The sequence below is a fragment of the Parasteatoda tepidariorum genome, chromosome 8 (assembly GCF_982258835.1).
Source record: "Parasteatoda tepidariorum strain Cologne lab strain chromosome 8, Ptep-v5.0, whole genome shotgun sequence".
NCBI lineage: Eukaryota > Metazoa > Arthropoda > Arachnida > Araneae > Theridiidae > Parasteatoda > Parasteatoda tepidariorum.
Window position 1 is genome coordinate 106,637,593 of NC_141762.1, and position 53,658 is coordinate 106,691,250.

General features: G+C 30.3%; 1 protein-coding gene and 1 long non-coding RNA gene across 10 annotated transcripts; one reads left to right on the plus strand and one right to left on the minus strand.

Moving 5' to 3' along the window:
* Positions 1–2,262: 2,262 nt before the first annotated feature.
* Positions 2,263–21,350, minus strand: LOC147806644 (integrator complex subunit 11-like). Of its 7 annotated transcripts, none has more exons than XR_015436071.1 (8): positions 20,975–21,350; positions 17,003–17,101; positions 14,686–14,764; positions 14,135–14,228; positions 13,917–14,056; positions 10,038–10,149; positions 5,298–5,453; positions 2,263–3,369 (listed from the first exon to the last, which is right to left on the minus strand). XR_015436071.1 is itself a non-coding variant. In XM_087169605.1 (3 exons), exons 1-3 carry the CDS (start codon positions 15,227–15,229, stop codon positions 13,997–13,999), a joined length of 192 nt encoding a protein of 63 aa, XP_087025731.1. In that variant the 5' UTR covers positions 15,230–15,605; the 3' UTR covers positions 13,909–13,996. The 7 variants fall into 7 exon arrangements, 1 of the variants encoding a protein (XP_087025731.1); XR_015436069.1 differs by having other exon boundaries at positions 14,139–14,228; positions 20,975–21,344; XR_015436072.1 differs by lacking the exon at positions 5,298–5,453 and having other exon boundaries at positions 14,139–14,228; positions 20,975–21,347.
* A 2,405-nt stretch (positions 21,351–23,755) lies between these two features.
* On the plus strand, positions 23,756–33,222 carry LOC147806645 (uncharacterized). 3 transcript variants are annotated; one of them, XR_015436075.1, is made up of 2 exons: positions 23,756–25,089; positions 33,058–33,222. It is a non-coding gene; the product is annotated as an uncharacterized LOC147806645 (long non-coding RNA). The 3 variants fall into 3 exon arrangements; XR_015436074.1 differs by lacking the exon at positions 33,058–33,222 and adding an exon at positions 27,450–27,691; XR_015436076.1 differs by lacking the exon at positions 33,058–33,222 and adding an exon at positions 27,450–27,691 and having other exon boundaries at positions 23,756–25,013.
* The last annotated feature ends 20,436 nt before the right edge of the window (positions 33,223–53,658 follow it).

Below are 53,658 nucleotides of genomic sequence, written 5' to 3' on the forward strand. Positions count from 1 at the left end.
TTTTAAATTATTGATAGTTTTACTATTTTGTTTTATTAGTTTTAAAATTTATTTTAAATAAATTGCTGTGTTAATTAATTTTAGTTAACGAAATTACTTTCTTTCTTGGTGTGTGTTAAATTCCAACACATTTGAAAATTACATTTTTAAAAATCTTTTGATTCTTGAGATTGAAATCACAGATTAAAGTACACATTTAATGCTGTCTTAATATAGACTTGCATAGCTGAGACATGAATTTCGAAAAAAAAAAATGCAAATAATCTTAAGTAAAATTCTACCTTTTGATTGAAACAGCATGGAATTAAAATCTACATCATATTTTATTGGTAGAAAGTGTATACTTCTAAAGCTTGAGGTTATGTTAAAAAGAAATTGCCCTAATATGCCAAAAATAGAAAAAAAAAAAAAAGGCTAATGAATTCAGATATTTTTTCCTGATATAGAGTCATTCTTCCCTCATTCTCTATTTGAAGCAGTAGAGTTATTAACTGGTAACTGGTATTTTTTCTCATTATTTGTTTACAGTATATTTGACATTATCAGATTTTCTATAAAGAAATTTGGGGGAAAAAATTCCAATGAGTGCATAGATTTTTTTTAAATTTTTTTTAGCTGATCTATTTTGATATAGAATTAAATATGAATATTTTAATATAAAAATATATAGATTAAATATTTATTTATTTTTTAATGAATGACTACATTTATAAATACAATCTGTTACATTTATTTTGTCATATTAAAAATCAAGAGAAAAAAAACACAATTTTAAATTAAAATTAAGGTTTGCTAATTGAAACTTTAATAGTTAAAGAGTCTGCTCAAGCCAAATTTGCTACTGCTTAGGGTACCTTTACAAATTCAACTCAAGGAAAAATAATAGTTTCACAAAATACTTTTTTTTTTTAAATTTTATTTTTGTGTTTCACAAGAAACAAATAAATCCACATTTTTATGCTGATTTTTTAATATTATTTTAATATATTATTAAATTCTCTATTTCATCTAGTCTTCAAATTTCAATTATGCATTTGTTTCAAAATGGTTGCTATGCATTCAAAGCTATGTATTATAATGAAAAATTATATCAGTAAGTTAGAGGTTCTAAAATATTGTTATAATATTGTTTTAATATTAATTTAATTTTGATTAAACATTTATAAAGTATTTTTAATCATAAAGTTCTTACAATGTGTTTGAATAGAAATAAAAAAAAATCCGATTTAAATAAAAAAAATCTGTTTTTTTTTTAAAAAAATCACGAACTTTGATAAAAACTTTAAATAAATTCACACAAATAAATAAAAAAGAAAACACATAAAACTTTCATTCTCTTCCTCTATCAGCACTATTTAAAATTTCAATATTAAAAAATTAACACTTTTAATTCTGAAAAAAAATATTTGTTAAAAATACCAAATTATGAAAATGCTAATTAGCACAAAATAACTACTTTAAAAATCCCATATTATTTCATTAAAAATAGAATAAATAAAATTGCAAAAAGCAGACCTAAAACACTCATGTAATAAATTATCCCATTCTTAAAAAAATATATAATATTTGAGGTGAATATGAAAGATGTAGATGAAATGAGAAGGGAGTTGATAATTGAGAGAGGGAAGAAACACTTCCTACATCAAGATGCATTATTATAAATTACATTTAATATTTTGGTTTTTAACTTTGATTTTCTCTCCTCCATGCCCAATTTTTTTTTTAACTGGGTATGATTGACATAGTCAAGTGATGATCATCATCATCCTCTTCATTTTACGCTTTTCAGAACGTTACTCTATTGAAATTGTTTTTAATTTTGACTGTTAGAACTGTTGAAATTATACTCACTTTTTTTCTCATTCATAAAAATTGAATAATAATAAAATATGATAAAAAAAGACTATTACAAAATAAAGTATTATTACAAGATTTTTTAAAAGTATTATTAAAAAATAGAACGTAATTAAAAGTCTGAGAAATGCAAAAATGGTACAAATATTGCAGAATGTGTAACAAATCAAAATTAAATGTTGAATAAAAAAAAGTTAATAATTAAAATTAAGAAAAAAACTCAATATGTATATTGATAGGTATATTACGAAAAAATTAATTTTTTATAATTATTAAAAAAAAATTAATAGCGGTTATGAAAAATAGATGGGGCTTAGATAAAAAGCTGAGGAAGGGGTTATTTCCATAAGATGAAGGAGGATTACAGGAACAATATTACAATAGAAATAAAGAAGAATTACCAATAAATATAGCCAATTAATGTTTTAATGGAATTCAAAAATACATAAAATCAAATGTAGTTCATAGAAAAATAAAGGTTTTATTATATAAATTTCTTTTATGATCAATTTTAACGCATGCTTGTGAAACCTGAACCATATCTTGCACAGATGAAGCTATGCTGGGTACCTTTGAGAGAAAGGTCTTAAGAAGTATTTTTAGAGGAATTTAAAAAAATGGTATGTGGCTTAGAAGATCAAATCTAGAGCTTAATCACTCATATAATGAACCTGACATTATTAACTTTATTAGAGGACAAAGATTAAAATGGGCAGGCCATGTTATTAAAATGGACGAAGACCGTACTACAAAAAGAGCTTTTAATGTCAGACCAGTTGGCATGTAAAAAAGAGGCAGGCTGAATTTGAGACGGATGACCTAGAAAAATACTTTTTGGTCTTAAAAACTTAAACTTGAAATCACTAGCAGGAAAAAGGTTAGTCTGGAAAAAACTTCTTGAGAAGGCCAAGCTGTCGCATAATTGATAATGATGATTCATTGAAAAAATGGGAACATTTGTAAAACAGAAAAGGGTGTTACCAGAAGTAAATGGGTTCGGTGCAGAAGATGAGGGAATAATCAAATTAGGCGAGAAAGTGTAGGTGAGATAGATCTGGAAGATGTCAATGAGAAGAGACTACTTCCTACATCCGAAGATATGCTATTATATACGTTTAAAATTTTAGCTTTTACTTTTATTTTCTCTATATGCCAAAGTCTTCTGAGACTAGATATCAAAGACAGATGATAGCCTTTGTCTTCCTCTTCTTTTTTCACTTTTAAGAGTTCTTATACCGCCCTTTCAAAAGTGTCCATCTCCTGCTTTCTTTTTTTTTTTTATCCGAGGAAATTGGCATTTCTGATGAGTCTTCATTTCTTTCCTCTTTTTCACTATTGGGAATGTTGGACATTGTTTTTGATTCTAAACCTGGATGCATCAGAAGAAGCAGATCCGAAAAGTATGGGCTTTTCTTCCTATGTCTGACACCATCAAAAGAATGATTCTCCGTTTGGTCCCCAACTCTTTAACGAAGGAATTCCTTTAGCAATTCCACCTTTTCTGAATTTCCATACCTGTAAGAATTACGAAAAATATATTTGTAGAGTGCCAGCCAAATCTTTCCACAAAAATAAACCCCTTTTAAGTACTTTTTAAGCCCTATATACATTAACAAAATACAAACTAATTTTCTAAGATTTTACATGATCATGATAAAACATCTAGTTTCTGACAAAGAATTCTAGATTATATTAGCTACCGTAAAAAGATTTTTCGAAAGATTTTTCAGTTCAATTTCTGAGTGCGGAAATTGAAGCCTGAAACTGAGAATAACTTGCAGAATGCAGCAGAGTTGCACATGACAATGCAATAATCTCGCCGAATTCAGCTCAGTAGAAGCACACGTGGACTCGCAAGTATTTCATCAAATATGTATAATGATTGGCGCTTTCATACGTTGTGGACCGACAATTGGCTGAAATGGATTCGGGTTGAATGAATTATAAAAACGTTGAATAGAATAATGGGAAAAATATATAATATAAAATTGTTTACATTGTTTTTATATTGAAAGAAATTAATCGTACGTAGGTCAAGGTATCAGTTACTTATGCATACAACATTGAATTTATCAATATCATGAAAATTCCTGTTAACGATAGGAGGTTCATTCATTTCATTCAGTACCAGAATATAGACAAAACTTGCCCTAATATTAACAAAACACATACATTTCAAAATTATGATAGCTATAAATCTGTTTGTAAAATTAATATTATTTATGTGTTACGCTGTTCTTTTTGGAACATGAGATACGTTGGACAAACTAGTAACTCCAGGGTATCTGCTACATTTTAGATTTTCAACTCCATGATCAATTCCAAGAATTTTTCATGACTTAAGAAAGTTACTATTTTCCCCGACAAAAACACAACAATAAATTTAAAAAAGCATTTTATTAACATTAATAGAAATCATAAATTTTAAATTTAAAAATCGGAGTAAAGAAAGAGTTGAAGCAATAAAATAGCAGAAAAAAATACAAAAGAAAATATTTTTTTCTTTTTATCTCCAGAATTATATTCTAAAAATACTTTTCTTGTTCATCGGAAGGAAAGGAGAGAAACACTCCTGATTTTTCTGTTCTCATTTCGGAATAAAAAAAATTCACCAATGACTGGCTTGCTTCAGCTAGCTTTTTAAATTGATAAAAATAAAAAAATTAAATAATAATAAATATTCTGAAATCACAGAAGTTTAAAAGATAATTCGTTCTAGAAATTAGTTTTTTTCTTTCTTTTTTTGAAAGAACACCATAATTTTTAAAGAACATGATAAAAACATTTTATGTTTCAACAAAATATGATTGTGAGTAGGGATTTTGTTAGAAATCCAGAACACCATGAAATTAGGGGGATTCCATTTTAAAAATTAGATTTTTCGGTAACCTAAATCCATGACTTTCCACGATTTTTTTTTTTTTAAAATAGTTAAAATCCTGACATGTCATGACAAATTTTGTTCAATACCAAAGTTCATGATCCTCCATGACTTTCCAGGTGCACAGATACCCTGTAACTCTATTAATATTAGAATTAATAAACATCGTAAAGATATAAACTAATCAAATGATCAATAACTTAGAATTGAATCATATTAGAGAATCACATTTTTTCCCCCCGTTTCATATTGAATCATATTTTTTTCATTGCATCACATTTTTTTTCCAGTTTCTCTACAGAATTACAGTATAACTCGGATTCCCTAACAACAAAATTATATAACTAATAGAATAATTATATATAATAAGAATAATTAATTATTCAAATCATAAACAATTTCTTTACAGATGAGCAAGATTGAGTAAATCTTTTTATCAGTAAAATTCACAAAATATTAACTAACATGATGAAAACTAGTTTGTACTGGAAAAAACAGGTCTAATCAAATACAGAGGGTGTCAATTTTACAGTGAGAAAAATAAACAATAAAATATATTAACCTGTTAATACAAGACATCAACATATCACATGCCATGAGTTTTATTCTTTCTTCCAAATGTTTGGCAAAAACTTGATCAGGCCAATGCAAGTCCCGGATGAAAGATTACAATGTATCTAGTTTCCAAAAAAGATCTTCAGAAGTAATGCATCCATGCCTACAAGACGAAGATGAAAATGCAATACCACAAATCAATGAAATAACTATTACTACAACACAACATTTGATTTTATTAATCAGGGGTATGTCTAAGTTTTTTTTAGAGGTATTTTGTGAAAATTCAGATATAATTAGTGAAAAATTAAAAATTATATTAAAAAATCAACACAAAAATATGGTAAAGAAAGAAAATATTTTTAAAAAATGTCACTACAAATAAAAATCTCAAAAATTTCTAAATATTTTTCCACATATATTCAAAATTAATTTTAGTATGGGAACATTTTGGGCTTAAAATTGTATCCAAATTTAAAAATCCATAAAAATCATTGTCCATAACTAAATTTCAATTTGAATTTAACAAAAACATGCATTTAACAATACTAGCACTAAAAGTTATTTTCATTACGAGAACATTTTTGACTAGGTCAAACAGAAAAAAGTTTCCCAGAGAAAAGATGTTTCGTAAAAAATGAAGTTATGTTAGAATAAATTTACGATAGTGATTAAGGTTATGTTCGAATGCTTAGAATAATGTTTGAATTTCGACTTCCTGTACAGTTTATACAGGGAGAGCCTTGTTGTTTCATTTAAAAAAAACTCAGCAGAAAAAGAAGAAGAAAAAGCTCGCTTTGATATGGCGTAAGCGACGGGTTAGGCATACCACATTGCACTACCTGACCAAACACGTGCTACCCTTTCATAAAAGACAGTTGAAAGAAAAGCCCTTCTTTTTTATAGATTGCAACGAGAACGGGGTTTGCATGAGAGCTTGCTTTTTTAAAAGTATTTTCTGAAACTAACGTTAAGTCTAATTTGTGAAGGAACTTCTAAACCATACTAAATTCACTCAGGACAGATCCCTGATAATAGAGATCAGTTGCACACAACATTAACTTTTAGAGTACATATGTAAGATTCAGGTTTCTTCCGTACAATGCTATTGCAGAAGATTTTAATTTGAGAAAAAAAAGAGTTACTCTCGCCAGACTAACATTATTTTCCTGAGTCCTCTTTAAAAAGACGATTATCCCCCACAAGAATTATAGCTGTGATAGAATTCAATGAATGGCAACCACTAGTTGATTCATTGCGGTTTTGTGTAAAGCTGGGAGAACTGTGTTAAGATCACCATACTTTGGAGTGCTGACTATGAGAGCCAGGGCTCCGGGCAGGTCATTGTAGAAAAAGTAGCAAAACAAGTGACAATTTTTTTAAAAAGTAATAAATAGTGACTTAATTACAAACAGTGTTGATATTCAGGCAATATCCTATTAACCTTAAAAATATACAACTTAAAGGAAAAAAATTGGTTTAGAAAGATTTATTGTTGCAGCTGTTTATTGCTTTAATTTACTGCTATTGAAATTTTTTTTCAAAATTACATAATAAATAGTTTCTAATTTTTTGTAACTAAAAAAAAAGCTTCAGCTACTATGGCTTTAAGCATTATATTAAAGAAGAAGGGAAAGTATACAAAAAATATTGTTGTTATCATGTAAAGTCAATACACATTTACTGAGATGTGTTTCGCTTGAGGAGTAAAAAAACATTGTGTTTTTAAATATGTGAAGAACTGAAAAAAGATTATATAACTATTATTAAAAAAAAATTACATTTACAATAGAAATGGCGCAAAACGATTGCGGCAAAAAGTGATTAATGGAATAAAAAATTAAAAGTATCAAAATTGGAACTATGTGCGAAAGTGGACACATGTGATCATTGTCCTAAAGGGGTTCAATTCAAAACATCTATATATATATTTCTCTTACACGGCGACAAAAAAAGTCTCATAACAACTTCCCGAATGGCAACTGTAGAAAATCGACAAATGATTGCCGCTAAAAATGTCACATGCAAAATCCAGCTGAGGTGGCTCAACATATAGCACTTTTAAAAACAGAAACTGAAATAACCAGAGAGCATTCTCACCAAATGTGATCTCTTCCGAAATTCACCCTATCAACTGCGGCAATCTCATACTATTAAGCTAGGCAGAAGTGAGTAGTCTTTGTCAATAGATCTCTATTTTAGTATTTTATTGAAAGCGCTTTTTTTCACAAATTTATAAATTACTAATTTATTTGACGATTAATTATACCCAAAATTTTAACCTTTTTAAAGGGATATTAGTTTTAGAAATTTTATCTTAAGATTTTATACTATAGCACATTTCTAATAGGTTTAACGAATTACATGTCATTTATTTGAATTCAAATTTATTTTAATGACTTAGTATTTACTAAAAAGATGTAATTTTTTTTAAAAAAAAAAAAGTTGTTATATGGATTTGAATGATTGTTTTGAATTCTTAGAATTTTGTGCATTTGCAATGTACGTAAGTTAGCAGTGAGCAAAGCGAGCTTTCTTTGCGAAGTAAACCATACAAGATTGCGTAGCAATTTTCTGGGGTTGGCAAGCGTTAGTGAGCAGGGGGCGCAGCCCACTAGTGCATTTATAATAACATTGTATAAGAAATATAATTTTTTTAAAAAATAAAAATGGTTAGAAAAACTCCCAGGGGAAAAAAAGTGGAATCACGATAGAACCAAGAGCGTTAAAAGTGATTTTTGAATATACAATTAACAAATAGTCGTTACTGAAACCTGAAATTTGAGAGAAAATAAAACATTGCAGTAATATGAAATTAAATGAATGCAAAAACTGTTGAAAAATTTACAACGTAATTGTCCTGAATCGAGTGTGTAAAAAAAGTTAACTTAAAGGTTAAAAAGTAATAACATCGCATTAAAAAACTACGAGGAAAGGGCAGAAAAAATTATTAACATTTGCATGAGCACCTAATGTAAACACGGGAAATAAAACTATAAGAAATCAGTATGAAATCAAATATGCCCAAGAATGATTTTCGAAAAAAAATCATTAACAAACAGTTGTTACTGAAATACACGTAATATAATAAACATCATATTATGGAGAGTATCGTATTATAAATATGGAGATTTAAAAAAACCAAGTGAAAAAAAATTTGCAGAACTTGTCAATCATTTGACTGATAAAATGATTATAAAACCTAGTAAGTTTAAGGTGAATCAATTTGAAATTCTTCAATTTAAAATTCGTGCGTCATAATATTGTATAAAAAACAGCACAATTTGAAAAACTACATAGAAAGGACTGAAAAAATTCTTAATAACTATTGACATCAAAATTAATTTTAAAAAAACACCCAATGGTGTGAAATTACGTGTCAAAAAGAGATTACTTAAATTCGCATGACATGATAACATTTTATTAAAAAAGAACCAAATTTTTGAAAAGGGAAAAAAATAATAATAAAAAGTATAATATAAAAGTAAATATTTTATTTACGCTTTCTCTTTTGAAGATAAAGTAAGAACTTTTAATGTAAAATAAGAACTTTTAAGAGTGTTTAATTTCTATTATGCAAAATAATACTCTATTAAGCACATTTAAGCTACGTATGAACCCTACAGAAAAAGGAAGTTCAATTTAAGGAGAAATACACAAAATTTCATGTTCTGCAGCTCCACAGCAGATAAGAAAACGAAACTTAAGATAGATGATGCCAAAAATCATTCCTCGATACAGTGAATGGCTCTCTTGCATTTCAAGAGGAATTCATTTGAAAGTAGAAATTGTCTATTTTTCTTCACATATTCAATTCTCATCTATGCCCCACCCACTTGGGTGAGTCCATCTTTACTAGAGCAAGAGGATTATAATATCATGGGTCACGATAAAAAAATTAAAAACCATGAAATCCGTAGTAGTAATTGCAAAAAAAAAAAAAAAAAAAAAAGATAGAAAGAAATTCGGCAACGAAATTACGCGAATTGAACTCCACAAATTTGTTTTTAGCTCCCAGATTAGGTTATTGTAATAAATAATATCATAAAAAAAGCGGTTTTAAAAACAACAGAAAAGTCAATAGCAATAACTGCTAAAAATTCAGTAGAATTATTGCCTTAAAAAGTAAATACTCAACTGCGTGATTCGAATTTTCCATATCTTTTGAAATATATCGAGATATTCAAAAACCATGTGAGAACCAGTAACTGCCGAAACATATCTTCGATTTTACGATACGATCAGCGTAAATTGAGAGCATCGAAAAGTGATTATCTAAATGCATAAGTCAAACATTACATATAAATTTCGGTCCATTAGATCCACATAACGGACAACTTGGGAAGCAAATGTAAGTTGTTGATGGAACCTCCCTCCGCATAAGTTTTCTGAAGAAAAGCTGTGCTTAAGTGAAAAATGCACATAATATACTAATAAGCAAGATCAGGATGTTGAAGATACATGCAGTGGGTGGGTGGATTATTCATGTTTCAAGCCATTTTTTAGATTTTTTCCACTTTATAATAATTTCTTTATGTATTGTAAATAATATTACTCTTAAGAAAACTTTTGTAGTAAGTTTTTTCTTTGCGATTAGTGTAAATATTGCATATTATTGTTTTAAATATTCTCCAATAACAAATTTTGATGTTGAACAGAGGCATTCTTTCAAAATTAAGAAAGTTAACTACTGAATTTTAACATGTGGTGTATTTATAAAAACATGGTTAAAAATATAATTCAGTACCATCTTCACTGGAAAACAATCCCATGTATCTGGAAACTGTTTAGCTAAAAGTGTGTCCATATCAACAGCTAACAATGACCAGAAGATCTCCACGTGTTGAACCATGCAAAGCCTGTAAAATTTATTTAACATTTATTTTATTTTCCTGATGCAAGCAATTTTAATAGCTATCTTAATCATATCTAACGAATATTTCTACCATCAAAAATTATACAGAACAGAATAAGTTATTTCACTAAATAACAAGATAAATCTAAAAATTTTGTGAATGGCATTTATGAATATTTCAAAAGTAAAAAGAGTAAAAAATGCAATTCTATGCATACACATGAAATGGCTGATAGAAAGGAGAGCAAGAAGAAGTTTTGTTTGAGCAGAGAAACATATCTACTACTCTAGGTGTATGTCTAAGAAATGCATTACATGTAGACCTAGAATCCATATTCAATTGGTTTAACCTTTAAACATTTCAGAGAAGGAAAGGAAACCATACTGATGACAACTCATATTAGGGGAGACCATAAAGAGATGTGACGATTCCAGGTATATGACATATGCTGTTGATCACTTATAAACATTGAAAGATTCTGGAATTAAGTAACAATAAGGGACAGTGTTAGTAGATCAATCGCAGAGGTTTCAGCAAATGAATAATACTTTCTCGTTTTATCCCGCACTTGTTGAAAACAAATAACATTTAACTTAGAAAAGGCCTTTGAGGACTCCCTGAAGACAAGTTGCATCGTCTTTTGATTTAATGTAAAAAAAGCGTTTGAGGACTCATTTAAGGACAGTAACATCAATTCATTGCAAAAAGAGTCTCCACAGTCTCAGTTTGTGCAAAGTGTTTCGCGACTAACTGATTTTGTCTTCAGCATTATCAAAAATGTTTTAATTTACCCTTCCACTCACCAAACTTTTTAAATGCACTTTCTATTACTTTTATGTATATTCATTGAGTCAACTCACTTAAAATTGGATCCCTAACATTGCATCAATAATTAAACTGATTCAAATTCTTATCAGAAACATTAAATAAAAGAGCAAAGCAAGTTCAAGCTTTTTATAAGGTTCTATAAGCAAAGTGCTGATTATATAAATGAATAAAGTTAATCAAATATAAAACTGTTGCACATTGCACAATTTAATTTTGAAATGTTACATTAATTTCCGAAAGTTGAATTTAATTTTTGGCAGTCAATTATTAACTGCTCACCAAATTCAATTGTGAAGAAAAAAGTATGTATTAATGTTTTTACAACTGGGCAATTCCATGGTGTACGGAGTAAAAAATAAACATACATTTCTTAGGAAAACTGTGTTATAAAACTTGAGTTAAGTTTGTAATCATCAAATTTTTAAATCAAATATTTAGTACATCATAACCTATCAAAAAACAATTTGTTTTTTAAAAACTGAGTATAATAAGTTCAAATTAAATGGATTAAATGGTTGGTGTCAGATGTAAATCACACGAAAGCAAAAAATGATTACTCATTTACAAATTATCTTAACTCTGTGAATTTGTTTGTAATTTAGATGTAAACTTGACTGAATTTTGAAGCTGACATTTGAATAAAAAATTCTATGCAGTTCTTATTTTGTAAAATATGATACATAATTTTTTTTTTCTATGTCAGTGTCATGTACATTTTCAGTTGGATACAAATTAAAGTTAATGACAACCATTATAATGACTAAAATAATTTCAATCTTAATACTATAAACATTATGTTTCAGTTAAATAGTATCAATTCAATAGTTTCAATTAAAAATAATCTTCTATCACCTGCTGGAATGGATGGATCAATGTGTTTTATAACATTTTCTATTTTGTAAAAGTTAGTTGAAAAATCACTCATTTTAATTTTAACACTGCAACATATGTTAACAACAATGTAAATGGAACTCATATTTAAGCAATATTTACTTAAATTTAATAATTTTAAAAAATCCGGGAATAAAAAATAACTGTCGCTAAATTATTTCTTTATAAAAAAATTTAAAAAAATATGGGAAAACTTGCCAAAAAGTTTCATTATTTTTATTTAGACTAATAATAATAAAAAAAAAAACTGCTTAGACCCATAATCTCCAAAGAGGTCATGGGTTTTTCCATTCATTTAGCAACCATGGGAGAGTTTCATATGGTATTCTAGTTTAGCAGGGTAATAATGGAGAAAATTTTAATGCAAGCAAAAGCATTCCTAAGATGATGATATTTCAACTCATTTGCAATAAATTTCCGTCTAAATAAAGTGGGCATAGAGAATAGTAAAATAATTGAAATTAAAAAAAAATTCAAGCTATTCTTTAAAAATTCCCTGATTTTTCTAGATTTTTATCCTACTTTCCCTGACTTTTCCAGGTTTTTTCCAGTATAAGAAAATTCCCTGATAAATCCAGGTTTTCAAGGTTCTCTAGGTGGGTGGTCACCCTGGTAACAAATGTGCTACTTGCCTCTTCTTTCTTTCCTTTAAGTGAAGTTTCTTTCATTGCTATTACTCTTCTTATATTTTTAAGTAAAAAATTAATTTGACTAAAAATATTAATTTGATTATAAATTGATTGGATTAAAATCAATTCGATTTTCATGAAAAAAAAATTAAAAATAAAACTACTGAACTTTTAAATGGAGAAATAGATCCTAGGTTCTCAAAATTTATATGACTATATTCTAACAGATTAACAACACATTTCTACTAGATTAACAACATGTGATTCATATTTCTCCAAAAAAAAGCATTTTTTTTAGTTCAATAAGTTCAGAATAAAATTCATTATCAATTTATTTTGTCACTACTGAAAAAGATAATCAAATCTACAAAGTGTGTGTGGCCCTTAATGTTTTACTATAAAAAATTATTAGGTATAATCGAAGCTAGTACACAAAAGAAATGCTAAGTCAAATATTAGGACAAACTCACCATCATTGAAAACCTTTTAGAAAAAATTGCAAAACAAGTGTACTATTAAACACAGTAAGACAGATATTATATACACTATGTGTATTAGACTGATGGTATTCAAAATTAGTTTTAAAGTTAAAAAACTTATAAGAAGAAAAAGTTTAATATTAATCAAACAATTATGGTTCTTTGAAAGATTTAAAATATTTAAACTCGGCATTTTCAAGTATTAGTATTCGACATTGGCTCTCCATAGCACCATCTGTTGAAAAAAATTTGAAACTAAAACTTGATGGAAAATTTTTTAACTTGTTACATGCTTTTACTGTAAGAATAATTTTCTTAATGTTAATCATTGTGAAAATGGCTAACCTATTTCAGGACATGCTCTGCATATACCACTAGAGATATTTTATTTTATATACTAGAAAAAGTACAGTAGGGAACCGATTATCCGGAACGATAGGGACCATCGCTATTCCGGATAACTGATTTTTCCGGTTTTCTGAATAGCTACAAAAAGCCGTTTTTTTTTATAGTTAAACCCACCTAAAAAAATAATATTTGGAAATAATCTTAAAAAGAAGAAAAAAAGAAGTAATACACTAATGATTATTCCCAAAATGATAGTAAGGTAAACATCTTTCCAAAAAGAAAGAAAAATCCTAAAATCTTATGAGGAAAAAAAAATTTTTTTTTTATAAATGGAGGGAAAATTTATCGAATTTCGTTCCGGTTTTTTGGTTTTCCGGTTTTCTGATTTCCGGATAACGGGTTCTGTACTGTATTACACCTGATTCCAATTGAAATGTAGTTAAATCTAATTGCCATTTTCAGGATCTAATTTTATGCCATTGTCATAAAATTTGTAGTGCTTTTAAAATATTTATGGTTATATCAAGAATAGCTCTATGCTTATTCAAGAATTGCGATTATTCTGGTACTTTAGAACTTAGATGCAATTTTATACCAAGTTCTGGGGTGATTTTCTTTGTCAAAAACTCCATTTTTGAAGCTATTCCGTGCACCAGCAAGACTTTAGATGGTTCTTTAGATAGCATCAGCATGCGCACTGAACAACATATACTGCACAGACATTTTAACTTCTACCTATTTAAAATATTCATATCATGAACAGAACTTCAGATCATAAATTTATTAAAACTAATAACTAAGTTAATAACTAACTTACAATCTGGTGATTTTCAAATTCAATTTTCTTGGCACCGCTAATAACTTTATGACCAGTCGTTCCAGATACACAATAACCAGGCACAATTAACTATAAAAAAATATGATCAATTTTAATTTAAACAAACATTTTTAACATATACATAATTTCTGAAAAGTCACTTAAAATAAAGTAGCCCCTCATTGGCTACAAGGAAAAGGTTCATTGTATTAAAATGCATTTTTGCCAATTTATGCTCTTTGCAAGATCGATTTTCTTAAATGGTAAGAAATGAGAATTGAAAAATCACTAACAAACTTAGTTATGGTAACAATTATTTGAAATTAAATTTAGGAATTCAAATGAAATAGTGTAGGGAACCACTGCCGAACTAGATTTGCCATCACTTTAAATATTAAAAATTATAAAAATATAAAATCTTGCAGAAAATTTGGAGAAATAGGTAGCATTGAAAATGTAGGTTTTAACGAGACTAATGAAAGCAATAAAAAATATAAGCATGTTAGTTCCAACTTGCTAGTTATAATTATACTAAAATTACACTTACTCTTATTGTAAAATATTCTTCAAAAATAGCAACATATGCTCCTTTCAAACAAATCAAAATTGGTTCTAGATCTCCATTGCTACAGATAAAAAAATAATGAACGAGAGTTATAGTTATGTGAAGGTTCTCTTATATTTTAAAATGCAATGAGAATTCATAGAAAAGGATAATCTTCATTTTTTGCCCCAAGAAAAAAAATTGCATGGCTATCCAAAAGCATCAAAAGAGAGAAATACAAGAAAAATTTAATTATCCGGAATGCACAGCAATCGGCATATTCTGGATTTGGAAAGTTTCAGATACTTGAGCACCAAAAATCTCAGTATATTACGTTACATTAATTTCTGGAAAAATGCCACACTTTAATAATAAAAATTATTGCAATTGACACTTATAAAAAAATAATGATAAAGGAAAAAGACTAAAAAAGTTATTCATAAAAATTATTAAAGATAAATATAAAAAAAACTGCAGGACAGCTCTCTTTGAATTAAATACGTACTTGTTTAAAATTGAGAGATATTGAAGGAGAGGGGGTTTTCATCAAGAATCCATCAATATTTTACAGTATATTCTCAAACCTTCCTTTTTAGAAAGAATAAACTATGAATTTCTGAACATTCTACTTTCTTTATCTTTCTGGTTAGTCAAATTTTGAGCAGCCAGGCTTTTATTGTATATCCGCAGAATGAAACATGTCGTATAGAATTCAAAATTCAGAAAAAAATGTTTTTAATTTTGTAATAGTATCACAAGTTAAATTATTTCCATAGCTACAAAGTATGGCTACGAAATCTCATTTAATGTTTACTTTTACTGCCATAAAATAAAAACTTGTTTAACTAATATCAAAGTCCCCTGTGTAATTGTGACAGCTTTCACTTTTAAGACATTGCTTATTTCACTTTTTATCACTAATTGTTTTAGAATTATTTAAAAGTAAAATCAGATTATCTAATTTAAATACAATTTTTAATTATTTTATCAAAATCAAAACAAAAAAAAATTATAAATAAAATATTCTTGCACTACAAAAAAAGGATAATTTGAAATAATTTAAAATTTTCACTAAGAGTTAGGTCTTATTTCACAACAAATAAAAACATGTTACGCGGAATGAAGAATTATACTTGTACTAGGATTATCTATATAAGCATGGTCAAAGAATTGAAAAAGATTTATGCAATTCAAATTATTAACCCAAAATGTAATCTAAAAAGATTTTTTAAATTACTTAATTCAAGGTAATAGATTTTGAGACAACCAGTAGATATTTTAACCTGCCTAAAACCTCACATCTTTTCTTCAAGTCACTTAAAAACTTGCCTTATTATAAATGTAACTATCATTGTATTTATCATTTTACTCTAGTGTAACTATCATTTTTTAATCAAGAATTGATTTCATTCTCTATGATAAAAGTATCTACAAGTGTCACAGGTGAAACAAAGCTATTTGTTCAAAGCACTCTTGAGTAGGAAAATATTGACAAAGCTCTTTGGCATTTACTGCGTTTCTGAAAGTTTATACAGACGGGCCTGTTTATCTTGAATCTTTCGAGAAAAGCAAAAAATTTGAAATAAAGAGGTTTTGAGTTATACAGGTACTTTAAAAAATTAAATTTAACTTAGAAATTTGATTATAAGTGCCTTAATTGTTTTTAGTAGAAATATATAGGCATTTCTGTACATTAATTATACCACATATATCTATTTACATAAAAATTTTTAACATACCTTTAAAACTGAAAATAATCTTTTTAAAGATTTTTGACGTCTAACTTTCTTTGTTTGTTATGTTGTTTGAGCATTTGTGCTTGATTATTAGAAATTCGAGAAACAGAGGTTTTGAAAGAAAACATTAAAAATTTTGAGATATAGAGGTTTACGATAAACAGCTTTAGCTGTAATAATAAAGGTCTTAGTTCAAGATTGAAGTTAATTTGACATTTTAAAGTTGAAAAAACATGAAAAAATTAACATGTACAGTACAGAACCCGTTATCCGGAAATCAGAAAACCGGAAAACCAAAAAACCGGAACGAAATTCGATAAACTTTCCCACCGCTTTTTTTTTTAAAAAAAAAAATTTTTTTTCCTCATAAGATTTTAGGATTTTTCTTTCTTTTTTTAAAGATGTTTACCTTACCATCATTTTGGAAATAATTATTAGTGTATTACTTCATCGTTTTTTCTTCTTTTTAAGATTATTTCCAAATATTTTTTTTTTAGTTGGGTTTAACAATAAAAAAATGGCTTTTTGTAGCGATTCAGAAATTGTATAATTGAGAATTTTATAATTGAGAAAAAAATACTTACTGTGTAGAATACTTATTGTGATCCTACTTTTATCAAAAACATTACTGCACCCAACACATGCCCAGCATAAAAAGCTTTGATTTCAAGGTCATCATCAACCTGCATAAACAATATTCTATTTTAGAGTGTATAGCCAGATTTTTCAACAAAAAATAAGCACCCTTTCAGTACTTTTCAAGCACTCAAAAATATTTTTAATCACTATAAAAAAAATAATAAAGGAGGATCTGTGCAATAATAAAAATTATTTTTTTCTATTGCTTAAAGTTCTTAATTTATAAACATAAAATCAATAAAATTCAATATCATTTTAAAAAAAACTTCACATAAACACGAAAAAATAGTTTCTGATAAATATGGCAGAGAAAATTGTGAAGATAATGCTTTTTTTGTAATTTAAAACCCCAATTGACACGGCAAAAAAAAATCTCTTTTTAAAAGATAGAATTAAAAACTTTTTTCAAATCCCGAATAGAAAAAGAACCTATAAGAGCTTTTAAAAAACATAAATCAAAAATAAGCACCTTTAAGCATTTTTTAAAAAGGCTATGCTAAAATTTAATGAAGCATATTATTTAAATAAGTAATAGTATTTAAATAAAGGAAAATTTAATTTTTCATTACATTATACATCCCTAAAAATATTTTGAATTAATAAATAAACACAGTAAGAAATATATTCATAAACTTATTGCTGTTAAGACTACCAATGGTCGTTAGCAGCAAAATAAGCATGATGTTTCCAGCGAATTTGCAGTTTTATACTTAACTTTGTAAAAACTAACATTAACATTGTTCTATTAAATTTCTATATCTAATCGTCTTGTTCCTAACTGTTATGTTCCTAATTGTGATTCTTAATTAAAAGTAAAATACGAAAGTGAGGTTGTTATTACTGAGATAACATATTATTGAGTAACCCTCAATTCTGGCATATTAGCACTGAATAATGTTTTTATTCACAATAAAAACATTAAAGCTATGCATTTCAGAAAACTGTCTTGTCTTTTTTCCCCTTTCTGTTTTGATGGTGATGAGATTTAAGATATTTGGTAATATATGGGTAAACAGGAGATAGTCGTAAAATACAGGAGACGATTGAAAAAATACACTCAAAAAAGAAGTTAAGACTATTTTACGTGCCGCAAATTTAGTAACCAACTATGCATTTTAGATGTTGTGTTAGGGAAGAAAATATAAAACCTAAATAATGAAGGAAAATACAACTTATTAGCAACTAATTTTGAAACAGAAATATTACAATATACAGATCTCGCTTGAAATTAGTTAATTATTTAAGCTAGTTGATGAATATTCATTGTATGTCTATTAAACATTTTTGTTCTTGAAAAAATTACAAAATCTTAATAATGTAAGAAAATATAACTTATACGGAACTAATTTTGAAATAAAAATTTTACAGTATCTTATCTGCAGAATAGTATTTAACAGATATGACTTGAAATTTTATTAAATTATAGCTAGTTGATAAATATGTATTTTAAAATGCTGACACCCTACTTGCAACAATACTGATTGTACTTTTATTATTCCTGTAAAAAGAAATAGGCTAGAAGAATTTAATACTAAGTAAAATTAATGATAGCATAACTTCAAACTTTTAACAAGGGATAATTGATCAATATGTAACTATACCATTTAAAAAGTGTTTACATAATGAGATGTTAAAAATATAAAAGGTAATGTATGGTAGTAAATGAAACATTTATGCAGCAAAACTGAAAATCAGCACCTTAGTTACAACTGGCTGGTCAAGTATGTTACAAAAATAAATTAATAAATGACAAAGGATTTAAAAATTTATACTGTAAGCACTTAACGCCATTCTTTATTAATTGATTTTTTTTTAATTCTTTTTTTTATTTCAGTAGTTATGATAAATTTTGAAACATACAAGAAAGGGAATATTGGAAGTTATTTTTCAATTATGTAAATAGTTTTTAATGTAAATGCTTTTAACTAATTATTGTAAATTAAATATTTCAAATATTTAATATTATTGTAAATTAAATATTTCAAATAATAAATCTTGCCCAAATATTTCAATTTTTTTAAAAATAATTTCATACATATCAAATATTTCAAATACTTATAAATTATGTTGTTTTATACCAAATAAAAATTAATGTAATTTTGTTCCTCTGTGTCCATTCATAAGAGTATAGTCATTGAATGTATTTTATTTTATTGAAATAAAAAAGTCAGAATCATGCTAATGTCAATATAGTTGTTCACTTGCCTTCAGATAATATTTATGTTGTCTCATAGTAGAAAAAATAATTATAAGTAAGTAATTTTAAAAACTGAATAAATAAAATTAACATGTTAATGTACTAGGATGTATTTTTTCGTATACTGATTTATATGCTACAGTGTAAAGTAGAAAGCTAAAGGTCCTGCCTGATGATTTCCTCTTAAATTTGCTTGAAACATTTCTGAAATTTATAAATTTAGAATAGGGTTAAACTTTTATAAATGACATGCCTTGCATCCTAACAGTGATAAGACACTATTTTTGTACATTCAGAATGCAATGGGATAAACTGGATAAAATAGAAGAAATCGTTAATTATCACACGGAATAAAATTAAAATTTATAAAATTCATTGAAACTAAGTTTCTAAACAGGTTTTGTTCATTTATATTGAATTTGTAAATTTAATATAAAAGATAAAACTAAAACTATAAATTCCACGTTTAAATTTAGTCATAAAACAAAAAATTAAAGAAGATAAGCCTTATTCTATACTTATATTTTATTCTATACCAATTAGGAGTGAAAGATATTATTCAAATAAAATTAATTTCAATTAATTATCATTTATTTCAATGCTTTTGTTGTAAGCAATTTCACTTTTTTATGTCCTAATCACACTTAAGTTCAGCATTTAGTTATTATATGAATGACAATACTAAATACAAAATATATAAAAAAATTATTAATGTTATTTACATAGTAAAACATATAAGTCCTTGCTTAGAGTTACTCGTTAATTTAAACATACAATTTTAAATGAGAAAAAAAGTCCCCTTCCCCCAAAAGCAGTTTTGTTCCGTTGGAGTACAAACTTCATGATCTTGTTTAAACTTAGTATACAGAAATATTAAAACATTAATATGCTAGTATATAATTTACGCCCCTTTGAAAATCATATTTATATTAAGTTATTTTTCTATTAATGTATTAGTATTAGAGATGTGGAAATTAAAAAAATTTTACAGCTAATTTAACACATTGGACATTTATTATTCAGAAAGGTATCAACAATTCTCAACTGAATATGGATTAAATAAAGAATTGTGTATTATTCATATTCCGAAACAGATTTGTATGATCAATTCTTTAAAAAAATTACTTGATACCTAAATAAATTTTTGCATTTAAGAAATATATTTCAGGCAAATCTCTCTTCTTTTAGGTGTTACTTTCGAATTCACAAATATTGGGAATTATAATCAGAAATGTGAATTTAAGAGCTATTAAACCATAACCATTCTCAAATAAAGAAAACTAAAAAATTGAGATTTCAATAATTTATATGTACAGTTAATTGAATTTTTCTGCAAAGTTAATAATGAATTAACTATTTGCAATGTAAGAAAAACTAAATTGAATCTTAAATTTATATAATTTTGTAATAAAGAAATATATATCCCATTGAATTAGCAATAAAACTGATAACTGATTTTCTTAGATTATTAAGAAACATAAATAAAAAAAATTTGATTGTCAATTAAAATAACTTTGCACAATTTCTTGATTCATAAGAATTTAGGACAATATATATCCCTCTTAATGAAGAAAAAATAATTTTATTTCTTGAAAAAAAGTACTTTGAAAAATTCTTATTTATAAATGGTTCCCACTAAAATTAAAATGTTTTAATTATATATAGATCAATATAATAAGTTAAAAATATTACACTTATTATCAGCAAAAATTTTACTTACCAGATGAAACAGTGAAGACAGAATTGTAGTCAGACATGGTAGCTTGCTTGGTTGAATCATCTTGTATGCACACAGGTAGATTTGTTTATGATCCTTCGTTCCAAAGCTCTTGCCATATCTTCTTGTTGCTCATAATGATGAGTAACCAAAGCAACAGATTCAACTTTTGTTTCAGGTTCCTATCCAATAAATGTGATTTTACTTAAAATAATTATTTATACACTCGCAAAGGTACACTAACTATTATTTATACACTAAAAGCTTATGGAAATTTAAAATTAGACTTTGTTTACTTCGTTACTGAAAAAATTTTAAGATATTTCAAAAATGGTAAAAATAAATTATTGGTCTAAGATCAGTTACGAAAGATTGTACGAAAATATTTCCACGCTTTTAGCTCACTCGTTTTCTGTGACTTTTCAATTTTTTTGGAAGTCAAAGTTCATACGGGGTAAGATAAAAGCGTATAGCAAACTATTAAATTAACATCTCAAAAAGGAGCAGAAAGAAAAATAAATAACTTTATTCTAAGCGTGGAGCATGGACGCTAGAGAATCGTATGGAAGCCCAGCTATTAAGTGTTTTCCGAATCACAATTCTTATTCAAGTGATTTAGGAATCACACACTGAGATTCGTGTTAGAAGGATTTAAAATTTGCCTATTGCAAATAGCATTAAAGGGATTTAAAAATTACTGTTGGCAATTTTCATCAGAGTGATTTATGAATCTCCTTTTGAATTGCAATGATTACCAGATTATGCTTAAATTTTTGCATAATCTGGTAAAAATCATTAGCAAATCACGCATTGTGTTTTGCATTAAAGTAATTAAAGAATCATGTGACAAAGTTCTCGCTTTGGTGATTTATTAATCTTTCATTGCTATTTATAACTTATTACTTTGTGCATTTTTCGAACTTTATCATTTGCTATTCATGCTTCAATTTACGGAACATACGTTGCATTTCAATTTGCAAGTCATATGTTGTTCATAATTTACGTGATCTGTAAGACTTGCTTTATGTTTCAAGTCATTTTATTTACAGACATCATATTATACAATTTTTTATATGCATGCTTTAAAAATCCAGGGATAGTGAATTATAATCTAAAAATTTAAGCAATCACGTTTTGCAATTTATGATCTATTTTAAGGAAACTATAGTTTTGTAAATCTTAAGTTTGTTATCTGTCAAAATATTGTATTACAAGGAATTTTACTATGTCCAACATGCTTTACTGATATTCTAAGGTATTGTGTTTTTAAAATTGAAACAGATATGCTAAATATTAGTATTCATATTCTAATATGCTTCATAAATTTTTAATGAAAAGTCCTAGTGGTTCCAGTCTTTAAAAGTTTGCATGTATGCCAAGGCATGTATGTTTGCTAATGTATAATTTAAAAGGGGGTGCAACAAACTACCCCCCCCCCCCGAAAAAAAATTAAAGTATTCTGCTATTACATTTTGTTTTGTTATTACATATTACTTTCATCTGTCAATTTTTTCAAGATACATTTCTTCATTGTTAGCAAGATATTTTTAAAAAAAATTCGAATTTCTTGTACTTGCAAATTTTGCCCGAAGAAACTGTATCGATGGCACTGGCATAGCTACTGACTTTGAAACACAAATAACTACAAACAGTAGTTTCGTATACTAACGTGTTTGTCCACGCTTAACATTGGTCTTTATGGTGTTGATGAAGTTTTACAGTTGTGAGAAGTCAGTTTGTGTTATACACCTTTGCAAACTAAAGAACTAATAGAAAATATAATATTATTTATATTTTGTTAAATGAAATTTAAAAATATAGCTTAGATATATCTGCCAAGTTTGTGCATACTCAGTGTGCATAAGAAAAGAATCAAAGACGACTCAAAATTCATTGAAAAAGTTATAAACAGATTTGGACAGCAAGCAAGCTGATTACAATTCTTTTCTGATTAAACAATTACTTTTTAAGTGTTATGCTTCAAAAGTAATTAGGTACATTGGGGCGAAATAGAAAATATTCAAGCCTTACAAACTTTTGAATTATTTTTTGACTTTTTCTTTCTTAAAGTGGAAGATAATTTTGGCTTGTATTTTCTTACACATGTTTATTTTATAAACATAAAGGTTAAGGCTATAGGAATTAAATAAAGTGAATTGATATTCTTTTATCACTTTTTTTTTGTTCAAAAACTTTTTTCACAATAATTGAATGCTAGACATTTTTAACTCCTTGTAAATATATAATTCTTGTACTTTCAATATCACTATTTTGACGATGACTTAAAAATTGTCGTAATAGCAGATTTCTCTTTATATGCCATACTCTTTAAAGCTTTTACTGTATTTATAATTCCATATTTAAAAAAAACCTTTGTTTCTGGAACTTGATTATATGGAATTCACTCAAAAGTTTGAAAAAATATCTGTTATAAAGCAAGATTTTATACAATTGAATATATACATCCCACTCTCATTATAAAAACTGAATTAATAATTTTAGTGATTCAAATAATTAAAGTACAAAATAAATTATTTCTGCATGAGATATGCCCATATTTCTCAAGTAACTTGATTAATTTTCTTCTGTATTTTATAAAATGGTCTAAAAAACTGCTTACGAACTCTGTAATTTTTCACTTTTCTTAAAAATATATTCTTGAACCCTCTTATAGTTTTTTGCAAATTCAAGAATTGTTTTTAATTTATGGATATATATATATATATATATATATATATATATATATATATATATATATATATATATATATATATATATATATATATATATATTGTCTAATTTAAATATGTTTAGATTTTGGCTGTTTTATTTTTTAAGTACAATGTAACGTCCCATATCCAGACGTCCCTTTTCTGGAAGGGTCGATTTCCGGGACACTTTTAACAATCAAAATAAACAAACATCTATTATCTTTCCCTCTTTTTTAAAAAAAATAAAAAAGTCTTTGGACACACGTTTTTTTCACACGTAAAATTTGCATCATCACATTTTTGAAAGCTTTTGTTTAATAGTCGTATATAATTTCCTTTGGAAAAACACGAGATTGAAACTTAAATTTATGAAAATGTTGAATCAATTTTTTTAACTATACCCTTTAGGTTACCCCCCTCCCCCAATATTCTGCTCAGGTTTCAGCCACTATACTTACTTCTTTTACTTAATAATTACTTCTTTTTACTTTTGTATCAAAATAATTACTTCTATTAACTACCATTAAAATAATTACTTCTATTTACTATAATTTTGACCATGAATAAATTTTATGAGAAATAGAATATTCTAATATTTTGATATTTAACAATAAATCATTTTATTAAAAAATGAGCAAATTTTGAGATAGTGAATTTGTATGATTTAAAATAAGTTCCTCTCGAAAATATTGTTTGCATATATGCATCATATAATGCTTAAAAATTAAATGTTTTATTTTTATCTGATAATGACTTGGATTATTCTATTATTTTCATTATACAGTTGTTTATATTTGATCTCAAACGTTTAAAAATTGTCCTATGTTCCATTAATAAATTGTATTGAAATATAAAAGCTACTGCTGTGTACTTTCTGTTCTTAAGTTAATTTGGAAAATAAAAATAGTATATTTTATTATTCTTTTTTGAAAACCTTTAATATATTTAAGTAGACAGGGTTGCCTCCCACCTGGAAAACCTGGAATTGGGAAGAAATTTTTTTTATACTGGAAAAATCAGGGAATTTTAAAGAAAAGCTGGAAATTTTTTTAATTTCACTAATTTAAATTATTTACTAATTTTCTTAATTTAAATTATTTCATCCATTATACCCACTTTTTTTAGATGGAAATGTATCTCCAAGCAGTTGAAATATCACCAACTTAGCAATACTTTGTTTGCATCAAAATTAGCTCCATTACAGCTCTGTTAAACTAGAATGCCTCATGAAATTCTCCCACTGTTGCTAAATGAATGTGGAAACCACCTTTGACCACTATGGACTGTGCAATTTAGGAAAGATTGTGTTGGAGGTGGAAGAAGGGATTAGGGTATTAGCTTCTGTTTTTAAATTCTGTCTTTTGGCTGAATCCATTTATCGCTTAAGTTTGTTCCAATGATTTCGTGGTAATTTTTTTCCATTTTTACGAAATATTTTTGTATTTTTAACTTTATAAAATTCTCCCAAAATTAGTTGTTTATAATTTAATAACAGTAATAGATTTTATATTGCACTCTTTTTCTGAAAGCTTTTGTATTCCCATTAAAAGAAATCTGTGAATTATTTTTTTCTCTGCAAATCAACCAATAACACATTTTTTTTTTTACAATCGCTAACAGCAATGTTTATCGACAAATTGTTACAATTGTTGCATTAATACTAATTTTTTCTATTTCATTTTAACCTTTTATAACATATTTTAATTTTAAAAAAAGGTTTTTTTTTTTAAGAACTAACTATATACTAATATTTAATTTTACTCTTTTGTTGGTCAATATATGATTTTTTATTCAAAATTTTGTACCAAAACATTAAAAAATGAATAAAAAATCTTGCCAAACTGTCAAAATAAATTATTTTTTTCAAGATATGTTTAAAAAAATAACATTTTGAATAAAATATTTTATAATATAGACACTTTTCTTGTCTACACTTTATTAGAATAAAGAAACTAAAATCTGGAAATTTTAAGATTTTTATCTGGAAAACCTGCTAAAATCAGGGAATTTTGAAATCTGATTTGAGTGGGCACCCTGGTAGAGCAAATAATATGTTTTTTAATTTACTGTATGTCTCTTTTAAAATTTGTCTGGCATATGTCTGCAGTCCCAGAAAATCTCCTTATTTTTTCTTAAATTTGTCCTTGACCCACTACAAAGTCTCTATTGTATCACATATTCTGTTTTCCTTTGTTTAAATTTATTTTTTCTCGAGTGTAGAGTATTATTTTCAAGTCAGGATAATCGTTCATATCATTATAAATAAAATATTAAGAAAATGTTCCAATATAAAATTATAATAACTGTGTATTTTACTCGTGAAATAAGCTTATTTTGCGAAAAGATCAACCTTTAAAAGAAAAGAATGTGGTGCAATAATGAGAGTTTGTGAGCAGAGTTTTCTTCTTTTTTTTTCCTCTCTTAAAGTTTCTTTGAGCATTGACTAACCCTTCATTTTTATTAGAAGAACTTTTTGTTAGACTTCTAAACTTAAATATCCATATTCAAACACTAACTTAAGTAGATGGTTTTTATTACATAATGATTTATGCCAGATATTATAAAACCATTTAAATGATAGGTTATTTTTATTTATTCATGTATCTTACATATGTTTATTTTTTTAATTGAAGTGTATCAAAATCAGGGGAGTTTCTGTATAAAGCAATGACTTAATACAGTATAAATACATGGTGCTCAGTAAAGTTCAAGTGCCTGCGCACTCTTTTAACTTTTGTTTTCAAACAGCTGCAGCCATTTAAAGGTGCCTGCAGCTGTTAGATTGTCTATGTATTGTAAAATAGCTATGTACTACATGATTATATTATTTAAAATGCCAACTGGAGATTTGTGTTCCTATCTTGACAGTGGTACGAGATATGGGAAAAAGTAATGATGATGATAATTATAATTTTGAAAAATTTGTGCATTTGAAAGAACACAAAAGAAAAGCTCCTTGAGTACTTAAAATGACCATAGTACTGTAAAGATTGCTGAAAAAAATTTAGTAAAAACCAAACATCAAAAAAAAAATTTATTATAAAGAAATATTATCTTAATAAGTCATAAAAAGTTGCATAATATGTAAGCTGGAAGGTGTGGAGGGAACTTAAACATTATCTAGCAAATGTTAAATGCTTGTTAAGTCTTACTTTTCTGTGAAATGCTGTTCTACAATCGATTTTATTATGTTCAAAATACATTACTGATATTCTGAAGTAACAAAATAGAAAATTTTATATTAAAATTGAAGCAGATATATTTTGATAATTTATCTATGTTATAGATAATTATAGATTCTATAATTATATACATTTCCTGTAATCTGAAATTTGATCTAACATATTAAAAATAAGTATTTATATTTTAATAACCGTGCAATTACACAAGCTTTATCAATTATTTACTATGCTTGTTTAATGTAATATGCCTTATACATTCATTCAGTTTCATTAATTCTAATTCACTTCATTATTAAATTTTTCATGAAAAGTTTCATTGATGCTAGTTTTTAAATGTTGGCTAGAATTGGAGTTTTTATCTTTGTCAAATGGAATTTTCTAAGGGATTTGGAACGGCAATGTAATTATCAAACATTTGTATTATTAGCGGATAAATTTAATAAATGATTTTTTTGTAGTTGTCAAATAAGCATTGTGATTTAAAAATATACAATTTCTGCTTCTACGTAATTGTAAAATCTGGTTGATATGTACTTTAGCATATAACAATAATACTGAATAGGTCCTTGAAAAATTCAATTTTAGGTCCTTGGATGTCATTGAAAAGTCCTTGAATGTATTTAAAAAAATTGAGTGGAAAAACCGCACATTTCATCCCTACCTTCCCAAAAAAGAAATTTGACTGATCAAAATGTATCATCTGCCAGAACATTTCTGTTTGTTTCAATCAGAATTGAGTGTCATGTAAAATTCATCCTCTTTCAAATCAATAAAATTGTATTTCCATTCATTTAGAACAGAATAGAAATAAATAAGTTTTAAAAAGTTTTAAATGTATCACTTTGATATTTAAAAAATTTTACTTTGAAAACCCAAGTATTATGTAGTATTGGATTAATTTTTAAAGATTTTAAATGCAGTTTTAACTCACAGAAGATTTTAGAACTTTCTTCTGAGAATATAGAACTTATTTCATTAAGGAGCAATTTAGATTTTAAGGGAAGTTCAACTATATGCCTCATACATAAGGAGTATCTCTTGTATCAGATTGAAATACTATATATATATAAAAAATTAAATTATGACTTATTTAATTCTCCTTCCAATAAGACCAAAAAAGTATATATATAATATATATATATATAATATATATATATATATATATATATAATATATATATATATATATATATGTATATATATATATATAATTTTTTTTTCATGGAAGCATATGATAAAGTAACTCTCTTTAGTAATTTGGCACTGAAGCATTCTTCTTGGATCTAAAAGTCATTGCTCTTGTTAACTTTATTAATCTGTAATTTTTTTTTTCATTTGCAAATTTTATGAATGAAAATTTTAATTGTTTTATTTTCTTTCATTTTGAATTTGATCAACTAATGCTTTGTAAAATAAAAGCATGTGTAACAGTTAAAATGCCTCTTGACATACTTTTTTTTTTTTTTTTTTTTTGTTAGTCCAAGGCAAGGAATTTAATTTTGTTACATTAAGAGTGTTTTTTAAAGCTCTTTCACGAAGAAGATTATAAAGTTGACCACAGCCTTACACTCTAAGAGAATTTACAATTATATGCATTTGTGAAGTCGAAATTCAGGTGTGGTTGGAAGTTGTATGGTATAATTGACTGATTGAAGATAGTGATGAAAAACAGGATAATGAAAAATGAAGTTGAAGATGAAAATTAAATCATAAATTATAATAAAACTTTCATTTAGTAGTATTTGTAGAGCTCAAGATACAAAAATCATATTTTATCAATAAGACTTTAAGCTAAATAAATTTTGCACAATAATATTAATAAGGACAGGCCATAGGAGTTAAATCTCCCATGACCCACTTAAGGAAAAGCTAAATTAAAAAGTAATTGAATTGTTCCCCACAGGCAGTTAGAATCATGAGAAGAGATCCCAGGTTGGTGATTTATCGAAAAATAACATAGCCGAAAATAAAGCCAGTCCCCCATAATCAATATTAGGTTTGAGAAATACCTTGGCAGTCACAAATCGCCAGCAAGACTGTGAGAATTACTATAACTGTGTAACTGAAACATATTTGTGGTAAGAATTTTAAGAATAAAGAGTTATAAATAATAAAAAAAAATTCTATTAAGCGCAACAGTGAATTAATGAGTCTGCATTAGTATTGAAATAAAAAGTTAGCCGTTACATTGATCAATGAGAAAAAAATAAAATATTTTATATTCGCTATTTATAAAAATTAACTAATTGATTTAATTTAATTATAATTTGATTAAGAATGAGTAAAAAAGCAAGTTTAAGAAATTAAAGAAATTTTAAAAGCTAGAAAATATGTAATGTCCATTGTGGCATCACAACACTATCTTGCCCTAGTGAATTATCCTGACTATAGAATGGGCAAAAAATTTACATATTTTAAAAGTTATTCGGCTTTTTTAAAACTGTCAACTTAGAGAAATTTTTCTTAATGAAAATTATTTAAATCAAAGACTTATTCTTATCCCAGATAATGTAGCATTGGAATAATTGTTCAAGTATTAAAATGTAAAACCAGTTTCCCAAAAGTGACTTTTCTTCATATTGATGCTTTACTTCGTTTTCAGAATTAGCATGGATAATAATATTGGCTAAAGAAAGGTCAAACATGAGCGGGGCTTTCATGTGTTATAGATGACAGGGAAAGCTTGGATTTCTCAGAGAATTTTATTTTAACTCTAAAAAACAAGAAATAGTCAGGGAAAGTTACAGTTTTTTATAAAATACCTGGAAAATTCCTACATCATACCTAGAAAATAACCATTCTCAGAATTTTCAATAACAGTAATCAGTTATTGAGATTCGAGTTAAGTAATTCTAATGTAAGCCTACCACATTATTTTATAAAATTCTACTTTTAAGTGAAACTTTTCTATGTATCCATTCTCATTCAATTATATGGTTTTGCTCACAAAATCTAATTTTTGACATAACGAATAAAACAAATCAAAGTTTTCTGATAAAAAATTGCATGGTATTGGTATTAATAAAATATGATATGAATTTCCATTGAAATTTATCTGATATACCTGGAAAAATCAGGGAATTTTTTTCTGAAATTGAGTGGCATCTAGGATGACCCAACAGTTGTTGCAAACTCACAGCAGTTATAAAAATAGCTTATTATTCACACAAAAAAGGAGCTTTATTTCATTTGATGACCGAGTCTTTAAAAAATATCCTATAACTTAATCCTATGGTCAATGACTCTTTGAAATGAATAAAAAAAAATAGTGTATCCCTGATGGTAACAAATTATTGTAGCGATTTTAAATCATAAAAAATAAAATCAAACAAAATGCAAAAGTATTAAAAATATTTAGGGACATTTTTAATGAGTTTCCATTTAACATTAAATAAAATATTAAAATTCAAAATTATTATACAAAAAATGGCCAAAATTTTAGCATGTAAAATTATGTATACAATTCAATGTACTAAATTTAAATTAAGATTGTAAAATAAATAAAAATTATATTGTATTATTCTATTTTGATTTCTGTCATTAAAATTCTCAAGCTGTCATTACCATTCTTATACAAATTTTAAGATGTATGGTAATGATATAGTTTAAGATGTATGGAATTTGTCCTACACCATAGCTACCAACTCTACTGGATTTTGCCATTTTTTTCTGGATGTAATAAAAATTTTCCTCGTTTTTGTACATTTTTGAAAATTCTCTATAATTGAGGGAGTTTTCTAGTAAAAAAAAATCCCTATTAGAATAGAATTTTTATACATTTTATGTCTCGCTTGAATATTTAGATAAGTATTGTGAATACATAATGAAGTGGGTCTCACTTAGAGTAATCAGTTTAAAGCTTTCCTATCTTTCTTTTTCTTTGTTCTAAAAATTTCAGTTTCTTTTTATTCAGAACACCCTTTTTAAATTATAAAATCTTTTAATTATCAATGATTATTTACTTCTCTACTGCTATTATTTAAAATTATGAGTTAACATGAAACTGAAAGTTTCGAATTCATATAATGTCAATCACAAATGAAAAATATTGCAGACCATTTATGTATATTAGTGTAATAAAGGTTTCGTATTTTGGTAACAATAAAAATCCCGAAAATTCCCTATATGTAAAATATTTAGTATATTCTGCCTGAAACCAAATATTGTTAATTTTGTAAAAACTTTTATATATTTTGTACAAAGACTTATCTAGTATAAACTAATAAAAAACAAAAATTTTCAATAATATTAAAATCAACTCATAAAGGGTAAGGATTTTAATGACAGCAATAAAAATGGTTCAACTTACTTTATTATTCAATATACCTAAGCAAGATTGCTAAATATTTCCATACAAATATTCTTTTTTCATTCTAAATCAGCTGCTACTAAGAATAAATGTTACTTGAGTTACTAGTGGCCATGAAACTGTTGAATGGTAAAGATGTAAAATGTTGGGAAGTCAAACTTAGTACAAAAATATTTTTAAAGTGCAGTGAAGCATAAAGAAACAACTTAGTTTTAAATTTTTAATATATGTGGTAATCATAGTTTTTTTTTTTTCATGATCCATTTTAATTTTTATTTAAAGATTGGATAGAGCATGAAAGACCTTTTAGTATTTATATTTATCCTGATTAAAGGAAGGTAGTATGTAGCTCTGTAATTAAAATAAAATATTTTATTTTAATTTTAAACTTTTAATATTTAAAAAGAGAAAGAGAAAATTTTCCTTTTTTTATATTTAATAATTTTAATTTAGGTTTTATGTTCAACAGTTGAATACACTGTCTTAGAGATGAATCTAGTCTAGTTGAAAATTTCTATTTATATTGCTATTTGAAACTGTTTTAAATATTAAAAATAATTATTAGGGAAAAATTTTTCTTTATTAAAAAATTCAGTTATTTTATTTTGATTTGAAAAGCACGATGTAAAATACTATTGCAAATTCTTATAAATGCATATTTTTTTCATACTTTTTTTAAATTGTTGTTAGAAAAATTATATATTTTTTTTAAAAATTTCATTTCTCATTTTTTGACATATTACTTTAAATATAATTACAGATTTCAAAAAGTGTTTTTTAAAAAAAAAGCGTTTTAAAAAAGTTTCAACTGTTGGAGCTATTTTAACTCTTCCACAGAGCCCTAGAGTTCCACGGAATATCATTTGGGTACCATTGTTCTGGAGTGTGATCCACGTATATATAGTTAAATTCGCAAACTATTTTTAATGTATTTCAAGATATTTTCATTGAAATCCAGCCAACTGAATCCATGAATTGTATCATTAAGAATGAGCCATAATTACGTTATAAAATAATATTAATTAATTAAAATAACTTACATCGTGAATCGAAACAAAGTTATAATATCTCACCTTAATTCATAATAGCCATCAGTGTACAAGAAAATACTCGTTTTTTTATTTTATTTATTTATTTATTTCAAATGGTTAACTGTGAACAATTTTGGTTACGGACAACTTGAGTTGAGATCCTAAAGCATTTGTACTCAGTTAAAAGTTTTCATAATACTGCCCTGATATCCTGTGTTCTGTCATTCTAGACTTGTTCTATGTCAATTTATAAAAGAGGTATCTGAGCACCTGAAAATCATGGAAAGTCACGGATTTCAGTGTTGAACAAAATTTGTCATGAAATGTCATGATTTAAGTTTTTTTTTTTTAAATCATAGAAAATCATAGATCATAGAAAATCATAGATTAATCATAGACATAGATAGTACTAATTCCAATATTCTGAAAATTCAGAATATTGGAATTAGTAACAAAATCCCCACTCACAGTCATATTTCATTAAAATATAAAAAAAAATTTTCCCGGTTCTTTATTAAATTATGATGTTCTTTCAAAAAATGAAAGAAAGAACATCATTTCTAGAGGGAATTATCTTTTAAACTTCAGTGATTTCAAATTTTTTTTATTTATTTATTATTTTTATTTTACGCTTTTAAAAAGAAATTTGTAAAAAAATTGTAACTTCAGTAAGTGAAAATTTCTTCATAAAAATTTCTTGAAATTATTCATGGTAAGTCATGTATTTCAAAATCTGAAATGTAGCAGATACCCTGTATATAAAAGTTTCTTTTATGGCTGTAAAACTTCACTATCATTCTATAATTGTAAATCTATGTTATAAAAAGGTTATAACAATTTACTTTTTATTGCAGTATATGTATCGAGAGTCCTGTAAAGAAGCTAAGTCTGAAACGTCTTCTGAGAAAAGATACAAGAAATAATTATATTAATGTTATTTTTTTCACCTATTGCAGAATATATTGTACTTATTTTCTAAATATTTTAATGGCTCTGTATGTAATAAAAATATAATTCAATGTGTGTTCTCCTTTACTTCCGAAAACAAGGTTGTCAGAAATTATTTGAAGAAAAAAAACGTATTTTTTAAATCTAGTTTTATTTCTTTCGCATTTATTAAATCAAAGCTCAGATAAAAGTTATATTATTTACTTAATAATAATTAATTAATAACAATGTAACCAAAGAGCTACTGTTTCTAACTTAAAGTGGTTAAAATTAATATACAATTAATACAAACTAATCACTGAATAAAGTTGTTATACATGGTTGCTTTTAATCAAGCTCGACACCCTCATGAATGTGTGGATCGAAGGTCGGGTTTATCCTTAAGATATCGAATGAGGATTCATATTTAAACTACAAACTATTTATAGCTAAATTATTTCAGTTATAAGCATTACACTCCTTTATTTTCAAATTATTATTGTCTCACAACCTTCGCAGACTGAGCCAAGATGGTTACCCTCCCGCACACTGAAGCCAGTGATGCTTAACTTCGATGATCTACTGGGAACCGTGTCTTAAGGATAAGCTCTAGTGCGACAACTACAACTAATTATTATTAATAGCTGCCTTTGAGGGGTCGAACACTAATTTGTTTATAATTTTTGGATCAAAAGAGATTGATATCAATACCAAATCCAAGGATATATGTCAAAATTTTCAAAAGCATAAAAAATATTTATTAAACATTTTTTTATTTTGTCCATTTCACCCTAGATACTGGTATTGCTAAAATCAATGATGATGCAAGTAAGATATGACGCGGGTTTTAAAAAAAATCTGTATCCTTCATTTAGTGTCTACTTGAGTCTATTTCGGTTATTGGCATTGTTCTCTTTTGTTTCTAATTTTTATTAATTGCTGCATTTGAGGGGATCATTTGATAGATACATTAATGATTTTTAATTAATTTTTGGTTCACAAGGGAACTTCTTTGATATAAATCCCGAGTCAAAGGACTGGTGCCAAAATTTTCAAAAACAGATACATATGTTAAATAATTATTGAACATTTTTATTTTGTCCATATAATAATAGGTAGTTGAAACAGGTGTCTCTAAAATAATGTTGCATTTATGATATGAGACGAGGTAAAAAAAAATATGTGTTGCCTGCATTTAACCTGTATAAAAATATGGTCCTATACCTCCCTCTAATATTAACCTATTATATTCAAATTGGACCTCATATTATATTACCGGGTAATAGTGTACCCTACCAGAGGAAATAAAAATAGACTTTGTATCAGGTACACAATGTGGCTCTGTAGTTTGCTATGTATGTATATCTAAAATAGTCTTCTGAAAAGCTTTAAACTTAGGAAATTCGTCTTCTAAAGAGCTTTAAAAATTCGAAGTCATTTTTCAGTACTAACTAACGCAAAGCCCGATACCAGACGTCAATATTGACCCATAATATTTTAATTGGAAAACGTATTATATTATCAGGTAAAAGTGCAACCTACCAGAGGAAGTAATTATAGACCTCATCCGGGGTTCACAATGTGGCCCTGTAGTTTACTATGTATGCATATCTAAAATAGTGCGTTCAATCGCTTTAAAAGGAGGAAATTTGTCTTCTAGAAACCTTTAAAACGGGGCGATTCGAAGTCATTTTTCAATATTAGCACAAGGCCCGATATCAAACCTTAATATTGACCCATACTATTTTAATTGAAACACGTATTATATTACCGGGTAATAGTGTACTACTTAGGGTCCAACTTTGAAAATTATACCTTCATAGTAAAGGGAGTTATGGGGATTCGAAATTTGAACCTTACTCGCGCCATTTTATTCCTTTTTTTTATTATTCCATTACGACTTCTTTGCAGGACTCCACACACAGAGCATCCCACACATGCTAGAATATTCAAAATGTTGCAAAAGGAGTTGATAAAGAGCAAATAAACTGATTTTCCTGGATTTTTCCAGTTTTTACCCAGTAAAAAAAATTATTTCCTACATGCAGCACCCACCAGATTATCGAAAATCACATGAAAAAAGTAATATAATTTAAAATAAACAAAAAAGAAAATTTTTTGAAAATTTGAACGTCCCAGGGATTCGAAAACAGGACCCCTCCCTCCTGCACCGAACTTGCTTGTCTGGTGGCCTACCTTCCAGTCCACGGTGATACGGGAAGCCAATCACAGATTCGCTTCAAAAGCTCTCTCCTCTCATCTTCGCAATATACCTTTAGGGGCCCACTGTGACCCCCCTAATTGGCCTATAAAAATTATCTTCAGCAGCCTTGTTTGGACCATAGACCCCTACTTAGGGTTCGAGTTTGAAAACTATACCCTGATATTAAAGGGAGCTAGGGGGTCTTGAAATTTGAACCGTTCACGAGCCATTTTATTTTTTTATTCTTTTTTTTTATTATTTCATTACGCTTTCTTTGCTGGACTTCACACACAGAAAACACTCCATGCATGCTAGAATATCCAAAATGTTACAATAGAAGTCGAAAAAGCGCAAATAAACTGATTTTCCTGGATTTTTCCAGTTTTTTCCCTTTAAAAAATATTTTCTCTTATATGCAGGAACCTCCAGAATATCGAAAAACACATAAAAAAATAATATAATTTAAAATAAGCAAAAAAGAAATTTTTTTTGAAGATTTGACCGTCCCTGGGATTTGAACCCAGGACCCCTCCCTACTGCAGCGAACTTGCTTGTCTGTTGGCCTACCTTCCAGGCCACGGTGATACGTGAAGCCTACCACAGTTTCGCTTCAAAAGCTCTCTCCTCTCATCTTCGCAATGTACCTTTAGGGGCCCACTGTGACCCCCCTAATTGGCCATAAAAAATTATCCTCAGCAGCCTTGTTTGGACCATAGACCCGTACTTAGGGATCGAGTTTGAAAATTATACCTTGATATAAAAGGGAGCTAGGGGGTCGTAAAATTTGAACCTTTTTCGAGCCATTTTATTTTTTTATTATACCATTACGCTTTCTTTTCTGGACTTCACACACAGAAAACGCCCCATGCATGCTAGAATATCCAAAATGTTACAATAGAAGTCGAAAAAGAGCAAATAAACTGATTTTCCAGGATTTTTCCAGTTTTTTCCCATTTTCACAATAAAAAAAATTTTCCTAGATGCAGGAACCTCCAGAATATCGAAAAACACATTAAAAAAATAATATAATTTAAAATAAACAAAAAAAGGAAATATTTTTGAAAATTTAACCGTCCCTGGGATTTGAACCCAGGACCCCTCCATCCTGCAGCGAACTTGCGTGTCTGGTGGCCTGCCTTCCAGTCCACGGTGATACGTGAAGCCTACCACAGTTTCGCTTCAAAAGCTCTCTCCTCTCATCTTCGCTATATACCTTCAGGGGCCCACTATGACCCCCCTAACTGGCCTAAAAAAATTATCTTCAGCAGCTTTGTGTGGACCATAGACCCCTACTTAGGGTTCGAGTTTGAAAATTATACCTTGATATTAAAGGGAGCTAGGGGGTCTTAAAATTTGAACCGTTCTCGAGCCATTTTATTTATTTATTTATTTTTTTATTATTCCATTACGCTTTCTTTGCTGGATTCACTCACAGAAAACACCCCATGCATGATAGAATATCCAAAATGTTTCAATAGCAGTCGAAAAAGCGCAAATAAACTGATTTTCCGGGATTTTTCCAGTTTTTTCCCATTTTCCCTTAAAAAAAATATTTTCTCTTATATGCAGGAACCTCCAGAATATCGAAAAACACATAAAAAAAATAATATAATTCAAAATAATAAACGAAAAAGAAAATTTTTTGAAAATTTGACCGTCCCTCGGATTCGAACCCAGGACTCCTCCCTCCTGCAGCGAACTTGCTTGTCTGGTGGCCTACTTTCCAGTCCACGGTGATACGTGAAGCCTACCAAAGTTTCGCTTCAAATGCTCTCTCCTCTCATCTTCGCTATATACCCTTAGGGGCCTATTGTGACCCCCCTAATTGGCCTATAAAAATTATCTTCAGCAGCCTTGTTTGGATCATAGTCATCTACTTAGGGTTCGAGTTTGAAAATTATACCTTGATATTAAAGGGAGCTAGGGGGTCTTGAAATTTGAACCTTTCACGAACCATTTTATATTTTTATTCTTATCTTTTTATTATTCCATTACGCTTTCTTTGCTGGACTTCACACACAGAAAATACCCTATGCACGCTAGAATATCCAAAATGTTACAATAGAAGTCGAAAAGAGCAAAAAAACTGATTTTCCTGGATTTTTCCAGTTTTTTCCCATTTTCCCAATAAAAAATTTTTTTTTCCTACATGCAGGAACCTCCAGAATATCGAAAAAAAAAAAAAAATAATAATAAAATTTAAAATAAGCAAAAAAGAAAAAAAATTTTTTTGAAAATTCGACCGTCCCTGGGAATAGAACCCAAGACCTCGCCCTCCTGCAGCGAACTTGCTTGTCTGACGGCCTACCTTCCAGTGCACTGTTATACGCGAAGCCTACCACAGTTTCGCTTCAAAAGCTCTCTTCTCTCATCTTCGCAATATACATTCAGGGTCCCACTGTGATCCCCCTAATTGGCCTATAAAAATAATCTTCAGCAGCCTTGTTTGGACCGTAGACCCCTACTTAGGGTTCGAGTTAGAAAATTATACCTTGATATTAAAGGGAGCTAGGGGGTCTTGAAATTTGAACCTTTCTCGAGCCATTTTATTTTTTTTTTATTTTTTTTTTATTATTCCATTACGCCTTCTTTGCTGGACTTCACACACAGAAAATACCCCATGGATGCTAGAGTAGCCAAAATGTTACAATAGAAGTCGTAAAAGAGCAAATAAACTGATTTTTCAGGATTTTTCCAGGTTTTTCCCATTTCCCCCCAAAAAAAAATTTCTACATGCGCGAACATCCAGAATATCGAAAAACATAAGAAAAAAATAATATAATATAAAATAAACAAAAAAGAGAATTTTTTGAAAATTTGAACGTCCCAGGGATTCGAAAACAGGACCCCTCCCTCCTGCACCGAACTTGCTTGTCTGGTGGCCTACCTTCCAGTCCACGGTGATACGGGAAGCCAACCACAGATTCGCTTCAAAAGCTCTCTCCTCTCATCTTCGCAATATATCTTTAGGGGCCCACTGTGACCCCCATAATTGGCCTACAAAAATTATCTTCAGCAGCCTTGTTTGGACCATAGACCCCTACTTAGGGTTCGAGTTTGAAAACTATACCCTGATATTAAAGGGAGCTAGGGGGTCTTGAAATTTGAACCGTTCACGAGCCATTTTATTTTTTTATTCTTTTTTTTTATTATTTCATTACGCTTTCTTTGCTGGACTTCACACACAGAAAACACTCCATGCATGCTAGAATATCCAAAATGTTACAATAGAAGTCGAAAAAGCGCAAATAAACTGATTTTCCTGGATTTTTCCAGTTTTTTCCCTTTAAAAAATATTTTCTCTTATATGCAGGAACCTCCAGAATATCGAAAAACACATAAAAAAATAATATAATTTAAAATAAGCAAAAAAGAAAATTTTTTTGAAGATTTGACCGTCCCTGGGATTTGAACCCAGGACCCCTCCCTACTGCAGCGAACTTGCTTGTCTGTTGGCCTACCTTCCAGGCCACGGTGATACGTGAAGCCTACCACAGTTTCGCTTCAAAAGCTCTCTCCTCTCATCTTCGCAATGTACCTTTAGGGGCCCACTGTGACCCCCCTAATTGGCCATAAAAAATTATCCTCAGCAGAATTGTTTGGACCATAGACCCGTACTTAGGGTTCGAGTTTGAAAATTATACCTTGATATTAAAGGGAGCTAGGGGGTCTTGAAATTTGAACCGTTCACGAGCCATTTTATTTTTTTATTCTTTTTTTTTGTTATTTCATTACGCTTTCTTTTCTGGACTTCACACACAGAAAACGCCCCATGCATGCTAGAATATCCAAAATGTTACAATAGAAGTCGAAAAAGAGCAAATAAACTGAATTTCCAGGATTTTTCCAGTTTTTTCCCATTTTCACAATAAAAAAAATTTTCCTAGATGCAGGAACCTCCAGAATATCGAAAAACACATAAAAAAAATAATATAATTTAAAATAAACAAAAAAAGGAAATATTTTTGAAAATTTAACCGTCCCTGGGATTTGAACCCAGGGCCCCTCCATCCTGCAGCGAACTTGCGTGTCTGGTGGCCTACTTTCCAGTCCACGGTGATACGTGAAGCCTACCACAGTTTCGCTTCAAAAGCTCTCTCCTCTCATCTTCGCTATATACCTTCAGGGGCCCACTATGACCCCCCTAACTGGCCTAAAAAAATTATCTTCAGCAGCTTTGTGTGGACCATAGACCCCTACTTAGGGTTCGAGTTTGAAAATTATACCTTGATATTAAAGGGAGCTAGGGGGTCTTAAAATTTGAACCGTTCTCGAGCCATTTTAATTATTTATTTATTTTTTTATTATTCCATTACGCTTTCTTTGCTGGATTCACTCACAGAAAACACCCCATGCATGATAGAATATCCAAAATGTTTCAATAGCAGTCGAAAAAGCGCAAATAAACTGATTTTCCGGGATTTTTCCAGTTTTTTCCCATTTTCCCTTAAAAAAATATTTTCTCTTATATGCAGGAACCTCCAGAATATCGAAAAACACATAAAAAAAATAATATAATTCAAAATAATAAACGAACAAGAAAATTTTTTGAAAATTTGACCGTCCCTCGGATTCGAACCCAGGACTCCTCCCTCCTGCAGCGAACTTGCTTGTCTGGTGGCCTACTTTCCAGTCCACGGTGATACGTGAAGCCTACCACAGTTTCGCTTCAAATGCTCTCTCCTCTCATCTTCGCTATATACCCTTAGGGGCCTATTGTGACCCCCCTAATTGGCCTATAAAAATTATCTTCTGCAGCCTTGTTTGGATCATAGTCATCTACTTAGGGTTCGAGTTTGAAAATTATACCTTGATATTAAAGGGAGCAAGGGGGTCTTGAAATTTGAACCTTTCACGAACCATTTTATATTTTTATTCTTATCTTTTTATTATTCCATTACGCTTTCTTTGCTGGACTTCACACACAGAAAATACCCTATGCATGCTAGAATATCCAAAATGTTACAATAGAAGTCGAAAAGAGCAAAAAAACTGATTTTCCTGGATTTTTCCAGTTTTTTCCCATTTTCCCAATAAAAATTTTTTTTTCCTACATGCAGGAACCTCCAGAATATCGAAAAACACATAAAAAAAAATAATAAAATTTAAAATAAGCAAAAAAGAAAAAAATTTTTTTTGAAAATTCGACCGTCCCTGGGAATAGAACCCAAGACCTCGCCCTCCTGCAGCGAACTTGCTTGTCTGACGGCCTACCTTCCAGTGCACTGTTATACGCGAAGCCTACCACAGTTTCGCTTCAAAAGCTCTCTTCTCTCATCTTCGCAATATACATTCAGGGTCCCACTGTGATCCCCCTAATTGGCCTATAAAAATGATCTTCAGCAGCCTTGTTTGGACCGTAGACCCCTACTTAGGGTTCGAGTTAGAAATCTATACCTTGATATTAAAGGGAGCTAGGGGGTCTTGAAATTTGAACCTTTCTCGAGCCGTTTTATTTTTTTATTCTTTTCTTTTTATTATTCAATTACGCTTTCTTTGCTGGACTTCACACACTGATAACACCCCATGCATGCTAGAATATCCAAAATGTTACAATAGAAGTCGAAAAAGAGCAAATAAACTGAATTTAATGGATTTTTCCAGTTTTTCCCATTTTCCCTTTTAAAAAATATTTTCTCCTATATGCAGGAACCTCCAGAATATCGAAAAATACATAAAAAAATAATATAATTTAAAATAAACAAAAAAGAAAATTTTTTGAAAATTTGTCCGTCCTTGGGATTCGATTCCTGGACCCCTCCTTACTGCAGCGAACTTGCTTGTCTGTTGGCCTACCTTCTAGGCCACGGTGATACGTAAACCCTACGACAGTTTCGCTTTAAAAGCTCTCTCCTCTCATCTTCGCAATGTACCTTTAGGGGCCCACTGTGACCCCCCTAATTGGCCTATAAAAATTATCTTCAGCAGCCTTGTTTGGACCATAGACCCCAACTTAAGGTTCGAGTTTGAAAATTATATCTTGATATTAAAAGGAGCTACGGGGTCTTGAAATTTGAACCGTTCTCGAGCCATTTTATTTATTTATTTTTTTTATTATTATTATTCCATTACGCTTTCTTTGTTGGATTCACTCACAGATAACACGCCATGCATGCTAGAATATCCAAAATGTTACAATAGAAGTCGAAAATGCGCAATTAAACTAATTTTCCTGAATTTTTCCAGTTTTTCCCATTTTCCCTTTAAAAAAATATTTTCTCCTATATGCAGGAACATCCAGAATATCGAAAAACACATAAAAAAATTATATAATTTAAAATTAACAAAAAAGAAAAATTTTTGAAAATTTGACTGTCCCTGGGATTCGAACCCAGGACCTCTCCCTACTGCAGCGAGCTTGCTTGTCTGTTGGCCTACCTTCCAGGCCACGGAGTTACGTGAAGCCTACCAACGTTTCGCTTCAAATGCTCTCTCCTCTCATCTTCGCAATGTAACTTTAGGGGCCCACTGTGACCCCCCTAATTGGCCTATAAAAATTATCTTCAGAAGCCTTTTTTGGACCATAGACCCCTACTTAGGGTTAGAGTTTGAAAATTATACCTTGATATTAAAGGGAGCTAGGGGATTTTGAAATTTGAACCTTTCTCGAGCAATTTTTTTTTTTTTCTTTTCTTTTTATTATTCCATTACGCTTTCTTTGCTGGACTTCACACACTGATAACACCCCATGCATGTTAGAATATCCAAAATGTTACAATAGAAGTCGAAAAAGAGAAAATAAACTGATTTTCCAGGATTTTTCCAGTTTTTTCCCAGACAAAAAAAATTTTCCTACTTGCACGAACCTCCAGAATATCGAAAAACATAAGAAAAAAATAATATAATTTAAAATAAACAAAAAAGAAAATTTTTTGGAAATTTGACTGTCCCTGGGATTCGAACCCAGGAGCCCTCCCTTCTGCAGCCAACTTGCTTGTTTGTTGGCCTACCTTCCAGGCCACGGTGATACGTGAAGCCTACCGCAGTTTCGCTTCAAAAGCTCTCTCATCTCATCCTCGCAATATACCTTCAGGGGCCCACTGTGACCCCCCTAATTGGCCTATAAAAATTATCTTCAGCAGCCTTGTTTGGACCATAGACCCCTACTTAGGGTTCGAGTTTGAAAATTATACCTTGATATTAAAGGGAGCTAGGGGATCTTTAAATTTGAACCTTTCTCGAGCCATTTAATTTTTTTATTCTTTTCTTTTTATTATTCCATTACGCTTTCTTTGCTGGACTTCACACACTGATAACACCCCATGCATGTTAGAATATCCAAAATGTTACAATAGAAGTCGAAAAAGAGAAAATAAACTGATTTTCCCGGATTTTTCCAGTTTTTTCCCATTTTCCCAAACAAAAAAAATTTTCCTACTTGCACGAACCTCCAGAATATTGAAAAACATAAGAAAAAAATAATATAATTTAAAATAAACAAAAAAGAAAATTTTTTGAAAATTTGACCGTCCCTGGGATTTGAACCCAGGACCTCTCCCTACTGCAGCGAACTTGCTTGTCTGTTGGCCTACCTTCCAGGCCACGGAGATACGTGAAGCCTACCAACGTTTCGCTTCAAAAGCTCTCTCCTCTCTTCTTCGCAATGTACCTTTAGGGGCCCACTGTGACCCCCCTAATTGGCCTATAAAAATTATCTTCAGCAGCCTTGTTTGGACCATAGACCCCTACTTAGGGTTCGAGTTTGAAAATTATACCTTGATATTAAAGGGAGCTAGGGGATCTTTAAATTTGAACCTTTATCGAGCCATTTTATTTTTTTATTCTTTTCTTTTTATTATTCCATTACGCTTTCTTTGCTGGACTTCACACACTGATAACACCCCATGCATGTTAGAATATCCAAAATGTTACAATAGAAGTCGAAAAAGAGAAAATAAACTGATTTTCCAGGATTTTTCCAGTTTTTTCCCATTTTCCCAAACAAAAAAAATTTTCCTACTTGCACGAACCTCCAGAATATCGAAAAACATAAGAAAAAAATAATATAATTTAAAATAAACAAAAAAGAAAATTTTTTGAAAATTCGACCGTCCCTGGGATTCGAACCCAGGAGCCCTCCCTTCTGCAGCCAACTTGCTTGTCTGTTGGCCTACCTTCCAGGCCACGGTGATACGTGATGCCTACCGCAGTTTCGCTTCAAAAGCTCTCTCTCATATTCGCAATATACCTTTAGGGGCCCATTGTGACCCCCCTAATTGGCCTATAAAAATTATCTTCAGAAGCCTTGTTTGGACCATAGACCCCTACTTAGGGTTAGAGTTTGAAAATTATACCTTGATATTAAAGGGAGCTAGGGGATCATGAAATTTGAACCTTTCTCGAGCAATTTTATTTTTTTATTCTATTCTTTTTATTATTCCATTACGCTTTCTTTGCTGGACTTCACACTCTGATAACACCCCATGCATGTTAGAATATCCAAAATGTTACAATAGAAGTCGAAAAAGAGGAAATAATCTGATTTTCAAGGATTTTTCCAGTTTTTTCAAATTTTCCCAATAAAAAAATTTTTTTCCTACATGCAGGATCCTCCAGAATATTGAAAAACACATAAAAAAATAATAAAATTTGAAATAAACAAAAAAGAAAAGAAAATTTTTAGAAAATTTGACCGTCCCCGGGAATCGAACCCAGGACCCCTCCCACCTGCAGCGAACTTGCTTGTCTGGTGGCCTACCTTCCAGTCCACTGTGATACGCGAAGCCTACCACAGTTTCGCTTCAAAAGCTCTCTCCTCTTTTCTTCGCAATATACCTGCAGGGGCCCACTGTGACCCCCCTAATTGGCCTATAAAAATTATCTTCAGCAGCCTTGTTTGGACCATTGACACCTACTTAGGGTTCGAGTTTGAAAATTATACCGTGATATTAAAGGGAGCTAGGGGATCTTGAAATTTGAACCTTTCTCGAGCCATTTTATATTTTTATTCTTTTCTTTTTATTATTCCATTACGCTTTCTTCGCTGGACTTCACACATTGATAACACCCCATGCATGCTAGAATATCCAAAATGTTACAATTGAAGTCGAAAAAGAGCAAATAAACTGATTTTCCTGTATTTTTCCAGTTTTTCCCATTTTCCCTTTAAAAAAATATTTTCTCCTATATGCAGGAACATCCAGAATATCGAAAAACACATAAAAAAAATAATAAAATTTAAAATAAGCAAAAAAGATTAAAAAAATTTTTGAAAATTCGACCGTCCCTGGGAATAGAACCCAGGACCTCGCCCTCCTGCAGCGAACTTGCTTGTCTGACGGCCTACCTTCCAGTGCACTGTTATACGCGAAGCCTACCACAGTTTCGCTTTAAAAGCTCTCTTCTCTCATCTTCGCAATATACATTCAGGGTCCCACTGTGGTCCCCCTAATTGGCCTATAAAAATGATCTTCAGCAGCCTTGTTTGGACCGTAGACCCCTACTTAGGGTTCGAGTTTGAAAATTATACCTTGATATTAAAGGGAGCTAGGGGATCTTGAAATTTGAACCTTTCTCGAGCCATTTTATTTTTTTATTCTTTTCTTTTTATTATTCTATTACGCTTTCTTTTCTGGACTTCACACACTGATAACACCCCATGCATGTTAGAATGTCCAAAATGTTACAATAGATGTCGAAAAAGAGAAAATAAACTGATTTCCCAGGATTTTTTCAGTTTTTTCCCATTTTCCCAAACAAACAAAAATTTTCCTACTTGCACGAGCCTCCAGAATATCGAAAAACATATGAAAAAAAATAATATAATTTAAAATAAACAAAAAAAAATTTTTTTTTGAAAATTCGACCGTCCCTGGGATTCGAACCCAGGACCCCTCCCTACTGCAGCCAACTTGCTTGTCTGTTGGCCTACCTTCCAGGCCACGGTGATACGTGAAGCCTACCGCAGTTTCGCTTCAAAAGCTCTCTCCACTCATCTTCGCAATATACCTTCAGGGGCCCACTGTGACCCCCCTAATTGGCGTATAAAAATTATCTTCAGCAGCCTTGTTTGGACCATAGACTCCTACTTAGGGTTCGAGTTTGAAAATTATACCTTGATATTAAAGGGAGCTAGGGGATCTTGAAATTTGAATCTTTCTCGAGCCATTTTATTTTTTTATTCTTTTCTTTTTATTATTCCATTACGCTTTCTTTGTTGGACTTCACACACTGATAACACCCCATGCATGCTAGAATATCCAAAATGTTACAATAGAAGTCGAAAAAGAGCAAATAAACTGATTTTAATGGATTTTTCCAGTTTTTCCCGTTTTCCCTCTTAAAAAATATTTTCTCCTATATGCAGGAACCTTCAGAATATCGAAGAGTACATAAAAAAAAATAATATAATTTAAAATAAACAAAAAAGAAAATTTTTTGAAAATTTGTCCGTCCCTGGGATTCGATTCCTGGACCCCTCCCTACTGCAGCGAACTTGCTTGTCTGTTGGCCTACCTTCCAGGCCGCTGTGATACGTGAAGCCTACCGCAGTTTCGCTTCAAAAGCTCTCTCATCTCATCTTCGCAATATACCTTCAGGGGCCCACTGTGACCCCCCTAATAGGCGTATAAAAATTATCTTCAGCAGCCTTGTTTGGACCATAGACCCCTACTTAGGGTTTGAGTTTGAAAATTATACCTTGATATTAAAGGGAGCTAGGGGATCTTGAAATTTGAACCTTTCTCGAGCCGTTTTATTTTTTTATTCTTTTCTTTTTATTATTCAATTACGCTTTCTTTGCTGGACTTCACACACTGATAACACCCCATGCATGCTAGAATATCCAAAATGTTACATTAGAAGTCGAAAAAGAGCAAATAAACTGATTTTAATGGATTTTTCCAGTTTTTCCCTTTTAAAAAATATTTTCTCCTATATGCAGGAACCTCCAGAATATCGAAAAATACATAAAAAAATAATATAATTTAAAATAAACAAAAAAGAAAATTTTTTGAAAATTTGTCCGTCCTTGGGATTCGATTCCTGGACCCCTCCTTACTGCAGCGAACTTGCTTGTCTGTTGGCCTACCTTCTAGGCCACGGTGATACGTAAACCCTACGACAGTTTCGCTTTAAAAGCTCTCTCCTCTCATCTTCGCAATGTACCTTTAGGGGCCCACTGTGACCCCCCTAATTGGCCTATAAAAATTATCTTCAGCAGCCTTGTTTGGACCATAGACCCCAACTTAGGGTTCGAGTTTGAAAATTATATCTTGATATTAAAGGGAGCTACGGGGTCTTGAAATTTGAACCGTTCTCGAGCCATTTTATTTATTTATTTTTTTTATTATTATTATTCCATTACGCTTTCTTTGTTGGATTCACTCACAGATAACACGCCATGCATGCTAGAATATCCAAAATGTTACAATAGAAGTCGAAAATGCGCAATTAAACTAATTTTCCTGAATTTTTCCAGTTTTTCCCATTTTCCCTTTAAAAAAATATTTTCTCCTATATGCAGGAACATCCAGAATATCGAAAAACACATAAAAAAATTATATAATTTAAAATTAACAAAAAAGAAAAATTTTTGAAAATTTGACTGTCCCTGGGATTCGAACCCAGGACCTCTCCCTACTGCAGCGAGCTTGCTTGTCTGTTGGCCTACCTTCCAGGCCACGGAGTTACGTGAAGCCTACCAACGTTTCGCTTCAAATGCTCTCTCATCTCATCTTCGCATTATACCTTCAGGGGCCCACTGTGACCCCCCTAATTGGCCTATAAAAATTATCTTCAACAGCCTTGTTTGGACCATAGACCCCTACTTAGGGTTCGAGTTTGAAAATTATACCTTGATATTAAAGGGAGCTAGGGGATCTTGAAATTTGAACCTTTCTCGAGCCGTTTTATTTTTTTATTCTTTTCTTTATTATTCAATTACGCTTTCTTTGCTGGACTTCACACACTGATAACACCCCATGCATGCTAAAATATCCAAAATGTTACAATTGAAGTCGAAAAAGAGCAAATAAACTGATTTTAATGGATTTTTCCAGTTTTTCCCATTTTCCCTTTTAAAAAATATTTTCTCCTATATGTAGGAACCTCCAGAATATCGAAAAATACATAAAAAAATAATATAATTTAAAATAAACAAAAAAGAAAATTTTTTGAAAATTTGTCCGTCCTTGGGATTCGATTCCTGGACCCCTCCTTACTGCAGCGAACTTGCTTGTCTGTTGGCCTACCTTCTAGGCCACGGTGATACGTAAACCCTACGACAGTTTCGCTTTAAAAGCTCTCTCCTCTCATCTTCGCAATGTACCTTTAGGGGCCCACTGTGACCCCCCTAATTGGCCTATAAAAATTATCTTCAGCAGCCTTGTTTGGACCATGGACCCCAACTTAGGGTTCGAGTTTGAAAATTATATCTTGATATTAAAGGGAGCTACGGGGTCTTAAAATTTGAACCGTTCTCGAGCCATTTTATTTATTTATTTTTTTTATTATTATTATTCCATTACGCTTTCTTTGTTGGATTCACTCACAGATAACACGCCATGCATGCTAGAATATCCAAAATGTTACAATAGAAGTCGAAAATGCGCAATTAAACTAATTTTCCTGAATTTTTCCAGTTTTTCCCATTTTCCCTTTAAAAAAATATTTTCTCCTATATGCAGGAACATCCAGAATATCGAAAAACACATAAAAAAATTATATAATTTAAAATTAACAAAAAAAAAAAATTTTTGAAAATTTGACCGTCCCTGGGATTCGAACCCAGGACCTCTCCCTACTGCAGCGAGCTTGCTTGTCTGTTGGCCTACCTTCCAGGCCACGGAGATACGTAAAGCCTACCAACGTTTCGCTTCAAAAGCTCTCTCCTCTCATCTTCGCAATGTAATTTTAGGGGCCCACTGTGACCCCCCTAATTGGCCTATAAAAATTATCTTCAGAAGCCTTGTTTGGACCATAGACCCCTACTTAGGGTTAGAGTTCTAAAATTATACCTTGATATTAAAGGGAGCTAGGGGATTTTGAAATTTGAACCTTTCTCGAGCAATTTTATTTTTTTTTTCTTTTCTTTTTATTATTCCATTACGCTTTCTTTGCTGGACTTCACACACTGATAACACCCCATGCATGTTAGAATATCCAAGTGTTACAATAGAAGTCGAAAAAGAGAAAATAAACTGATTTTCCAGGATTTTTCCAGTTTTTTCCCATTTTCCCAGACAAAAAAAATTTTCCTACTTGCACGAACCTCCAGAATATCGAAAAACATAAGAAAAAAATAATATAATTTAAAATAAACAAAAAAGAAAATTTTTTGAAAATTCGACCGTCCCTGGGATTCGAACCCAGGAGCCCTCCCTTCTGCACCCAACTTGCTTGTCTGTTGGCCTACCTTCCAGGCCACGTTGATACGTGAAGCCTACCGCAGTTTCGCTTCAAAAGCTCTCTCTCATCTTCGCAATATACCTTTAGGGGCCCATTGTGACCCCCCTAATTGGCCTATAAAAATTATCTTCAGAAGCCTTGTTTGGACCATAGACCCCTACTTAGGGTTAGAGTTTGAAAATTATACCTTGATATTAAAGGGAGCTAGGGGATCATTAAATTTGAACCTTTCTCGAGCCATTTTATTTTTTTATTCTTTTCTTTTTATTATTCCATTACGCTTTCTTTGCTGGACTTCACACACTGATAACACCCCATGCATGTTAGAATATCCAAAATGTTACAATAGAAGTCGAAAAAGAGAAAATAAACTGATTTTCAAGGATTTTTCCAGTTTTTTCCCATTTTCCCAAGCAAAAAAAAATTTTCCTACTTGCACGAATCTCCAGAATATCGAAAAACATAAGAAAAAAATAATATAATTTAAAATAAACAAAAAAGAAAATTTTTTGAAAATTCGACCGTCCCCAGGAATCGAACCCAGGACCCCTCCCACCTGCAGCGAACTTGCTTGTCTGGTGGCCTACCTTCCAGTCCACTGTGATACGCGAAGCCTACCACAGTTTCGCTTCAAAAGCTCTCTCCTCTTTTCTTCGCAATATACCTGCCGGGGCCCACTGTGACCCCCCTAATTGGCCTATAAAAATTATCTTCAGCAGCCTTGTTTGGACCATTGACACCTACTTAGGGTTCGAGTTTGAAAATTATACCGTGATATTAAAGGGAGCTAGGGGATCTTGAAATTTGAACCTTTCTCGAGCCATTTTATATTTTTATTCTTTTCTTTTTATTATTCCATTACGCTTTCTTCGCTGGACTTCACACATTGATAACACCCCATGCATGCTAGAATATCCAAAATGTTACAATTGAAGTCGAAAAAGAGCAAATAAACTGATTTTCCTGTATTTTTCCAGTTTTTCCCATTTTCCCTTTAAAAAAATATTTTCTCCTATATGCAGGAACATCCAGAATATCGAAAAACACATAAAAAAAATTATATAATTTAAAATTAACAAAAAAGAAAAATTTTTCAAAAATTTGACCGTCCCTGGGATTCGAACCCAGGACCTCTCCCTACTGCAGCGAACTTGCTTGTCTGTTGGCCTACCTTCCAGGCCACGGAGATACGTGAAGCCTACCAACGTTTCGCTTCAAAAACTCTCTCCTCTCATCTTCGCAATGTACCTTTAGGGGCCCACTGTGACCCCCCTAATTGGCCTATAAAAATTATCTTCAGCAGCCTTGTTTGGACCATAGACCCCTACTTAGGGTTCGAGTTTGAAAATTATACCTTGATATTAAAGGGAGCTAGGGGATCATGAAATTTGAACCTTTCTCGAGCAATTTTATTTTTTTATTCTTTTCTTTTTATTATTCCATTACGCTTTCTTTGCTGGACTTCACACACTGATAACACCCCATGCATGTTAGAATATCCAAAATGTTACAATAGAAGTCGAAAAAGAGAAAATAATCTGATTTTCAAGGATTTTTCCAGTTTTTTCCCATTTTCCCAAACAAAAAAAAATTTTCCTACTTGCACGAATCTCCAGAATATCGAAAAACATAAGAAAAAAATAATATAATTTAAAATAAACAAAAAAGAAAATTTTTTGAAAATTCGACCGTCCCCGGGAATCGAACCCAGGACCCCTCCCACCTGCAGCGAACTTGCTTGTCTGGTGGCCTACCTTCCAGTCCACTGTGATACGCGAAGCCTACCACAGTTTCGCTTCAAAAGCTCTCTCCTCTTTTCTTCGCAATATACCTGCAGGGGCCCACTGTGACCCCCCTAATTGGCCTATAAAAATTATCTTCAGCAGCCTTGTTTGGACCATTGACACCTACTTAGGGTTCGAGTTTGAAAATTATACCGTGATATTAAAGGGAGCTAGGGGATCTTGAAATTTGAACCTTTCTCGAGCCATTTTATATTTTTATTCTTTTCTTTTTATTATTCCATTACGCTTTCTTCGCTGGACTTCACACATTGATAACACCCCATGCATGCTAGAATATCCAAAATGTTACAATTGAAGTCGAAAAAGAGCAAATAAACTGATTTTCCTGTATTTTTCCAGTTTTTCCCATTTTCCCTTTAAAAAAATATTTTCTCCTATATGCAGGAACATCCAGAATATCGAAAAACACATAAAAAAAATTATATAATTTAAAATTAACAAAAAAGAAACATTTTTGAAAATTTGACCGTCCCTGGGATTCGAACCCAGGACCTCTCCCTACTGCAGCGAACTTGCTTGTCTGTTGGCCTACCTTCCAGGCCACGGAGATACGTGAAGCCTACCAACGTTTCGCTTCAAAAACTCTCTCCTCTCATCTTCGCAATGTACCTTTAGGGGCCCACTGTGACCCCCCTAATTGGCCTATAAAAATTATCTTCAGCAGCCTTGTTTGGACCATAGACCCCTACTTAGGGTTCGAGTTTGAAAATTATACCTTGATATTAAAGGGAGCTAGGGGATCTTTAAATTTGAACCTTTCTCGAGCCATTTAATTTTTTTATTCTTTTCTTTTTATTATTCCATTTACCCTCCAACTGCTACGGAATTTCCGTAGTTTCAGAAATCTTCTTTTCAGACGGTAGCAAAATTAATGTCTTAATATTTAAAAAAAATTAATTTTGGCGTAACTTGTCCACTATTACTTATAAAAGTGCAGGCCATATGGCTAGATTCTTAAGTTCTGATAAAAGTTTTATGAGAAATCCATTTGCTTTAAAAATTTTTACTTTGGTTCGCTACCACTAGAAAGAATTATTTTCAAAATCCTCATAAGTTGGAGGGTATGCATTACGCTTTCTTTGCTGGACTTCACACACTGATAACACCCCATGCATGTTAGAATATCCAAAATGTTACAATAGAAGTCGAAAAAGAGAAAATAAACTGATTTTCCAGGATTTTTCCAGTTTTTTCCCATTTTCCCAAACAAAAAAAATTTTCCTACTTGCACGAACCTCCAGAATATCGAAAAACATAAGAAAAAAATAATATAATTTAAAATAAACAAAAAAAAAATTTTTTGAAAATTTGACCGTCCCTGGGATTCAAACCCAGGACCCCTCGCTACTGCAGCCAACTTGCTTGTCTGTTGGCCTACCTTCCAGGCCGCGGTGATACGTGAAGCCTACCGCAGTTTCGCTTCAAAAGCTCTCTCATCTCATCCTCGCAATATACCTTCAGGGGCCCACTGTGACCCCCCTAATTGGAATATAAAAATTATCTTCAGCAGCCTTGTTTGGACCATAGACCCCTACTTAGGGTTCGAGTTTGAAAATTATACCTTGATATTAAAGGGAGTTAGGGGATCTTGAAATTTGAATATTTCTCGAGCCATTTTATTTTTTTATTCTTTTCTTTTTATTATTCCATTATGCTTTCTTTGCTGGACTTCACACACTGATAACACCCCATGCATGCTAGAATATCCAAAATGTTACAATAGAAGTCGAAAAAGAGCAAATAAACTGGTTTTAATGGATTTTTCCAGTTTTTCCCGTTTTCCCTTTTAAAAAATATTTTCTCCTATATGCAGGAACCTTCAGAATATCGAAGAGTACATAAAAAAATAATATAATTTAAAATAAACAAAAAAGAAAATTTTTTGAAAATTTGTCCGTCCCTGGGATTCGATTCCTGGACCCCTCCCTACTGCAGCGAACTTGCTTGTCTGTTGGCCTACCTTCCAGGCCGCGGTGATACGTGAAGCCTACCGCAGTTTCGCTTCAAAACCTCTCTCCTCTCATTTTCGCAATATACCTTCAGGGGCCCACTGTGACCCCCCTAATTGGCCTATAAAAATTATCTTCTGCAGCCTTGTTTGGACCATAGACCCCTACTTAGGGTTCGAGTTTGAAAATTATACCTTGATATTAAAGGGAGCTAGGGGATCTTGAAATTTAAACCTTTCTCGAGCAATTTTATTTTTTTATTCTTTTCTTTTTATTATTCCATTACGCTTTCTTTGCTGGACTTCACACACTGATAACACCCCATGCATGTTAGAATATCCAAAATGTTACAATAGAAGTCGAAAAAGAGAAAATAATCTGATTTTCAAGGATTTTTCCAGTTTTTCCCATTTTCCCTTTAAAAAAATATTTTCTCCTATATGCAGGAACATCCAGAATATCGAAAAACACATAAAAAAAATTATATAATTTAAAATTAACAAAAAAGAAACATTTTTGAAAATTTGACCGTCCCTGGGATTCGAACCCAGGACCTCTCCCTACTGCAGCGAACTTGCTTGTCTGTTGGCCTACCTTCCAGGCCACGGAGATACGTGAAGCCTACCAACGTTTCGCTTCAAAAACTCTCTCCTCTCATCTTCGCAATGTACCTTTAGGGGCCCACTGTGACCCCCCTAATTGGCCTATAAAAATTATCTTCAGCAGCCTTGTTTGGACCATAGACCCCTACTTAGGGTTCGAGTTTGAAAATTATACCTTGATATTAAAGGGAGCTAGGGGATCTTTAAATTTGAACCTTTCTCGAGCCATTTAATTTTTTTATTCTTTTCTTTTTATTATTCCATTTACCCTCCAACTGCTACGGAATTTCCGTAGTTTCAGAAATCTTCTTTTCAGACGGTAGCAAAATTAATGTCTTAATATTTAAAAAAAATTAATTTTGGCGTAACTTGTCCACTATTACTTATAAAAGTGCAGGCCATATGGCTAGATTCTTAAGTTCTGATAAAAGTTTTATGAGAAATCCATTTGCTTTAAAAATTTTTACTTTGGTTCGCTACCACTAGAAAGAATTATTTTCAAAATCCTCATAAGTTGGAGGGTATGCATTACGCTTTCTTTGCTGGACTTCACACACTGATAACACCCCATGCATGTTAGAATATCCAAAATGTTACAATAGAAGTCGAAAAAGAGAAAATA

Excerpts from the sequence above, each read along its gene's own strand:
- LOC147806644 (XM_087169605.1), bottom strand. The coding sequence starts at position 15,229 with ATGAAAACCCCCTCTCCTTCAATATCTCTCAATTTTAAACAA. Across the intron at positions 14,229-15,187 it reads TATCTCTCAATTTTAAACAA|TTAATTGTGCCTGGTTATTG; the intron begins GTACGTATTTAA and ends ATTTTTTTATAG. Across the intron at positions 14,057-14,138 it reads AATTTGAAAATCACCAGATT|GTAGAAGTTAAAATGTCTGT; the intron begins GTAAGTTAGTTA and ends TATTTTAAATAG.